The sequence below is a fragment of the Cherax quadricarinatus genome, unplaced genomic scaffold (genome assembly GCF_038502225.1).
Source record: "Cherax quadricarinatus isolate ZL_2023a unplaced genomic scaffold, ASM3850222v1 Contig325, whole genome shotgun sequence".
NCBI lineage: Eukaryota > Metazoa > Arthropoda > Malacostraca > Decapoda > Parastacidae > Cherax > Cherax quadricarinatus.
In genome coordinates, this window is record NW_027195351.1 from 143,133 (window position 1) to 212,000 (window position 68,868).

Here is a 68,868-nt window from a genome sequence, read left to right on the forward strand (position 1 = left end):
GGGGGGATGGTGCATCGTCTGCCAAGTCTTTTGCTTTCGTAGTGAGTGATTTTCGTGTGCAAGTTCGGTACTAGTCCCTCTAGGATTTTCCAGGTGTATATAATCATGTATCTCTCCCTCCTGCGTTCCAGGGAATACAGGTTTAGGAACCTCAAGCGCTCCCAATAATTGAGGTGTTTTATCTCCGTTATGCGCGCCGTGAAAGTTCTCTGTACATTTTCTAGGTCGGCAATTTCACCTGCCTTGAAAGGTGCTGTTAGTGTGCAGCAATATTCCAGCCTAGATAGAACAAGTGACCTGAAGAGTGTCATCATGGGCTTGGCCTCCCTAGTTTTGAAGGTTCTCATTATCCATCCTGTCATTTTTCTAGCAGATGCGATTGATACAATGTTATGGTCCTTGAAGGTGAGATCCTCCGACATGATCACTCCCAGGTCTTTGACGTTGGTGTTTCGCTCTATTTTGTGGCCAGAATTTGTTTTGTACTCTGATGAAGATTTAATTTCCTCATGTTTACCATATCTGAGTAATTGAAATTTCTCATCGTTGAACTTCATATTGTTTTCTGCAGCCCACTGAAAGATTTGGTTGATGTCTGCCTGGAGCTTTGCAGTGTCTGCAATGGAAGACACTGTCATGCAGATTCGGGTGTCATCTGCAAAGGAAGACACGGTGCTGTGGCTGACATCCTTGTCTATGTCGGATATAAGGATGAGGAACAAGATGGGAGCGAGTACTGTGCCTTGTGGAACAGAGCTTTTCACCGTAGCTGCCTCGGACTTTACTCTGTTGACGACTACTCTCTGTGTTCTGTTAGTGAGGAAATTATAGATCCATCGACCGACTTTTCCTGTTATTCCTTTAGCACGCATTTTGTGCGCTATTACGCCATGGTCACACTTGTCGAAGGCTTTTGCAAAGTCTGTATATATTACATCTGCATTCTTTTTGTCTTCTAGTGCATTTAGGACCTTGTCGTAGTGGTCCAATAGTTGAGACAGACAGGAGCGACCTGTTCTAAACCCATGTTGCCCTGGGTTGTGTAACTGATGGGTTTCTAGATGGGTGGTGATCTTGCTTCTTAGGACCCTTTCAAAGATTTTTATGATATGGGATGTTAGTGCTATTGGTCTGTAGTTCTTTGCTGTTGCTTTACTGCCCCCTTTGTGGAGTGGGGCTATGTCTGTTGTTTTTAGTAACTGTGGGACGACCCCCGTGTCCATGCTCCCTCTCCATAGGATGGAAAAGGCTCGTGATAGGGGCTTCTTGCAGTTCTTGATGAACACAGAGTTCCATGAGTCTGGCCCTGGGGCAGAGTGCATGGGCATGTCATTTATCGCCTGTTCGAAGTCATTTGGCGTCAGGATAACATCGGATAGGCTTGTGTTAATCAAATTTTGTGGCTCTCTCATAAAAAATTCATTTTGATCTTCGACTCTCAGTCTGGTTAGCGGCTTGCTAAAAACTGAGTCATATTGGGACTTGAGTAGCTCACTCATTTCCTTGCTGTCATCTGTGTAGGACCCATCTTGTTTAAGTAGGGGCCCAATACTGGACGTTGTTCTCGATTTTGATTTGGCATAGGAGAAGAAATACTTTGGGTTTCTTTCGATTTCATTTATGGCTTTTAGTTCTTCCCGCGATTCCTGACTCCTAAAGGATTCTTTTAGCTTAAGTTCGATGCTTGCTATTTCTCTGACCAGTGTCTCCCTACGCATTTCAGATATATTGACCTCTTTTAGCCGCTCTGTTATTCTTTTCCGTCGCCTGTAAAGGGAGCGCCTGTCTCTTTCTGTTTTACATCTACTCCTCCTTTTTCTTAGAGGAATAAGCCTTGTGCATACATCGAGTGCCACCGAGTTAATCTGTTCTAGGCATAAGTTGGGGTCTGTGTTGCTTAGTATATCTTCCCAGCTTATATCGGTTAGGACTTGGTTTACTTGGTCCCACTTTATGTTTTTGTTATTGAAGTTGAATTTGGTGAATGCTCCCTCGTGACTAATCTCATTATGTCGGTCTGGGGCTCCGCGCATACATGACTGAACCTCAATTATGTTGTGATCTGAGTATATTGTTTTTGATATGGTGATATTTCTTATCAGATCATCATTGTTAGTGAAGATGAGGTCTAGTGTATTCTCCAGTCTAGTAGGCTCTATTATTTGCTGGTTTAAATTGAATTTTGTGCAGAGATTTAAAAGCTCGCGTGAGTGTGAGTTTTCATCAGAGCTGCCTCCTGGTGTTATTACTGCAACAATATTATTTGCTATATTCCTCCATTTTAGGTGCCTTAAGTTGAAATCCCCCAGGAGCAAGATGTTGGGTGCAGGAGCTGGAAGGTTTTCCAGACAGTGGTCAATTTTTAACAGCTGTTCCTGGAATTGCTGGGATGTTGCATCCGGAGGCTTGTAGACTATCACAATGACTAGGTTTTGGTTCTCGACCTTTACTGCTAAAACTTCCACTACATCATTTGAGGCATTTAGCAGTTCTGTGCAAACAAGTGACTCTGCAATGTACAGGCCAACCCCCCCCCCCTTTTGCCTGTTCACTCTGTCACATCTGTATAGGTTGTAACCTGGGATCCATATTTCGTTGTCCAAGTGATCCTTTATGTGGGTCTCAGTGAAAGCCGCGAACATTGCCTTTGCCTCTGCAAGCAGTCCACGGATGAAAGGTATTTTGTTGTTTGTTGCTGGCTTTAGACCCTGTATATTTGCAAAGAAGAATGTTATCGGACTGGTGGTATTGTTGGTACTGGGGGGGGATTTTTTTTCCGGCATTAGTATCTGTATCTGTTGGTTTGGAGTGGAGGCCATCGACTGTGGTTCCACTCCAGGAATGACTGGATTTGGTGTACGATTTCTGCCATTTCCTGCCAGTTTTTTTTCCTTCCTGGCACTAAAAAACCTCTCCCTCTTGAGTGGCTGTGGCTACCCAGGTTTTCCCATGGCCTGGATGTTTTGTATCTTTTTGTCCCCTTTAGATGGTATGCCTGGCAATTTAAGTTATAGCACAGTCTTTCCTGTACTGAAGAGGTACACAGTTCAGGGTGAAAAAGCTTACAGGAAGGGAGTTTGCATTTTCCTGTTGTCATATGGGCATGGCATTTCCTAGGGTGGTCATAGTTGCACGTCCCATCTGTTTTTCCAGATTTCCCATGCCAGCAGATACCGAGTGCATAGTATGTGCACAGGCTTGGTTTCCGTTTGCCTTGGGTTTCTGTGACTGTATTCCCTGTTGGTGCATGTTTCCCTGTCTTACTTCTATCCTCCCTAGCACCAACAATGGAGCTCCCACCAGTTGTTTTTGGTAATATATCCTCACTATTGCTAGTGGAGTCCTCTTGTTTGCTATTTCCTGCGGTATTTCTAGTTTGCAATATTGGTTTTATCTTATCTTTGACTACACTTGTTTCCCTACTATGGCTCCTGTCCCCTATGAGGTCATTTATATGTATTCCTTCCTGCGTATAATTCCCGACTACCTGGACAAAATCTCCAGCTTCACCATTACTGTCTCCCAGGACAGCATCTCCAGCTTCCCCATTACTGTCTCCCAGGACAGCATCTCCAGCTTCACCATTACTGTCTCCCAGGACAGCACCTCCAGCTTCACCATTACTGTCTCCCAGGACAGCACCTCCAGCTTCCCCATTACTGTCTCCCAGGACAGCACTATCAGCCCCCCATTTACTGACTACCAGGACATCATCTCCAGCCTTACAGTTTCTGACTACATGGCCAGTATCAAGGGCAGTACCATTCAGCCCGGACTTTTTATGTTCCCATCTGTTGTAGAAAGCTTCCAGGTTTTCTATGAAAGCAGCTTTGATGTTGACCTCTTTTAATACCCTTGTGATTTTAGTCCACAGATTTATCTCATTTGGGCATACCCAAAAACACTTCCCTGTTTTAATACTGCTTGTAGCTAGTTCTTGGATATCTGCACAAGGGGCGTGACACCAATTTCCACAGAAATGACAATTTATGCATGTGGAAGCCCGTTTGTTTGACTGACCACAGACTACACACAGCTTCATAATGATTTGAATGGTTGATTTACTGCAATTCTACTAGCAACCTCTTGAATATTCTATTAATAACCTGCTAGGTGGTGCACAACGAAACCGTTTGAAACCAGTCCAGGGTTCGGACCAGTCAAGGGTTCGGACCAGTCAAGGGTTCGGACCAGTCAAGGGTTCGGACCAGTCAAGGGTTCGGACCAGTCAAGGGTTCGGACCAGTCTATCTGATCTGATCAGTGGGTCACTTATTTAAACCATACTGGTCGGTGATTTGAGCTAACACATGAAGGATCTACTGGAAATTATCTACCCGAGTAATATGTGATTTGATTGATACAAAAGTATAACTTGCGTGTTGAAGAGCCGGTGACTGCTGGCACTCCTACAATGACGAACGGTCGACCTCCACCCTTGTTTATCAATCGCTGTATCTAGCTTCTCTATTTTTTTTTTTCCGTCTCCACCACAATAAATGCTATATTATCACTATAGTTGACTGGTGCAAATTTTGGAGGAAGGACGCTTTTTCTGTAGTAATAATTGCTTCTCGTTGTGTATATTGCGACCGCTGGTAACTACAGGTTATATGAAATTCACAGTAACGTCTGGTATTTCAAGAAAAAGAAACTAATGAAAGTCACTCCACTCCACTAAGTACCATTATAATACTGGTTAGTTGCTACTACAACACTGTATTCTGCTATTCACTGGTATCACTAGATTATATGCGAGTACACTAGCAGGCCAGGAAGATTATTAAAAACAGCTGACCTGTGGTAAGTTTCTGGCGACTTCTGGCACCTGCCTCTATAGGCTTATCACTTCATTTACAAATTCACCTGTTTTCAAATGACACTTTAGCCTTTATCATCAATATACTAGGGAGCCACTGTAGTATACACTATACACTATGTATACTCAATGCTTTCAGGGAGACTTTCTTTCCTCTGACACAAAGTTCAATTATTATTATTTTTTTCACACGGGACACAGGCCTATGATTCCCCTCTGGCAGTAAACTCTGCTAGGTAGTGCACACTAATTCTCCTTTTTTGACTCAGTATATAATGTTTTCCGCCCAAGATTGGTTCCAGGCGCTAGAGGGATGTATCGTATAGGATTGATGACACAAATTAAAGTTCTAGCACGTAAGAGCGACCGTGAAAACACCAGAAAACCGGGAGCACAACGAGGCACGCTGACACTGACAGGATACCTGGAAAATCCTAGAGGGACTAGTACCGAACTTGCACACGAGAATCACTCACTACGAAAGCAAAAGACTTGGCAGACGATGCACCATCCCCCCAATGAAAAGCAGGGGTGTCACTAGCACGTTAAGAGACCATACAATAAGTGTCAGGGGCCCGAGACTGTTCAACTGCCTCCCAGCACACATAAGGGGGATTACCAACAGACCCCTGGCAGTCTTCAAGCTGGCACTGGACAAGCACCTAAAGTCAGTTCCGGATCAGCCGGGCTGTGGCACGTACGTTGGTTTGCGTGCAGCCAGCAGCAACAGCCTGGTTGATCAGGCTCTGATCCACCAGGAGGCCTGGTCACAGACCGGGCCGCGGGGGCGTTGACCCCCGGAACTCTCTCCAGGTAAACTCCAGGTAAACAATGGTTTAGGCTTGTACCACTTAACAAAACCGCCATGATCTACGGAAAAGACGGAGCCCTAGGTGATGTTGGCACCGGTTGTTGTGACATACTACTGAACATGGATGGTCGGGTTCATACACAGCGTGGATGGACAGGTTCATACAGATTTTGGATAGTGGGGTTCATAGAGAGCATGCATGGTTGCGTTTATGCAGAGTGGATGGTCGGAGTCGTACAGAGAGTAGATGGTCGCGTTCATACAAAGTGAACGGTCCCATTCATAGAGTGTTAATGGTCGTGTTCATACAGAGTGTGGATGGTCGGGATCATTCAGAGTGTGGATGGTCGGTTTCATTCAAAGCATGGATGGTCGGGTTCATACAGTGTGGATGGTCGGGTTCATGCAGTGTGGATGGTCGGATTCATACAGAGCGTGAATGGTCTGGAGTTTACCTGGAGAGAGTTCCGGGGGTCAACGCCCCCGCGGCCCGGTCTGTGACCAGGCCTCATGGTGGATCCGAGCCTGATCAACCAGGCTGTTACTGATGGCCGCAAGCAATCCAACGTACGAGCCACAGCCTGGCTGGTTCAGGTACCGACTTTAGGTGCTTGTCCAGTGCCTGCTTGAAGACAGCCAGAGGTCTATTGGTAATCCCCCTTATGTATGTTGGGAGGCAGTTGAACAGTCTAGGGCCCCTGACACTTATTTTGTCTCTTAACGTGCTAGTGACACCCCTGCTTTTCATTGGGGGAATGTTGCATCGTCTGCCGAGTCTTTTGTTTTCGTTGTGAGTGATTTTCGTGTGCAAGTTCGGTACTTGTCCCTCTAGGATTTTCTGGGTGTATATAATCATGTATCTCTCCCACCTGCGTTCCAGGGAGTAGAGTAATTGAGGTGTTTTATCTCTGTTATGCGCGCCGTGAAGGTTCTCTGTACATTTTCTAGGTCAGCAATCTCACCTGCCTTGAAAGGTGCTGTTAGTGTGCAGCAATATTCCAGCCTAGATAGAACAAGCGACCTGAAGAGTGTCATCATGGGCTCGGCATCCCTAGTTTTGAAGGTTCTCATTATCCATCCTGTCATATTTCTAGCAGATGAGATTGATACAATATTATGGTCCTTGAAGGTGAGATCCTCCGACATGATCACTCCCAGGTCTTTCACGATGTTTTTTTCGCTCTATTTTGTGGCCGGAATTTGTTTTTGTACTCTGATGAAGTTTTAATTTCCTCATATTTACCATATCGGAGTAATTGAATTTTCTCATCGTTGAATTTCATATTGTTTTCTGCAGAACTTTGAAAGATTTGGTTGATGTACGCCTGGAGCCTTGCAGTGTCTGCAATGGAAGACACTGTCATGCAGATTCGGGTGTCATCTGCAAAGGAAGACACAGAGCTGAGGCTGACATCCTTGTCTGTGTCAGATATGAGGATGAGACAAAAGATAGGAGCGAGACTGTGCCTTGTGAAACAGAGCTTTTCACCGTAGCTGCCTCAGACTTTACTCTGTTGACTACTACTCTTTGTGTTCTGTTTGTGAAGAAATTATAGATCCATCTACCAACTTTTCCTGTTATTCCTTTAGCACGCATTTTGTGCGCTATTACGAAATTGTCACACTCGTCGAAGGCTTTTGCAAAGTCTGTATATATTACATATGCATTCTTTTTGTCTTCCAGTGCATTTAGGACCTTGTCGTAGTGATCCAGTAGATGGGACAGACAGGAGCGACCTGCTCTAAACCCATGTTGTGGGTATCTAGATGTGTGGCGATCTTGCTTCTTAATACCCATTCAAAGACTTTTATGAAATAGGATGTTAGTGCTATCGGTCTGTATTTCTTTGCTATTGCTTTACTGCCCCTTTTTGTGGAGTGGGGCTATGTCTGTTGTTTTTAGTAACTGTGGGACGACCCCCGTGTCCATGCTCCCTCTCCATAGGATGGTAAAGGCTCGTGATAGTGGCTTCTTGCAGTTCTTGATGAACACGGAGTTCCACGAGTCTGGCCCTGTGGCAGAGTGCATGGGCATGTCATTTATCGCCTGTTCAAAGTCATTTGGCATCAGGATAACATCAGATAGGCTTGTGTTTACCAAATTCGATGGGTCTCTCATGAAAAATTCATTTTGATCTTCGACTCTCAGTCTGGTTAGTGGCGTGCTAAAAACTGAGTCATATTGGGACTTGAGTAGCTCAATCATTTCCTTGCTGTCATCTGTGTAAGACCCATCTTGTTTAAGAAGGTGCCCAATACTGGATGTTGTTCTCGACTTTGATTTGGCATAAGAAAAGAAATGCTTTGGGTTTCTTTTGATTTCATTTATGGCTTTTAGTTCTTCCCGCGATTCCTGACTCCTATAAGATTCCTTTAGCTTAAGTTCGATGCTTGCTATTTCTCTGACCAGTGACTCCCTACGCATTTCAGATATATTGGCCTCTTTTAGCTGCTCTCTTATTATTTTCCGTCGCCTGTAAAGGGAGCGCCTGTCTCTTTCTATTTTACATCTACTCCTTCTTTTTCTTAAGGGAATAAGCCTTGTGCATACATCGAGTGCCACCGAGTTATTAATCTGTTCTAGGCATAAGTTGGGGTTTGTGTTGCTTAGTCTATCTTCTCAGCTTATATCGTTTAGGACTTGGTTTACTTGGTCTCACTTTATGTTCTTGTTATTGAAGTTGAATTTGGTGAAGGCTCCCTCGTGACTAATCTCATTTTGTCGGTCTGGAGCCCCGCGAATGCATGTCTGAACCTCGATTACGTTGTGATCTGAGTATATTGTTTTTGATATGGTGACATTTCGTGTCAGATCATCATTGTTAGTGAAAATGAGGTCTAGTGTATTCTCCAGTCAAGTAGGCTCTATTATTTTCTGCTTTAAGTTGAATTTTGTGCAGAGATTTAAAAGCTCGTGTGTGTGTGAGTTCTCGTCACAGCTGCCTCCTGGTGTTATCACTGCAACAACATTATTTGCTATATTCCTCCATTTTAGGTGCCTCAAGTTGAAATCCCCCAGGAGCAAGATGTTGTGGGCAGGAGGTGGAAGATTTTCCAGACAATGGTCAAATTTTAACAGCTGTTCCTGGAATTGCTGGAACGTTGCATCCGGAGGCTTTTAGACTACCACAATGACTAGGTTTTGGTTCTCGATCTTTACTGCTTAAACTTCCACTACTTCATTTGAGGCATTAAGCAGCTCTGTGCAAATATGTGACTTTGCGATATACAGGCCAACCCCCTCCCATCGACTGTGGTTCCACTCCAGAAATGACTAGATTTGGAGTACGATTTCTGCCATTTCCTGCCATTTTTTTTTCCTTCCTGGCACTAAAAAACTTCTCCCTCTTGAGTGGCTGTGGCTATCCAGGTTTTCCCATGCCTGGATGTTTTGTATTTTTTGTCCCCTTTAGATGGTGTGCCTGGCAATTTAAGTTATAGCAGTCTCTCCTGTACTGAAGAGGAACACATTTCAGGGTGAAAAAGCTTACAGGAAGGGAGCTTGCATTTTTCTCTTGTCATATGGGCACGTCATTTTCTAGGGTGGTCAAAGTTGCACGTCCCATCTGTTTTTCCAGATTTCCCATGTCTGCAGATAACAAGTGCATAGTATGTGCACAGGCTTGGCTTCCGTTTGTCTTGGGTTTTTGTGACTGTATTCCCTGTTGATGCATGTTTACCTGTCTCATTCCTATCCTCACTATTACTAACATTGGAGCTCTCACCAGTTGGTTCTGGCAATATATCCTCACTACTGCTAGTGAGTCTCTTTGTTTGCTATCTCCTGTGGCATTACTAGTTTGTAATATTGGTTTTATCTTGTCCTTGACTACACTTGTTTCCCCACTACAGCTCCTGTCTCCCTCGAGGCCATTTATATGCATTCCCTCATGCGTACCTGGACAACACCTCCAGCCTCACCATTACTGTCTCCCAGGACAGCACCTCCAGCTTCACCATTACTGTCTACCAGGACAGAACTTCCAACCCCACATTTACTGTCTACCAGGGCAGCACCTCCAGCCTTACAGTTTCTGACTACATGGCCAGCACCAAGGGCGACACCATCCAGCCAAACTTTTCATTTTCTCATCCGTTATAGAATACTTCCAGGTTTTCTGTGAAGGCTGCTTTGATGTTATCCTCTTTTAACACCAATGTGATTTTAGTCCACAGATTGATCTCATTTGGGCATACCCAAAAACCCTTCCCTGATTTAATATTGCCAGGCACACCATCTAAAGGGGACAAAAAGATACAAAACATCCAGGCCATGAGTAAACCTGGGTAGCCACAGCCACTCAAGAGGGAGAGGTTTTTTAGTGCCAGGAAGGAAAAAAAAAACTGGCAAGAAATGGCAGAAATCGTACACCGGATGCAACATCCCAGCAATTCCAGGAACAGCTGTTAAAAATTGACCACTGTCTGGAAACCCTTCCAGCTCCTGCACCCAACATCTTGCTCCTGGGGGATTTCAACTTAAGGCACCTAAAATGGAGGAATATAGCAAATAATATTGTTGCAGTAATAACACCAGGAGGCAGCTCTGATGAAAACTCACACTCACGCGAGCTTTTAAATCTCTGCACAAAATTCAATTTAAACCAGCAAATAATAGAGCCTACTAGACTGGAGAATACACTAGACCTCATCTTCACTAACAATGATGATCTGATAAGAAATGTCACCATATCAAAAACAATATACTCAGATCACAACATAATTGAGGTTCAGTCATGTATGCGCGGAGCCCCAGACCGACATAATGAGATTAGTCACGAGGGAGCATTCACCAAATTCAACTTCAATAACAAAAACATAAAGTGGGACCAAGTAAACCAAGTCCTAACCGATATAAGCTGGGAAGATATACTAAGCAACACAGACCCCAACTTATGCCTAGAACAGATTAACTCGGTGGCACTCGATGTATGCACAAGGCTTATTCCTCTAAGAAAAAGGAGGAGTAGATGTAAAACAGAAAGAGACGGGCGCTCCCTTTACAGGCGACGGAAAAGAATAACAGAGAGGCTAAAAGAGGTCAATATATCTGAAATGCGTAGGGAGACACTGGTCAGAGAAATAGCAAGCATCGAACTTAAGCTAAAAGAATCCTTTAGGAGTCAGGAATCGCGGGAAGAACTAAAAGCCATAAATGAAATCGAAAGAAACCCAAAGTATTTCTTCTCCTATGCCAAATCAAAATCGAGAACAACGTCCAGTATTGGGCCCCTACTTAAACAAGATGGGTCCTACACAGATGACAGCAAGGAAATGAGTGAGCTACTCAAGTCCCAATATGACTCAGTTTTTAGCAAGCCGCTAACCAGACTGAGAGTCGAAGATCAAAATGATTTTTTTATGAGAGAGCCACAAAATTTGATTAACACAAGCCTATCCGATGTTATCCTGACGCCAAATGACTTCGAACAGGCGATAAATGACATGCCCATGCACTCTGCCCCAGGGCCAGACTCATGGAACTCTGTGTTCATCAAGAACTGCAAGAAGCCCCTATCACGAGCCTTTTCCATCCTATGGAGAGGGAGCATGGACACGGGGGTCGTCCCACAGTTACTAAAAACAACAGGCATAGCCCCACTCCACAAAGGGGGCAGTAAAGCAACAGCAAAGAACTACAGACCAATAGCACTAACATCCCATATCATAAAAATCTTTGAAAGGGTCCTAAGAAGCAAGATCACCACCCATCTAGAAACCCATCAGTTACACAACCCAGGGCAACATGGGTTTAGAACAGGTCGCTCCTGTCTGTCTCAACTATTGGATCACTACGACAAGGTCCTAAATGCACTAGAAGACAAAAAGAATGCAGATGTAATATATACAGACTTTGCAAAAGCCTTCGACAAGTGTGACCATGGCGTAATAGCGCACAAAATGCGTGCTAAAGGAATAACAGGAAAAGTCGGTCGATGGATCTATAATTTCCTCACTAACAGAACACAGAGAGTAGTCGTCAACAGAGTAAAGTCCGAGGCAGCTACGGTGAAAAGCTCTGTTCCACAAGGCACAGTACTCGCTCCCATCTTGTTCCTCATCCTCATATCCGACATAGACAAGGATGTCAGCCACAGCACCGTGTCTTCCTTTGCAGATGACACCCGAATCTGCATGACAGAGTCTTCCATTGCAGACACTGCAAAGCTCCAGGCGGACATCAACCAAATCTTTCAGTGGGCTGCAGAAAACAATATGAAGTTCAACGATGAGAAATTTCAATTACTCAGATATGGTAAACATGAGGAAATTAAATCTTCATCAGAGTACAAAACAAATTCTGGCCACAAAATAGAGCGAAACACCAACGTCAAAGACCTAGGAGTGATCATGTCGGAGGATCTCACCTTCAAGGACTATAACATTGTATCAATCGCAACTGCTAGAAAAATGACAGGATGGATAATGAGAACCTTCAAAACTAGGGAGGCCAAGCCCATGATGACACTCTTCAGGTCACTTGTTCTATCTAGGCTGGAATATTGCTGCACACTAACAGCACCTTTCAAGGCAGGTGAAATTGCTGACCTAGAAAATGTACAGAGAACTTTCACGGCGCGCATAACGGAGATAAAACACCTCAATTATTGGGAGCGCATGAGGTTCCTAAACCTGTATTCCCTGGAACGCAGGAGGGAGAGATACGTGATTATATACACCTGGAAAATCCTAGAGGGACTAGTACCGAACTTGCACACGAAAATCACTCACTACGAAAGCAAAAGACTTGGCAGACGATGCACCATCCCCCCAATGAAAAGCAGGGGTGTCACTAGCACGTTAAGAGACCATACAATAAGTGTCAGGGGCCCGAGACTGTTCAACTGCCTCCCAGCACACATAAGGGGGATTACCAACAGACCCCTGGCAGTCTTCAAGCTGGCACTGGACAAGCACCTAAAGTCAGTTCTGGATCAGCCGGGCTGTGGCTCGTACGTTGGTTTGCGTGTAGCCAGCAGCAACAGCCTGGTTGATCAGGCTCTGATCCACCAGGAGGCCTGGTCACAGACCGGGCCGCGGGGGCGTTGACCCCCGGAACTCTCTCCAGGTAAACTCCAGGTAAACAGTCGATGGCCTCCACTCCAAACCAACAAATACAGGTAAGATAAGATAAGATAAGATAAGATTTCGTTCGGATTTTTAACCCCGGAGGGTTAGCCACGCAGGATAACCCAAGAAAGTCAGTGCGTCATCGAGGACTGTCTAACTTATTTCCATTGGGGTCCTTAATCTTGTCCCCCAGGATGCGACCCACACCAGTCGACTAACACCCAGGTACCTATTTGCTGCTAGGTGAACAGGACAACAGGTGTAAGGAAACGTGTCGAATGTTTCCACCCGCCGGGAATCGAACCCGGGCCCTCCGTGTGTGAAGCGGGAGCTTTAGCCACCAGGCCGCCGAAAAAAAAATCCCCCCCAGTACCAACAATACCACCAGTCCGATGACATTCTTCTTTGCAAATATACAGGGTCTAAAGCCAGCAACAAACAACAAAATACCTTTCATCCGTGGACTGCTTGCAGAGGCAAAGGCAATGTTCGCGGCTTTCACTGAGACCCACATAAAGGATCACTTGGACAGCGAAATATGGATCCCAGGTTACAACCTATACAGATGTGACAGAGTGAACAGGCAAAAGGGGGGGGGGGGTTGGCCTGTACATTGCAGAGTCACTTGTTTGCACAGAACTGCTTAATGCCTCAAATGATGTAGTGGAAGTTTTAGCAGCAAAGGTCGAGAACCAAAACCTAGTCATTGTGGTAGTCTACAAGCCTCCGGATGCAACATCCCAGCAATTCCAGGGACAGCTGTTAAAAATTGACCACTGTCCGGAAAATCTTCCAGCTCCTGCACCCAACATCTTGCTCCTGGGGGATTTCAACTTAAGGCACCTAAAATGGAGGAATATAGTAAATAACATTGTTGCAGTAATAACACCAGGAGGCAGCTCTGATGAAAACTCACGCTCACACAAGCTTTTAAATCTCTGCACAAAATTCAATTTAAACCAGCAAATAATAGAGCCTACTAGACTGGAGAATACACTAGACCTCATCTTCACTAACAATGATGATCTGATAAGAAATGTCACCATATCAAAAACAATATACTCAGATCACAACATAATTGAGGTTCAGACATGTATGCGTGGAGCCCCAGACCGACATAATGAGATTAGTCACGAGGGAGCATTCACCAAATTCAACTTCAATAACAAAAACATAAAGTGGGACCAAGTAAACCAAGTCCTAACCGATATAAGCTGGGAAGATATACTAAGCAACACAAACCCCAACTTATGCCTAGAACAGATTAACTTTTTGGCACTCGATGTATGCACAAGGCTTATTCCTCTAAGAAAAAGGAGGAGTAGATGTAAAATAGAAAGAGACAGGCGCTCCCTTTACAGGCGACGGAAAAGAATAACAGAGCGGCTGAAAGAGGTCAATATATCTGAAATGCGTAGGGAGACACTGGTCAGAGAAATAGCAAGCATCGAACTTAAGCTAAAGGAATCTTATAGGAGTCAGGAATCGCGGGAAGAACTAAAAGCCATAAATGAAATCGAAAGAAACCCAAAGTATTTCTTCTCCTATGCCAAATCAAAGTCGAGAACAACGTCCAGTATTGGGCCCCTACTTAAACAAGATGGGTCCTACACAGATGACAGCAAGGAAATGAGTGAGCTACTCAAGTCCCAATATGACTCAGTTTTTAGCAAGCCGCTAACCAGACTGAGAGTCGAAGATCAAAATGAATTTTTTATGAGAGAGCCACAGAATTTGGTTAACACAAGCCTATCCGATGTTATCCTGACGCCAAATGACTTCGAACAGGTGATAAATGACATGCCCATGCACTCTGCCCCAGGGCCAGACTCATGGAACTCCGTGTTCATCAAGAACTGCAAAAAGCCCTTATCACGAGCCTTTTCCATCCTATGGAGAGGGAGCATGGACACGGGGGTCGTCCCACAGTTACTAAAAACAACAGACATAGCCCCACTCCACAAAGGGGGCAGTAAAGCAACAGCAAAGAACTACAGACCGATAGCACTAACATCCCATTTCATAAAAATCTTTGAAAGGGTCCTAAGAAGCAAGATCACCAGCTATCTAGAAATCCATCAGTTACACATCCCAGGGCAACATGGGTTTAGAACAGGTCGCTCCTGTCTGTCTCAACTATTGGATCACTACGACAAGGTCCTAGATGCACTAGAAGACAAAAAGAATGCAGATTTAATATATACAGACTTTGCAAAAGCCTTCGACAAGTGTGACCATGGCGTAAGAGCGCACAAAATGCGTGCTAAAGGAATAACAGGAAAAGTCGGTCGATGGATCTATAATTTCCTCACTAACAGAACACAGAGAGTAATCGTCAACAAAGTAAAGTCCGAGGCAGCTACGGTGAAAAGCTCTGTTTCACAAGGCACAGTACTCGCTCCCATCTTGTTCCTCATCCTCATATCCGACATAGACAAGGATGTCAGCCACAGCACCGTGTCTTCCTTTGCAGATGACACCCGAATCTGCATGACAGTGTCTTCCATTGCAGACACTGCAAGGCTCCAGGAGGACATCAACCAAATCTTTCAGTGGGCTGCAGAAAACAATATGAAGTTCAACGATGAGAAATTTCAATTACTCAGATATGGTAAACATGAGGAAATTAAATCTTCATCAGAGTACAAAACAAATTCTGGCCACAAAATAGAGCGAAACACCAACGTCAAAGACCTAGGAGTGATCATGTCGGAGGATCTCACCTTCAAGGACCATAACATTGTATCGATCGCATCTGCTAGAAAAATGACAGGATGGATAATGAGAACCTTCAAAACTAGGGATGCCAAACCCATGATGAGACTCTTCAGGTCGCTTGTTCTATCTAGGCTGGAATATTGCTGCACACTAACAGCACCTTTCAAGGCAGGTGAAATTGCTGACCTAGAAAATGTTCAGAGAACCTTCACGGCGCGCATGACGGAGATAAAACACCTCAATTACCGGGAGCGCTTGATGTTCCTGAACCTGTACTCCCTGGAATGCAGGCGGGAGAGATACATGATTATATACACATGGAAAATCCTAGAGGGACTAGTAAGGAACTTGCACACAAAAATCACTTACAACAAAGAAAAAGACTCGGCAGACGATGCAACATCCCCCCCCCAATGAGAAGCAGGGTGTCACTAGCACGTTAAGAGACAATACAATAAGTGTCAGGGGCCCGAGACTGTTCAACTGCCTCCCAGCATACATAAGGGGTATTACCAATAGACCCCTGGCTGTCTTCAAGCAGGCGCTGGACAAGCACCTAAAGTCGGTACCTGACCAGCCGGGCTGTGGCTCGTACGTTGGATTGCGTGCAGCCTGCAGTAACAGCCTGGTTGATCATGCTCTGATCCACCAGGAAGCCTGGTCATAGACGGGGCCGCGGGGGCGTTTGTCCCCGGAACTCTCTCCAGGTAAACTCCAGGCACAATGAAAGGTGTTTGAAGCCTGGCCACTGTGGGTACTACAAAATTGTGTTCTCTTCCCCTAGTACTATGATTGTTTTGGTTCCCAACCTTGACAAAATTGACAGCAAGATATTCTGGACACTGTGAGCAATTTTATGAACATGATTTAACTTCAGTTGCTTTACTCTGTCTTCAACATTCAGCATATCCAACTACTGTATTTCATTCTGGCGTACATACTCTCAATTGTACTTCATATTGTAAATTGTTTACTGTAATTCTTACCACTGAATCTATCATTGCTTAGTTAATTTTAAGTTAATTTTAAGCCTGCCCGTAATGCTCTGCATTCAAGGGCTTTTAAGGCATGTACACCCAACTACTGTAATTCATTGTACAACTATGTATCATGTCCGAATAAACTATGTGTGTATGTATGTATGTATCATGGATGGTCGGGTTCATAGTGTGGATGGTCGGGTTCATAGTGTGGATGGTCGGGTTCAAACAGTGTGTGGATGGTCGGGTTCATAGTGTGGATGGTCGGGGTCACACAGATTATAGATGGTCGGGTTCATGCAGTGTGTGGATGGTCGGGTTCATACAGAGTGTGGATGGTCGGGTTCATAGTGTGGATAGTCGGGTTCATACAGAGTGTGGATGGTTGGGTTCATACAGAGTGTGGATGGTCGGGGTCGCACAGATTATGGATGGTCGGGTTCACACAGATCATGGATGGTCGGGTTCATGCAGTGTGTGGATGGTCGGGTTCATACAGAGTGTGGATGGTCGGGTTCATACAGAGTGTGGATAGTTGGGTTCATACAGAGTGTGGATGGTCGGGTTCATACAGAGTGTGGATAGTCGGGTTCATACAGTGTGGATGGTCGGGTTCATACAGAGTGTGGATGGTCGGGTTCATACAGAGTGTGGATGGTTGGGTTCATACAGAGTGTGGATGGTCGGGGTCGCACAGATTATGGATGGTCGGGTTCATACAGAGTGTGGATGGTCGGGTTCATACAGAGTGTGGATAGTCGGGTTCATACAGAGTGTGGATGGTCGGGTTCATACAGAGTGTGGATAGTCGGGTTCATACAGAGTGTGGATGGTCGGGTTCATACAGAGTGTGGATGGTTGGGTTCATACAGAGTGTGGATGGTCGGGGTCGCACAGATTATGGACGGTCGGGTTCACACAGATCATGGATGGTCGGGTTCATGCAGTGTGTGGATGGTCGGGTTCATACAGTGTGTGGATGGTCGGGTTCATACAGAGTATGGATAGTCGGGTTCATACAGAGTGTGGATGGTCGGGTTCATACAGTGTGGATGGTCGGGTTCATACAGAGTGTGGATGGTCGGGTTCATACAGAGTGTGGATGGTCGGGTTCATACAGAGTGTGGATGGCCGGGTTCATACAGAGTGTGGATGGTCGGGTTCATACAGAGTGTGGATGGTCGGGTTCATACAGTGTGTGGATGGTCGGGTTCATGCAGTGTGTGGATGGTCGGGTTCATACAGAGTGTGGATAGTCGGGTTCATACAGAGTGTGGATGGTCGGGTTCATACAGTGTGGATGGTCGGGTTCATACAGAGTGTGGATGGTCGGGTTCATACAGAGTGTGGATGGTCGGGTTCATACAGAGTGTGGATGGTCGGGTTCATACAGAGTGTGGATGGTCGGGTTCATACAGAGTGTGGATGGTCGGTTTTATACAGAGTGTGGATGGCCGGGTTCATACAGAGTGTGGATGGTCGGGTTCATACAGAGTGTGGATGGTCGGGTTCATACACAGCGTGGATGGACAGGTTCATACAGAGTGTGGATGGTCGGGTTCATACAGAGCATGGAGGGTCAGGTTCATACAGAGTGTGGATGGTCGGGTTCATACAGAACATGGATGGTCAGGTTCATACAGATTGTGGATGGTCAGGTTCATACAGAGTGTGGATGGTCAGGTTCATACAGAGTGTGGATGGTCAGGTTCATACAGAGTGTGGATGGTCGGGTTCATACAGAACTCGGGCCGTCACAACCCATCTCTCAACAATAACATTGATGATCACCTCAGCTGCTGCGCCGTGGAGGTTGTTGACAACTGAACGTCAGAGTAACGTAAAAGTAACGTCAGGTTTACGTCAGAGTTACGTCACAGTAACACGCTCCTCTGTCTGTAAAGTAGAGAAGAAAGATAGGTAAATCATCTCTAACCTGACATAAGTTCATATAGCCTTAAGGACAAGGACTAGACTATACCAAAGTCATTACATTAGACCTTAGCGCAATTACAAGTGAGAGTCTTGTGCTATTTTTAATTTGTATTTTTATATTACTAGTTTATACCTAGTTGTACTTTAGTTCATTCCAGCACAACACACAGACAACATCAACTTCATTATGTGTAGTAGTGACTATACCCTACATGACCAAAATACTCTAGCTATATACTTGTCCAAACTTCCAACCACTACAGATATCAGTAGTAGAACTCAACACACAACTCAGGATATAAATAACCATAATTTTAAACCTAGAAGATGATTGATCACGTTGACCCTGATCTAAACCTCCATAATCTGACACCCAATCAAAACCTATTGGAAAGTAACTGCCTTTATTACACAGCATCACAAGCCAGCACTATCCTAAACAATGCTAAAAGTCTATCAGTACTTAACTACAACATAAGGTCCTTAAGCAAACACTATGATGACCTCCTGGCACTCCTTGAATCACTAAAGACACCCTTCTCCTGCATTATTCTTACTGAGACCTGGCTTAAGCAGGACACAATAGATATCTACCCTCTACCAGGATACACAGCAATTCACAACTGCAGACCAAACCAAGTTGGGGGTGGTATTGCAATCTATTACTCTAACCAATTATCTTGTCTTAGCACCACTTGCTTTAGTGATGAATATGGAGAATACATTTTTGTTAATTTTACTGTAAAAAACCTTAAGACTCCTATAACAATCGGTGCCATTTACCGGATACCTCACACAAACATCCCAAACTTCAGTGAGAAATTAAAGTCACTAATAACAAACAGACAAATGAATAAGCACCACCTTCTCTTAGCTGGAGACTTCAACATCAACCTTGGCTTACTAGATGATCAGCCTGTAACTGATTTCATCAACAATATGAACAACACACTTCTCATACCAACAATAACTAAACCAACCAGGCTCACTGAGACAAGTGCAACCATAATAGACCACATATGGACCAATATACTAGCCCCTCTTAAATCAGGGATAATCACAGATAGCACTACAGACCACTACCCTACCTTCCTCCTGACAAACATTAGTGAACCACCACTTGAATTCAACAAAGTCTCATTTAGACTCCATGACGAGGCCTCAATAAGGAAGTTCACAGCTGACCTAGAGACTGTTGACTGGCCTACAGAATTCTCCAAGGCCAATGGTATTGATGACTGGACAGACATTTTTCTTAACAAACTACTTAGACTATACAACAAACATTGTCCTATAAAAACGAAACAGATCACAAACAAACGGCTTGGTTGCCCATGGCTAACCAGCACCATTCTGAAATCCATTGATAAGAAACACCAATATGAAAAGCAATATAGACAGGGCTTAATACACAAAGATATTCTTAAACACTATTCATCAGTCCTCACCAAAGTAATAAAGAAAGCCAAACAACTATACTACTCCAGTAGATTCACTGACACAAGAGGAGATATAAAAAAGACCTGGAAAACACTCTCTCAGATTCTAGGGACCCACAAACTGAAAAAAAACAAGAATATTGTCCTAACTAAACCTAATGAAACACCACTGCAACCCACCGACACAGTTAACAAGATAAACGACTTCTTCTCAACCATAGGTTCTAATCTCGCCAATAAAATCCCACGTACCAATGTCCATGCCGGGGACTACCTAGATGGGAATTTCCCAAATTCCTTCTTTCTTGCTCCAACTGAGCCCACGGAAGTCACCGAGATTATAAAGTCACTTAAAAATAACTCAGGGAATCTGTCTCATGTCCCACCATTATTGTACAAGAGTGCGGCCCATGTCCTCTCGCATACTATCTCATTGCTTTTTAACAAGTCACTAGAAGCTAGCACCTTCCCGAAACTACTCAAGACGGCAAGGGTTACACCAATACATAAAGGTGGTGACCCTACAGATTTAAACAACTATAGGCCAATATCAAACTTACCATTGCTATCCAAAATCTTTGAGAAACTCGTGCACAGGAGACTATATTCATTTATAACGTCACAAAACATACTCAACTCCTGCCAATTTGGATTCAGGAAAAATAAAAGCACTAACGATGCAATTATAAAAATACTAGATCTGCTTTACACAGCATTGGAAAATAAGGAATATCCACTAGGAATTTTTATTGACCTAAGAAAAGCTTTTGACACAGTAGACCACGGCATCCTACTCCACAAACTTGACCATTATGGTATAAGAGGCCATGCGCTTGCATATTTCAAATCTTACCTTACTAATAGGTATCAGTATGTCACCATTAAAGACACAGCATCAACAACACAGCCACTTGATACTGGAGTTCTGCAGGGAAGTGTCCTTGGTCCCCTGCTCTTCCTCATATACATCACTGATCTTCCAAACGTATCTCGACACCTGAACCACATTCTCTTTGCTGACGACACGACTTACGTCATCTCTCACCCTAATCTTGCAACCCTCAACACCATTGTTAATGAGGAGCTGATCAAAATATCGACTTGGATGACAGCCAATAAACTTACGCTTAACGTTGACAAAACCTACTACATTATGTTTGGTAGCAGAGCAGGAGATGCGCAAATTAACATTAAGATCGACAACACTCTAATTACCAGGCATAATGAGGGCAAATTCCTAGGCCTATACCTCGACAACAACCTGAACTTAGCACCCATATCCAACACATAACCAAAAAAGTATCCAAAACGGTTGGGATCCTCTCCAAGATACGATACTACGTGCCGCAAACTGCCCTTCTCACACTGTACCATTCACTTATATATCCATACCTCACCTATGCTATCTGTGCTTGGGGTTCAACTGCAGCAACACACCTAAAGCCAATAATAACCCAACAAAAAGCCGCAGTAAGAATAATCACTAAATCCCATCCCTGGCAACACACCCCCCCACTCTTCATAGATCTAAACTTACTCCCTGTTCAGTACATCCACACTTAGTACTATGCAATCTACATCTACAGGACCTTAAATTCCAATATTAACCTTGACCTAAAATGCTTTCTTGATAGTTGTGACAGAACCCACAGGCACAACACCAGACACAAACATCTCTATGACATTCCCCGTGTCCGACTAAACCTTTACAAAAATTCAATGTATGTCAAAGGCCCTAAAATCTGGAACACCCTACCTGAAAGTTCCAAAACTGCAGACACATTCATCACCTTCAAAACTACCATCAGAAAACATCTTATCTCCCTGATACACCCTGTCAACTAATAATACGAATACCACCTGGTGGTTCACACTTACACTCACTCACCCATTTGACCATAAACAGAAATATCAATCTCAATCTCAAAATAATGAATCTTAACTAGTCATAAGTTGGCCTGTTATACTCCAATACTGAAACTATGTATAGTGCCAAAACAAAAGCATTCACATTGCTAAACTCACAACTAGTATTTAGTCACTTAGCCATAATACCAACTTATCTCATAATTTTGTAACATTTTAAACCTAAGATTTAATATAAGTCTGCCCGAAATGCCTAGCCATGCTAGGCGTTCTAGTGGTACACTCTGTAATTATTATTTTACTACATGTAAACCACACAATAACCAAATTCTGTAAACTCAGCATTGTAATACTTATAGAGAATAAAGTTTGAATTTGAATTTGAATTTGAAGGACAAGGACAAAGAACAAGGACTATGACAAAAAGCGAGGACAAAGAACAAGGACTAGGACAAAAGACAAGGACATGGAGAAAGGACAAGGACAGAACAAAAGATAATGACAAGGACAAAACAAGGAAAAATAACAATAATAAAGATGGACAAATAACAAGGGCAAGGACAAAGAACAAGGAATGTGACAAACTTCACTTCTTTACTTCTCTAAGTACAGTATACAGTTGACAGCTTTGATTGACCTGCCTGGAAAGTTTCAGGGGTCAGCGCCCCCCCCCAACCCGGTCTGTCACCAGGACTCTTATATAAACTTCAGAAATCCACCTTTATATGTACATTTTTGGCAATTTGAAAATTTGTGTATGATGAATGGTTTTGAAAACCGAGAAGTTGAGGAATTGAGACACTTATGCAACATATGGGAATCTTTATTGAAGAAACGTTTCGCCACACAGTGGCTTCATCAGTCCAGTACAAGAGTGATGGACTGAACACATCTATTCCAGGTTGAGGGACTGATTACCTCAATCTCCTCCTCTCTTTACCCGTTTCTACTTTATATTGGACTGATGAAGCCACTGTGTGGCGAAACGTTTCATCAGTAAAGATTCCCATATGTTGCATAAGTGTCTCAATTCTGAAAATTAACTGATGACTATTGAACAATTGGTCGCTGAGAGAATTTTTTTTTATACAGGCGGGCCTCTCTGTAGTGCCTCGCTCTACAACGCTTCACTTTACAGAGCTTTGCTCTACAGTGTTTCACTAATGCAGTGGTTTTTCAGTCATGCCCATTCTTCATTTTTGCAGACTTCCTACAATAAATATATTCATCACTCACTATATGCTAAGGACAAAAATATTTTATGGTATGGTGTCTAACTTTCTTTGGGTTATCCTGGGTATTCTACACATATGCTGCTATATATGATAAGTTAGGTAACTGTATTTATGTGTACTTGTACCTGAATAAACTTACTAAGTAATGTATATGGATTTTTAAAGGCTAACTCTGTTATTCAATATATGATAGTATAAATATGTTATCAGGCAGCAGACCGAGCCAACCAGTGCAAACAATAACAACCATCTTTAACTATGCCAGTTCCTTGAGCAAACATTATGATGACCTTACTGCATTACTCAGTTCCCTTCATTCCAAAATATCAATCATCACACTCACAAAAACCTGGCTTAAGCCTGATATTACAGATGTCTATGCCATTCCTGGCTACATGGCCATACACAACTGTAGAACAGACCAGCAAGGGGGAGGAACAGCTACATACTACTCAAATCAACTCGAATGTATCAATAAATCTTGCACAAGGATGAACATGGAGAATATATCATAGCCAAATTTAAATCAAAAGACCTGCAAGAACCCTTCACAGTTATATACATCTACAGAGTACCACAGTCAAACATTTACCACTTAAGTGGAAAACTAGGAAACATGATTACTGATGCACACATGAATAAAGACCACCTGCTACTAACAAGTGATTTCAACATAAACATACTACATGACCAGGACCCACAAGTAACCGAATTCACAAACACTGTAAACAACTGCCTGTTGCTACCAACAATATCTAAACCTACAAGAATCACCGAGACAAGTACCTCCTTAATAGACCACATCTGGACAGACACCATATCCCCTTTAAAATCAGGCATAATCACAGATAACACTACAGACCACTACCCAACCTTTCTCATAACTAATCTGGGCAAATTTCCACAAGACATTACTAAAGTAACCTTCAGACTACATAACAAGACAGCTGTTAACAACTTTATAGGAGCTATGAATAACATCGATTGGGAAAATGAGCTCGAAACATACAGACATGAATAAATGTATTAATAATTTTCTAAAAAAAAAGCCCAATGCCTCTGCAACAAACATTGCCCCCCCAAAAAACTAAACAGATCACAGCAAAGAGACTGAACAGTTCCTGGCGAACACCCAGCATCCTCAAATCCATTAACACAAAGCACAAATATGAAAAACAGTATAGAATGGGTCAAATAACTAGAGAACAGTCTAAATGTTAATCTTCAGCTCTAACCAGCCTGATAAGATCTAAAAAATTGTATTGTGAAAATAGATTAAATAACATCAAAGGTGATATGAAAAAACCTGGAAAACTCTATCTGAAATTCTTGGAACTAAAAAGTTATCCAAAAACAAAATCAAACTAACAAAATCAGACGAGCCCCTACTCACACCAACTGAAACAGCAGACTCACTGTTTTCTTCTCCACCATAGGAAAAAATCTAGCGAACAAAATACCGTGCTCAAACACCCGTCCATCAGACTACCTCATAGGTACCTACCCAAATATGGTATTCCTAGCTCCAACCAACCCACTAGAAGTCTCCATCATCATCAACACCCTTAAAAACAAGACAGGAGACATAAACAACTTGCCTGCTTTTATGTACAAAGAAGCTTCTCTAGTATTGTCATGGGGAATATATAATAGCTAAATTCAAATCCAAATACCTACAAAAACCTCTCACATTGATAAACATCTACAGAGTTCCACAGCCAAACATTAGCCAATTTAGTCAAAACCTAGGAAGTATGATAACTGATGCATGCATGAACAAAGATCACTTACTACTCTCAGGTGACTTCAATATAAATCTCCTGCAAGACCAGGACTCACACGTTACTGAATTCACAAACACAATGAGTAACTGCATGTTGCTACCAACAGTAACAAAACCTACAAGAGTTACAGAGACTAGTGTTTCCCTACTTGACCACATCTGGACCAACACCATATCCTCTTTAAAATCAGGCATAATTACAGATAATACCACAGATAATATTACAGATAATACCCTACTTTCCTCATAACAACTCTTAGTAAATTACCCCAAGACACTACTAAAGTCACCTTCAGACTTCAAAAATGAGGCAGCCATTAATAACTTCACAACAGCAGTAACAAACATTGACTGGCACACTGAGCTAGAAATCTTTACAGATATTGACGAATGTATTAATAATTTTCTAAAAAAGACCCAATACCTTTATAACAAACACTGCCCTAAAAAAACTAAACAGATGACAGCTAAGAGACTGAACAGTCCCTGGCTAACACCCAGCATTCTCAAATCCATAAATACAAAACACCGAAACAGTACAGAATGGGTCACATAACCAGAGACCAAACTAAACGTTACTCGTCAATCCTAACCAGCCTGATAAGAAGGGCAAAAAAATTGTATTATGAGAACAGATTATCCAACTTACGAGGTGATATAAAAAAGACCTGGAAAACCCTATCAGAAATTCTAGGAACAAAAAAGATATCACGAAATAGCGAAATAAAATTAGCAAAATCAGATGAACCCCAACTCCCACCAACAGAAACAGCAAACAGACTCAATGATTTCTTCTCCACTATACGACAAAACCTTGCCAATAAAATCCCAAGCTCAGATACCCCACCAAATGACTACCTCACTGGCAACTACTCGAACACACTGTTCCTAGCTCTGACTAACCCATACAAAGTCCCCCTTATTATCAATGCACTAAAAAACAAGGCAGGAGATTTAAATACCTTACCACCCTTTATATACAAAAAAGTGTCACAAGTGCTATCACCAATCATTGCAACACTCTTTAACAAATCCATTGAATCCTCCACCTTCCCTACAGTTCTCAAAATAGCAAGAGTCACCCCGATCCATAAAGGAGGAGACCAAACAGAGTTGAATAACTATAGGCCTATATCCAACTTACACCCTCTCTCAAAAATCTTCGAAAAATTAATTCGTAAACATATCTACTCCTACCTCATCTCCCAAAACATACTCAACCCCTGCCAGTTTGGATTCAGGCCTAATAAAAATACTAATGATGATATTATACACATGCTAGAACATATATACACTGCAATAGAGAAAAAAGAAGTCCCACTGGGGATCTTCATTGACTTACGTAAAGCTTTTGATACAGTTGACCATGACTTGCTCCACATAAAATTGTCACACTATGGTATAAGAGGGCACTCCCTCAACTACCTCAAGTCATACCTCAGCAACAGAAGCCAATGTGTACGCAAATGGGGCAAACTCTTCTGCACAACCAATTACAGTTGGTGTCCCACAGGGAAGTGTCCTTGGCCCTCTTCTCTTTCTCCTATACATAAATGACCTACCAAATGCTTCACAATTACTCAAACCCACACTATTTGCAGATGACACTACATACGTCTTCTCTCACCCGAGCCCAGTCACGCTAGCTAATACTGTAAATACCGAAATACAGAAAATATCTACCTGGATGAGGACTAACAAACTTACACTAAACATTGACAAAACCTACTTCATTCAGTTTGGTAACAGAGCTACAGATGTCCCTCTTAACATGATAAACAGATCACCTATCACAAAGCTAACAGAGGGAAAATTCTTAGGAATCCACCTTGATAATAGACTCAAATTTCATACACATATACAACAAATTTCTAAGAAAATTTCCAAGACCGTAGGCATACTATCGAAGATACGGTACTATGTTCCACAGTCAGCCCTCCTTGCCCTATATCACTCTCTTATTTACCCCTATCTCACCTATGGAATTTGTGCATGGGGCTCAACAACAATTAACCATCTCAGACCATTAATTACCCAACAAAAGGCTGCAGTCAGAATGATAACAAATTCCCACTACAGGCAGCACACTCCACCAATATTCAAAACACTAAACCTACTCACCATACAAAACATCCATACTTATTACTGCACCTGTTACATACATAGAACACTTAACTCTGATATTAACCCTTCCCTCAAACATCTCCTTGCCAACCTCAACAGAACACATGACCATAACACAAGGCACAGATCACTCTTTGATGTTCCTCGTGTCCATCTCACGCTATGCAAAAACTCAATGCACATAAAAGTCCCTAAAATCTGGAATTCATTACCTGTAAATATAAAAGAAACACTACCTGTTTATAAATTCAAGTCTCTTCTCAAAGATCACTTACTCACCTAAAACTAAATAAATACTGAATAACTGAACCTTATAAATTGTATATCTTAAATGTTTCTCACAATTATATCACATAAATGTTAAACCTAAGACCCAATCTAATTTTGTTATTTTTTAAATACACTACCTAACAGAATACTCCATTCGACTGAATGTACAGCAATGCATGCAACCATATGACTGTCTTTGTAATACTCATTTGTGCTTTATTGTTATCTGTTTACAATAATGTTTTATCACCGATTACATCATTGCTTAGTTAATCTTAAGTTAATTTTAAGCCAGCCCGTAATGCTATGCATACAAGTGGCTTTGGCATGCTGCTCTTACCTGTATTTTTTTGTACCTCTGTATGTATGCTCAAATTACTAAATAAATAAATAAATAAATAAATAAATTATTGCAACACTCATTAACAAATCCCTTGAATCATATACCTTCCCAACAATCCTCAAAATAGCGAGGGTCATTCCAATCCATAAAGGAGGTGACCAAGCTGACTTGAATAACTATAGACCAATATCTAACTTACCACTGCTTGCCAAAATCTTTGGAAAATTAATTCATAGACGGATCTATTCCTACCTCGTCTCACACAACATATTAAACCCTTGTCAGTCTGGATTCAGGAATAATAAAAGCCCAAATGATGCTATCATACACATGCTAGAACTAATATATACTGCATTTTCATTGATTTACGTAAAGCTTTTGATATAGTCGACCATGAACTGCTGTATTCCAAATTAACACACTATGGTATCAGAGGCCACTCCCTCAACTACCTAGTCATACCTTAGTAACAGAACTCAATATATGCATGCAAATGGTGCAAACTCTTCCACCCAACCAATCACAGTAGGAGTCCCACAAGGAAGTGTCCTTGGACCACTCCTCTTTCTCATCTACATCAATGATCTACCGAATGCGTCACAGCTACTCAAACCCATATTATTTGCAGATGACACACATACGTCTTCTCCCTCCCAAACACAGTCATACTAGCAAACACTGTCAATGCCGAATTGCAGAAAATATCTGCCTGGATGATGACTAATAAACTTACCCTGAATACATACTTGTAAAACATATTCCATTCAGTTTGGAAACATAGCTGCAAATGATCCTGTTAACATAATGCTAAATGGATCATCAGTCACAAGACTTACAGTGGGAAAATTCCTAGGTATCCACCTTGACAGTAGCCTTAAGTTCCGGACACACATACAACAAATCACCAAGAAAATCTCCAAGACTGGAGGCATACTATCAAAGATAAGGTACTACGTTCCACAATCAGCTCTCCTGGCACTATACCATTCACTCATATACCCTTATCTCACCTATGGAATTTGTGCATGGGGATCAACAACAATCAGTCACCTAAGACTTCAAATAACTCAGCAAAAGGCAGCAGTCAGAATGATAACAAATTCCCACTCCTGCCAGCATGCTCCACCAATTTTCAAAAGTCTGAATCTGCTCACTATTAAGAACATCCATACTTATTCATGTGCCTACTACATACACAGAACAATACATGCAAATATAAACCCTCCACTCAAACTTCTCACCAACCTAAACAGGACACATGACCACAACACAAGACACAGATCTCTTTTTGATAAACCTCGTGTCCATATCACACTGTATAAAAACTCTATGCACATAAAGGACCCCAAAATTTGGAATTCATTACCAGAAGATACTAAAGTAACCCAGTCTGAAAATCAATTTAAGACTCTTCTCAAAAGCCACTAAATCACCCTAGACTAAATGCTAAATACTCAGTACACACATACTCATCTATGTACTCCCACATCATAATTTCAACAATTACTTTGAACCTTTTATCCATTGTTGACAAGAATATAATTGAATCATTGTTTTCACAAAAAGCATTTTTTGAATATATGAATATATCTTTTGTCTTATATAAATTAGATTCACTTATAATTAATAGTCTGCTGTACAACTATGACATAATTCTTAGTGTTAAGTAGTCAGTAAGCCAATAATGTTAAGTTGACCCATAATGCCTAGTCATAATAGAGGCTCTCTTTGTATTGCAACCCACTATTGTAAATACAAAATCTCAATGTACTGTTTGCAGACATAAATAAATAAATTTGAAAGTGGAAAAAAGCAATGATTTTTGCTTTGCAGCAGTAGCCAGGAACCTATCCTGATATATAGGTGAGGCCAGCCTGTAATGAGAGGGAATGTACTGGGATAGAAGTTAAGATATGTTTGGATTTTTAAACTGGGGTAGGAAGGGTTAGCCACCCAGGGTAACTCAGGGTAGGGAGGGTTAGCCACCCAGGAAAACTCAGGGTAGGGTGGGATAACCACCCAGGGTAGGGAGGGTTAGCCACCTAGGATAACTCAGGGTAGAGGGGGTTAGCCACCCAGGATAACTCAGGGTAGGGAGGGTTAGTCACCCAGGATCAACCAGGGTATGGAAGGTTAGCCACCCATGATAACTCAGGGTAGGGAGAGTTAGCCATGCAGGATAACTCAGGGTAGGGAGGGTTAGCCACCCAGGATAACACAGGGTAGGGAGGGTTTGCCACCCAGGGTAGGGAGGGTTAGCCACCCAGGATAACCCAGGGTAGGGAGGGTTAACCACCCAGGAAAACTCAGGGTAGGGAGGGTTAACCACCCATGATAACTCAGGGTAGGGAGGGTTAGCCATGCAGGATAACCCAGGGTAGGGAAGGTTAGCCACCCAGGGTAGGGAGGGTCAGCCACCCAGAATAACCCAGGGTAGGGGAGGGTTAACCACCCAGGATAACCCAGGGTAGGGAGGGTTAGCCATTCAGGATAACTCAGGGTAGGGAGGGTTAACCACCCATGATAACTTAGGGTAGGGAGGGTTAGCTATGCAGGATAACCCAGGATAGGGAGTGTTAGCCACCCAGGATAACCCAGGGTAGGGAGGGTTAGCAACCCAGGATAACCCAGGGTAGGGAGGGTTAGCCACCCAGTATAATGTAGGGTAGGGAGGGTTAGCCACCCAGGATAACTCAGGGTAGGGAGGGTTAGCCACCCAGGATAACTCAGGGTAGGGAGGGTTAACCACCCATGATAACCCAGGGTAGGGAGGGTTAACCACCCAGGATAACTCAGGCCAGGGAAGGTTAGCCACCCAGGATAACTCAGGGTAGGGAGGGTTAGCCACCCAGGATAACTCAGGGTAGGGAGGGTTAGCCACCCAGGATAACTCAGGGTAGGGAGGGTTATCCACCCAGGATAACTCAGGGTATGGAGGGTTTGCCACCCAGGGTAGGTAGGGTTAGCTACCCAGGATAACCCAGGGTAGGGAGGGTTAGCCACCCAGGATTACCCAGGGTAGGGAGGGTTAGCCACCTAGGATAACTCATGATAGGGAGGGTTAGCCACCCAGGATAACTCAGGGTAGGGAGGGTTATCCACCCAGGATAACTCAGGGTATGGAGGGTTTGCCACCCAGGGTAGGGAGGGTTAACCACCCATGATAACTCAGGGTAGGGAGGGTTAGCCATGCAGGATAACCCAGGGTAGGGAGGGTTAGCCACCCAGGATAACTCATGATAGGGAGGGTTAGCCACCCAGGATAACCCAGGTAGGGTAGGGAGGATTAGCCACCCATGATAACCCATGGTAGGGAGGGTTAGCCATCCAGGATAACTCAGGGTAGGGAGGGTTAGCCACCCAGGATAATTCAGGGTAGGGAGGGTTTGCCACCCAGGGTAGATAGGGTTAGCCACCCAGGATAACCCAGTGTAGGGAGGGTTAGCTACTCAGGGTAGGGAGGGTTAGCCACCCAGGATAACTCAGGGTAGGGAACATTAGCCATGCAGGATAACCCAGGGTAGGGAGGATTAGCCACCCAGGATAACTCATGGTAGGGAGGGTTAGCCACCCAGGATAACCCAGGTAGGGTAGGGAGGGTTAGCCACCCATGATAACCCATGGTAGGGAGGGTTAGCCACCCAGGATAACTCAGGGTAGGGAGGGTTAGCCACCCAGGATAACTCAGGGTAGGGAGGGTTAGCCACCCAGGATAATTCAGGGTAGGGAGGGTTTGCTACTCAGGGTAGTTAGGGTTAGCCACCCAAGATAACCCAGTGTAGGGAGGGTTAGCCACCTAGGATAACTCAGGGTAGGGAGGGTTAGCCACCCAGGATAACTCAGGGTAGGGAGGGTTAACCACCCATGATAACTCAGGGTAGGGAGGGTTATCCACCCAGGATAACTGAATAAAGTCAGTGTGTCATTGAGGACTGTCTGTCTTATTTCCATTGTGGTCCTTCAATCTTGTCTCCCAGGATGCCACCCACACCAGGCCACTAACACCCAGGTACCTGCTTATAGGTGAACAGTACAGCAGGGGTAAGGTGACTGACACCCAGGTTCCTACTTACTGCTAGGTGAGCAGTGACAGGAGGTGTAAGGAAACATGCCTAACATTTCCACCCATGCTGGCGAATGAACCTGGACACTCAGTGTGTGAAGTGAGGGCACTGTCAGTCAAGCCACAGGACCCTGAGGGGGAGGATCTGGTTTGGGGGGTAGGGTGGTTAACCCTTTCAGGGTCCGTCCCGTAGATCTACGGCTTTACGTTCAGGGTCCAAACCGTAGATCTACGTCATGAGCTCAGCTCACTCTGATAAACTGTGAGTGGTAAATTTGGGCCTAGATATGAGAGAATACATCTATGTGGTATGTGTGCACCACATAAAACAAATCCTGCAGCACACTGTGTATAGTGAGAGAAAACAACTGAGACCGTGATTTTCGATTAAAACAGCGACTTTGCAGCATTTTTTCGTATGTTTTTTATAGATGTATTTGTGATTTCTTGGTCTCATTTGATAGAATGGAAGACATATTACAGAAATAGAGATAATTTTGATTGGTTTTAGCACTGGAAATGGCTTGAAACTGAGCTCAAAGTAGCGGAAATGTTAAATTTTTGCCGATGTTCAAGAGTAAACAAACGACCTCACACGTCTAATACACGCCAGCTGGTGGGTCTAATATAGATTCACAAATGTGGTGATGATATTTATACAATTATTACAATATTGCATAACAGTAAATCTTCTATTTTTTTTGTGTGAATAAAAATTCATTATGTGAATAAAGAATCAAAATGGAATTTATTTGTAAAGCCTCAAAACATAATTAATGAACAGAGGAAATGTTACTTTAGTACCAGGAATACCTACATTGTTTATTCTGGACCCCATTTTGAAATTGGAATATTTTGAACTTTGTGTTAAATTGGCCAAATTACCAATTTCCGGTCACTTTATTTTGTAGTTGAAACAGTTGACTTGGCGATTTCTTGTGCTCAATCGATAGAATAGAAGTAATGCTAGTGAAATAGCTAAGAATTTGGTCGACTGGAACAATGTAATTGGCCTAAAATGGGAGTCAAAGTCGGCAAAATCGCCGATTCGTAAATATCGCTGACACATCAAAATTCACGAGAGCATAATTTCGTCAATTTTCCATCAAATTTCATACTTTTTGTTTTATTACATTCACAAAAAGATTCTCTACCATTTCATAAGAAAAAATTATTTTTTTTTTTTGAAAATTCTTGGACACTGGGGCACCACTTCAGATTTTGGCCTTGGACCCTGAAAGGGTTAATGGGGACTCTTGTTTGCAGAGCATGTACACTGTTAACTACTAACAACACTTCTACTTGCTGGAACACAACAACAATTTACTTGTAGGAAACCTAACAATACTTTATTGGTATTTTAGTGCCAGGAATGCCTGCATTGTTTATTCTGAACCCAATTTTGAAATTGGAATATTTTGAACTTTGTGTGAAATTGGACAAATTACTAATTTCTGATCACTTTATTGGGTAGTTGAAATAATTGATTGGGCAGTTTGTTGTGCTGAATCGATGAAGTAGAAGTAATACTAGCAAAATAGCTAAGAATTTGGTTTGATTGGAATAATGTAATTGGCCTAAAATAGGAATGAAAGTGGGCAAAATTGCCAATCCGTAAATATCATTGACGCAGTAAAATTTGCGGCAGTGTAATTTTGTCACTTTTCCATCAAATTTCATACTTTTGGTTTTATTACCTTCAGGAAAAGATTCTCTACCATTTCATAAAAAAATAAAAAATTTTGTTTTTGAAAATTCTTGGACCCTGTGGACGAGGCATAGATCTATGGCTTGGACCCTCAAAGTGTTAAAATACAGTGGACCCCCGCATACCGTCGGCATCACATAACGTTTAATCCGCATACCGCTCGCTTTTATCGCAAAAATTTTGCCTCGCATACCGCTCAAAAACCCGCTCACCGCTGTTCGTCCGAGACGCGTCCAATGTGCGCCCTTAGCCAGCCTCACATGTGCCGCCGGTGGCATTGTTTACCAGCCAGCCTCCGCGGTAACATCCACGCATACAATCGGAACATTTCGTATTATTACAGTGTTTTTGGTGGTTTTATCTGCAAAATAAGTGACCATGGGCCCCAGGAAAGCTTCTAGTGCCAACCCTACAGCAATAAGGGTGAGAATTACTATAGAGATGAAGAAAAAGATCATTGATAAGTATGAAAGTGGAGTGCGTGTCTCCGAGCTGGCCAGGTTGTATAATAAACCCCAATCAACCATCGCTACTATTGGTGGTACAGCTGCTGCTGCTGCTGTACCACCGTCAGCTGCTGCTGCTGCTGTAGTACCGTCTGCTGCTGCTGTAGTACCGTCTGCTGCTGCTGTAGCATCGTCTGCTGCTGCTGTAGCACTGTCAGCTGCTGCTGCTGTTGTACCACCGTCAGCTGCTGCTGCTGCTGCTGTAGTACCGTCTGCTGCTGCTGTAGTACCGTCTGCTGCTGCTGTAGCATCATCTGCTGCTGCTGTAGCACTGTCAGCTGCTGCTGCTGTTGTACCACCGTCAGCTGCTGCTGCTGCTGCTGCTGTAGTACCGTCTGCTGCTGCTGTAGTACCGTCTGCTGCTGCTGTAGCATCGTCTGCTGCTGCTGTATCACTGTCAGCTGCTGCTGCTGTAGCACCGTTGTTGGTGTGGCTTATTGAGAATACCAAGAAACAATTAACCCCAGAGGATTTGTCACCCAGGATAACCCAAAAAAGTCAGTGTCATCGAAGACTGTCTAACTTATTTCCATTGGGGTCCTTAATCTTGTCTCCCAGGATGCAACCCACACCAGTCGACTAACACCCAGGTGAACAGGGAAAAATGCCTGGAACTAGTGCTCATATTGGTGAATTTAAAGCCAGCAAAGGTTGGTTTGAGAGATTTAAGAATCGTAGTGGCATACACAGTGTGATAAGGCCTGTTCTGGAAGAAAATGCCAAACAGGACCTACAGTACTCAGGAGGAAAAGGCACTCCCAGGACACAGTGTCTCATCAGTCATTGCTGCATCTTCAATAAAGGTAAGTGTCATTTATTCTTCATTTAGTAGAGTAGTACATGCACAATATATATTGTGCATGTACTACTCTACTATTGTGCATGTATCCTTCTCTTTGTGTGTAGGAAAATGTATATTTCATGTGGTAAAAAATTTTTTTTCATACTTTTGGGTGTCTTGCATGGATTAATTTGATTTCCATTATTTCTTATGGGGAAAATTCATTCGCATACCGATCATTTCGCATAACAATGAGCCCTCTTGCACGGATTAAAGTCGCTATGCGGGGGTCCACTGTATTTTAGCAACATAGGCTGAACAGTCTTCTCTTTCTTTAACTCTTTCAGGGTTTCGGCCGTACTAGTACGGCTTACGCACCAGGGTTTTTGACGTACTAGTACGCCTAAATTCTAGCACCCTCAAATCTAGTGAGAGAAAGCTGGTAGGCCTACATATGAAAGAATGGGTCTATGTGGTCAGTGTGCGCAGTATAAAAAAAATCTTGCAGCACACAGTGCGTAATGAGGAAAAAAAAAAATTGACCGTGTTTTTGGATTAAAACAGCGACTTTGTATTGTATTTTTGTATGGTATTTATTGTTGAATTCTAGTTTTCCTGGTCTCATTCTATAGAATGGAAGACATATTACAGAAATTGAGATGATTTTGACTGGTTTTACAAGGAAAAGTACCTTGAAATTGAGCTCAAAGTAGCAGAAATGTTCGATTTTTACCAAAGTTCAAAAGTAAACAAATCATGCTAAGCGTCCAATACACGTCAGCTGGTGAGTCTAATATTCTTTCACAAGTGCGCTGATATTATTTATACCATTTTTTACACTAATGCAGTAGTCTGCATAACAGTAAATCTTTTATTTTTTGTGAGAATAAAAATTCAAAGTGGAAAGCAAAAGATTGTAAGAGGGGCATTGGGACGTGACTAATGAACAGAGGAAATGTCATTTTAGTGCCAGGAATGTCTTTCTTGTTTATTCTGGACCCTATTTGGAAATTGGCATCTTTTGAAATTTGTGTGAAATTGGCAAAATTGCTAAATTCTGACCACTGTATTGGATAGTTGAAATCAGTAAATGGGTGGTTTCTTGTACTCATTCGATAGAAAAAATGGAGCTCTAGCGAAATATTCACGATTTTTGTTGACTAGTACAGTGGAATTGGCCACAAATAGGGCTCAAAGTGGGCAAAATCGCCGATGCATAAACATCGTCGAGACTGCTAACTTCGTGAGAGCATAATTTTGTAAGTTTTCCATCAAATTTCATACTTTTGGTGTCATTATGATCGGGAAAAGATTCTCTGTCTTTTCATAAGAAAAAATCTTTTTTTTTTTTTTTTTGAAATTTGGGCGACCCTGAGAACAAGTCTTGGAGAGGGCCTGTCGACCCTGAAAGAGTTAAATCTTCATATATACGCTGGTAGATGCAGAGAGCTTTAGCCACATCTCAGTTAATTTGCATGCTTCCATCATTGCTAGAGGTCAGCATCCATAATTTTTTGGTTCACAAATTCTACACCTCAAAAAATGTATCTAAATTCTTTGAGAGTAAATTCTTTTATTTGTACTTTATCTGCTTCTTGGGAATCATTGTTGGCTTCTTCAAACGCTCGTTGTTGATCTAAATGATCATTATCATCATTAGTCAGTTTTTCTGAGTGTGGATGAAACAATTCCTGGACATCGTTATATTCTAATTCATCCTAACTAAGCTATCTTCCACTGTTTGCCATTTCTTCAGTAACAAGCTGGTTTTGAGATAGAAAACATTTGTAATCCTTTGCACAATGTAGCCAATGCTTTCACACAGCAGACATGTTACTTGCAGTTATTTCTTGCCAAGCATGGTGAGTGTTTTTGATTGCATCTTTGATATTATAATTTTTCCCTAAGTCAGTTAAGGAAATTGCATCATTGTTACGCAGAAATGTGGGATAGCTGGGGGCTAGAGCCTTGTCTAAGGGCAAAGGTAAAAGTTACACACAACTCAGGCATGAACAGGCCACCCAGGGCTATCCCAGTCATACAATGTCATGCAGAACCCTGCATAACAATCATTTCCTGCAGTTTTAGCAACTACAGTTTCAAAAGTTTTTCTTAGGCAGTAGGCCTTAAATGTTGCAATGGTTCCTTGGCCCATGAGCTGCAATAAAGATGTATTGTCATATTTTTGCACGATTTGAAGAGTTTGAGAAAAAAATTCCATTAATTGAATTTTGGCTGGAATTAAATACTACCCAGTATCATTTAATAATTTGCACTAAATTGAATTTTGCACTGTTCAGTCTTGCACTAATTGTGATATAGCTGTACAGTGGACCCCCGGTTATTGGCCGTAATCCGTTCCTGAAGGTCGGCTGATAACCGAAATGGCCAATAACCGAATTAATATTTCCCATAAGAATTAATGGAAATAAAATTAATTCGTTCCAAACAAAAATATTCACAAAAAAATATTTTTTTTTTTACAATTATTTAAGTATTACATACCTTTATTGAAGGCTAATGCTGGCTTCTGGAAGATAGGGAGGAGAAAAGAGGGAGGAGTTAGTGTTTGGAAGGGGAATCCCCCTCCATGAAGACTTTAGGTAGTAATGCCTTCTCTGGGGTTACTTCCCTTCTCTGTCTTTTAATGCCACTAGAACAAGCTTGAGAGTCACTGGACCCCTTTCTTACAAATTAACTGCTGTACATCCTGGCAAGTTCCACCACCTTCATACCACTCATATTTTTGTATTACTTCACTCTTAAATTCCATGGTGTTCTCACTTTCTTTACCACAGGAACTTTACTAGGAACTTTCTTTGGAGCCATGGTTACTTATTTCACAGTTGCACTGCAAGAAAAACCACTAAAAACAATGGTAAATAAGTGAAATGTTTGGATGTATGAGCAGAAGCTTCCTAAGCCACCGAGAGACAAAGCCAAACTGAAGCGCAAGCTGCCCCAGCCGGTGGATGGATACGTCCAAAACGGCTGATAACTGAGCGAACGGCCGATAACCGAGCGCTGAAAACCCCGCCGATAACCGAGTTGGCCGATAACCAAACCGGCTGATAACCGGGGGTCCACTGTACTTTATTTCGTTTATGCAGTACACAGATAATGTAGTTCACATATAATAAAATATTGTTAGACACACAAGAACACTACTCTCAGTTCCAGTCACAGTTATCATTGTTTTATTCTTTGATATTTAATACTTAAAATGTTAATTATTCCATAAGTAAGTAAGTAAGTAAGTTTATTCAGGTATACACAAATACAGTTACATAGAATTATCATACATAGCAGCATATGTGTAGAGAACCTAGGATTACCCAAAAAAGTCAGACAGAGTGACTTATTTCCATTGGGGTCCTTTTACCTTATTATTATAATATAAAGGTTATAATATTTTCTTATTATTCTACAATGAAGATAACATCTTATTATCATACTAAAAAGACTATCTACTACACCAAGGTCATTAAGACTATCTACAATACGAGGGTCATTACTAGGAATATGGTAAAATTTGCACGTATGTTAGCTAAAAAATAGAAAATCATTCCCCTCCCTTTCTGTAGCTACATTCATCAGACACCTTTTGGCACTCTTCCTGAACTGGTTCATGCTATGACTGGCTTTGACATGTGCGGGCGGTCTGTTCCATTCCTTTATTGCTGTACAATAAAAGGTGTTTGAAGCCTGGCCACTGACTGTGGCTACTACAAAGTTGTGCTCTCTCCCCCTAGTACTATGATTGCTTTGGTTCCCAAACTTGACAAAATTGACAGCAAGATATTCTGGACATTGTTTGTGAGCAATTTTATAAACATGATTTAGCTTCAGTTGTTTTACTCTGTCTTCAACATTCAGCATATCCAACTGCTGTAATTCATCCTGGCCTACATGTTCTCTTGGTCCCAGCCCCAGGATGAATCTTACGATTTTGTTCTGGGTGATTTGCAGTCTATCTTTAAGTTTTTTTGTCAAGGCAGAGTACCAAGAAGAGCAAGCATAATCCATATGGCATTGTATAAGGGCTAGACATAGGGTCCTGCGAGCCTCAGTAGGTAGACACTGTGCTTGTCTATACAGGAACGTCAGTCTGGCATTCGCTTTCTTCACTACACTGTTCCCTATCAATTCTCCTGACATGCATGGGTCAAAGGGGATTCCCAAATATTTTACTGATGAAACCAAAGTGATGGGCTCCCCATTACATTGAACATTAAAATTATTTACTCTTCTCAGTTTATGTTTCGTGCCAAAGAGAATGGCTTCAGTTTTCCCTAGGTGTAATGATAGTTTGTTGTCTACTAACCATTTGCTGCAGGACTCCAGTTCCAGTGTTAAAACATTAGCAATAATATCTTGTGGGTCTTTACCTGACACTAACAGAGCACTGTCATCTGCATACAGTAGGAGTTTGCACTTGACACTGATAGGCATATCATTGACATAACATAAGAATAATAAGGGACCCAGAATACTACCTTGGGGAACTCCACATGTTATTGGCAGGGGTTCTGATTCTATTTTGTTGATTTTGACTGTTTGTCTCCTGTTGCTAAGGTAGGACTTAAACCAGTCTACAGAACCTATACCGATAGCTTGAAGTTTATTACTTAATATATTGTGGTTGACAGTATCGAAGGCCTTTTGCAGGTCTAAGGTTACCATACCTATGAGGTTCCCCTTTGACATTTCAGTTCTCAGGTAATCCATCAGATTAATAAGGGAGGTGTCGGTTGAGTAGGATCTTCTAAAGCCCGATTGATAGCTATGGAGAATGTTTTTGTCATTAAGGTACTTAACTACTTGAGAATACACCGCCCTCTCTAGAATTTTAGATATTATACTGAGTATACTAACAGGCCTATAGTTGCTTACATCAGACCTACTATTTTTCTTGAAGATAGGAGTAACTTTGGCCTCCTTGAACCCCTCCGGTACGGTATTAGTGGTGATTGATAGATTTATTATGTGAGCAATAGGGATTGACAGTTCAGAAGCACCATCTTTTAGGAACTTAGACGGGATGTTATCAGGGCCTGTGCTCTTAGTTGGGTTTAACCTGCTTAGTTCTTTTTGAATAAAGTCATGAATAAAGTCATGCCAGCTGCCATTGTATTTTTTCATAATTGTTTATTTACTAGTACTGTTCTACCTGTTTAGTGAATTAAGCTAAAATCAACCTACGTTTTTATTACCAGTGAGACTTTTTGCCAGAGTTCAGTTACTTATCATTGTTTTGGTGCTAATAACCTTGTTTAGCAATAAGTTTTATTTTGCTTTATAAATATACCTTAATTCTATTTTTTACTATATTTTCGGCTAAATTTATACCCAATTTTAGTTTTATTTATTTGTTTGCCATTTCCTCAATTGCTTTTTTAACAAATTGACTTATTCATATATTCACATGGCTTAGCGACAGTGTAACTGCGTAAAGTTCCTTGCATAATTATAAGAAGTGCAGATGTTGCTTTTATTTCTGACAGCAGTCAGTTCTATTTACAATACACAATAATACAGTGTTCATTTCTATAGCATAAAATTTTATTTTTGTTCTAAATTTCTAGGTTCTGCAGTGTTCAAGATTTTGTACAACTTTGGGTTTCTTCTTATTATTAGCTAACTATTAGTGACAGTCTACCTTATTACAACTATCAGTTTTTTTTTTTAATAATGTGCGGCTGTACCTTTGTATTAATTTGCACTTTCACAACACAGCCTCTCATTCTGTCATTTTGCTTTACTACAAATACAGTAGGGCCCCTGTATCTACAGGTTAGATATCTGCAGTTTTGGTCATCCATGGATTACTTTGACCCCAAAATATCCTTTAATTTTGCTTAATAATGGCCCCCAAAGCATTAAAATAGAGAAGCTGGCAGTTCTTCAATGCTTAAGAGAAGCGTGAAATACTTCCCATTAGTGAAAAAGTGTCAATTCTAGACTTATTTTGAATAATTTATAAATTAAAGTTCATCATAGGTATGTATGAAAAGGAAAAATGACATACAGTAGACCCCCACCTTACGATATTAATCCGTTCCTGAGAGCTCATCATAAGCCGAAATTATCGTTAGCCGAATTAATTTTCCCCATAAGAAATAATGGAAATCAAATTAATCCGTTCCTGAAACCCCAAAGTATGAAAAAAAATTAATTTTTACCACATGAAATATTAATTTTAATACACACAAACTGAAGAAGACATGCACAATTACTACTATACTAAGAATAGAATACATGACACTTACCTTTATTGAAGATCTGGTGATGATTGATGTGATGGGAGGAGGGGAGAGTGTGGAAGTTATTGTTTAGAAGGGGAATCCCCTTCCATTAGGACTTGAGGTAGCAAGTCCTTTTCTGGGGTTACTTCCCTTCTTCTTTTAATGCCACTAGAACCAGCTTGAGAGTCACTGGACCTCTGTTGCACAACAAATCTGTCCATCGAGCTCTGTACCTCCTGTTCCTTTAAGACTTTCCTAAAATGGGCCATAACATTGTCATTGTACAGGTTGCCAACACGGCCTGCAGTAGCTGTGAAAGGGTGATTTTCATCCATAAAGGTTTGCAGTTCAACCCACTTTGCACACATTTCCTTAATCTTTGAAGTAGGCAACTTCCTCAATTTCTCTCTCCCCTCCTCTGAAGCAGTTTCCTCAGGTCTGGCCTCTTGCTGTTGAAGATGATCTTGCAGCTCATCAGTGGTTAGTTCTTCATTGTCCTCCTCCACCAACTCATCCACATCCTCCCCACTAACCTCCAACCCCTGGGACTTCCCCAATGCCACAATGGATTCCACAACTGGCATATGCTTCTCAGGGTTAGCCCCAAACCTTTCAAAATCCCTTTCTTCTACACATTGTGGCCACAGTTTCTTCCAAGCAGAGTTTACACAACTGAGGATACTAAAGTGATCTTTCCAAAACTCTCTTAGAGTCAATCGAGTGTCTGAGGTCATTTCAAACCACTTATGAAACATAGCTTTTGTGTAGAGTTTTTTGAAGTTTGAAATGACCTGCTGGTCCATGGGCTGCAGGAGAGGAATGATATTAGGAGGCAAAAACTTAACCTTAATGAAGCTCATGTCTCCAGAAAGTCACTCTGCTAAGTCTGAAGGATGGCGAGGAGCATTGTCTAATACCAGGAGGCACTTAAGGTCTAATTTCTTTTCAATTAGGTAACTTTTCACAGTGGGGGCAAATGCATGGTATAACCAGTCATAGAAAAAGTCCCTAGTGACCCATGCCTTACTGTTTGCCCTCCACAACACACACATATTAGCCTTGAGGACATTGTTTTGCCAGAACGCTCTGGGAGTTTCAGAGTGATACACCATTAAAGGCTTCACTTTGCAATCACCACTAGCATTAGCACACATCAAAAGAGTAAGCCTGTCTTTCATAGGCTTATGTCCTGGGAGTGCCTTTTCCTCCTGAGTAATGTAGGTGCTGCTTGGCATTTTCTTCCAAAACAGGCCTGTTTCGTCGCAATTAAACACTTGTTCAGGTTTCAATTCTTCACTATGTACTCCTTGAATTCCTTCACATATTTTTCAGCCGCTTTTTGGTCCGAACTTGCAGCCTCACTATGCCTTATCACTCTATGTATGCTACTACGATTCTTAAATCTTTCAAACCAACCTTTGCTGGCCTTAAATTCACTCACATCACCACTAGTTGCAGGCATTTTTCTTATTAAATCGTCATGCAACTTCCTAGCCTTTTCACATACGATCACTTGAGAGATGCTATCTCCTGCTATCTGTTTTTCATTTATCCACACGAATAACAGTTTCTCAACATCTTCTATCACTTGCAATCTCTGTTTCGAAAACAAACTTGCACCATTTGCAAGAACAGCTTCCTTGATTGCCATTTTGTTGGCCAAGATAGTAGTGATGGTTGATTGGGGTTTGGTATACAACTTGGCCAGCTCCGAGACACGCACTCCATTTTCGTACTTAGCAATTATCTCTTTCTTCATTTTCATAGTAATTTTCAGCCTTTTTACCACAGGGTTGGTACTAGAAGCTTTCTTGGCACCCATGGTGACTTACTTTGTAGTTATTTTGTACCAACAATACCACCAGTCCGATGACATTCTTCTTTGCAAATATACAGGGTCTAAAGCCAGCAACAAACAACAAAATACCTACCATCCGTGGACTGCTTGCAGAGGCAAAGGCAATGTTCGCGGCTTTCACTGAGACCCACATAAAGGATCACTTGGACAACGAAATATGGATCCCAGGTTACAACCTATACAGATGTGACAGAGTGAACAGGCAAAAGGGGGGGAGGGGGGTTGGCCTGTACATTGCAGAGTCACTTGTTTGCACAGAACTGCTTAATGCCTCAAATGATGTAGTGGAAGTTTTAGCAGTAAAGGTCGAGAACCAAAACCTAGTCATTGTGGTAGTCTACAAGCCTCCGGACGCAACATCCCAGCAATTCCAGGAACAGCTGTTAAAAATTGACCACTGTCTGGAAAATCTTCCAGCTCCTGCACCCAACATCTTGCTCCTGGGGGATTTCAACTTAAGGCACCTAAAATGGAGGAATATAGCAAATAATATTGTTGCAGTAATAACACCAGGAGGCAGCTCTGACGAAAACTCACACTCACACGAGCTTTTAAATCTCTGCACAAAATTCAATTTAAACCAGCAAATAATAGAGCCTACTAGACTGGCGAATACACTAGACCTCATCTTCACTAACAATGATGTTCTGATAAGAAATGCCACCATATCAAAAACATACTCAGATCACAACATAATTGAGGTTCAGACATGTATGCGCGGAGCCCCAGACCGACATAATGAGATTAGTCACAAGGGAGCATTCACCAAATTCAACTTCATTAACAAAAACATAAAGTGGGACCAAGTAAACCAAGTCCTAACCGATATAAGCTGGGAAGATATACTAAGCAACACAGACCCCAACTTATTCCTAGAACAGATTAACTTGGTGGCACTCGATGTATGCACAAGGCTTATTCCTCTAAGAAAAAGGAGGAGTAGATGTAAAATAGAAAGAGACAGGCGCTCCCTTTACAGGCGACAGAAAAGAATAACAGAGCGGCTAAAAGAGGTCAATATATCTGAAATGCGTAGGGAGACACTGGTAGGAGAAATAGCAAGCATCGAACTTAAGCTAAAGGAATCTTATAGGAGTCAGGAATCACGGGAAGAACTAAAAGCCATAAATGAAATTGAAAGAAACCCAAAGTATTTCTTCTCCTATGCCAAATCAAAGTCGAGAACAACGTCCAGTATTGGGCCCCTACTTAAACAAGATGGGTCCTACACAGATGACAGCAAGGAAATGAGTGAACTACTCAAGTCCCAATATGACTCAGTTTTTAGCAAGCCGCTAACCAGACTGAGAGTCGAAGATCAAAATGAATTTTTTATGTGAGAGCCACAGAATTTGGTTAAGACAAGCCTATCCGATGTTATCCTGACGCCAAATGACTCTGAACAGGCGATAAATGACATGCCCATGCACTCTGCCCCAGGGCCAGACTCATGGAACTCCGTGTTCATCAAGAACTGCAAGAAGCCCCTATCACGAGCCTTTACCATCCTATGGAGAGGGAGCATGGACACGGGGGTCATCCCACAGTTACTAACAACAACAGACATAGCCCCACTCCACAAAGGGGGCAGTAAAGCAACAGCAAAGAACTACAGACTGATAGCACTAACATCCCATATCATAAAAATCTTTGAAAGGGTCCTAACAAGCAAGATCACCACCCATCTAGAAACCCATCAGTTACACAACCCAGGGCAACATGGGTTTAGAACAGGTCGCTCCTGTTTGTCTCAACTATTGGATCACTACGACAAGGTTCTAGATGCACTAGAAGACAAAAAGAATGCAGATGTAATATGTACAGACTTTGGAAAAGCCTTCGACAAGTGTGACCATGGCGTAATAGTGCACAAAATGCATGCTAAAGGAATAACAGGAAAAGTCGGTCGATGGATCTATAATTTCCTCACTAACAGAACACAGAGAGTAGTAGTCAACAGAGTAAAGTCCGAGGCAGCTACGGTGAAAAGCTCTGTTCCACAAGGCACAGTACTCACTCCCATCTTGTTCCTCATCCTCATATCTGACATAGACAAGGATATCAGCCACAGCACCGTGTCTTCCTTTGCAGATGACACCCGAATCTGCATGACAGTGTCTTCCATTGCAGACACTGCAAGGCTCCAGGCAGACATCAACCAAATCTTTCAGTGGGCTGAAGAAAACAATATGAAGTTCAACGATGAGAAATTTCAATTACTCAGATATGGTAAACACTAGGAAATTAAATCTTCATCAGAGTACAAAACAAATTCTGGCCACAAAATAGAGCGAAACACCAACGTCAAAGACCTGGGAGTGATCATGTCGGAGGATCTCACCTTCAAGGACCATAACATTGTATCAATCGCATCTGCTAGAAAAATGACAGGATGGATAATGAGAACCTTCAAAAATAGGGAGGCCAAGCCCATGATGATACTCTTCAGGTCACTTGTTCTATCTAGGCTGGAATATTGCTGCACACTAACAGCACCTTTCAAGGCAGGTGAAATTGCTGACCTAGAAAATGTACAGAGAACCTTTACGGCGTGCTTGACGGAGATAAAACACCTCAATTACTGGGAGCGCTTGAGGTTCCTAAACCTGTATTCCCTGGAACGCAGGCGGGAGAGATACATGATTATATACACCTGGAAAATCCTAGAGGGACTAGTACCGAACTTGCACACGAAAATCACTCACTACGAAAGCAAAAGACTTGGCAGACGATGCAACATCCCCCCAATGAAAAGCAGGGGTGTCACTAGCACGTTAAGAGACCATACAATAAGTGTCAGGGGCCCGAGACTGTTCAACTGCCTTCCAGCATACATAAGGGGGATTACCAACAGACCCCTGGCAGTCTTCAAGCTGGCACTGGAAAAGCACCTCATGTCGGTTCCTGACCAGCTGGGCTGTGGCTCACACGTTGGTTTGCGTGCAGCCAGCAGTAACAGCCTGGTTGATCAGGCTCTGATCCACCAGGAGGCCTGGTCACAGACCGGGCCACGGGGGCGTTGACTCCTGGAACTCTTTCCAGGTACTCCAGGTAAACTAAAAACACTGTGATAATATGAAATGCACAGAATGTATGCTTAGATGCGACCGCACTGGCGGACTTATAAACACTGGCACCCATGGGGCAGCTGAGGTCACACGTGGGGACGCGTCCCGTACGAATCACATAATGCGAGTTTTTTATCGTGAGGCGAGGCAAAATTTTTGCGTTCAAATGCTTCATATGGCGGATTTAATGTAACGCGATGCGTTCATAAGGCAGCGGTCCACTGTATATATAGTTTGCTACTATCCAATGTTTCAGGTATCCACAGTCGGCTAGGGAATGTATCTCCTGTGTATTATTTTTTTTTTTTATAACACATTGGTTATTTCCCACCAAGGCAGGGTGGCCCAAAAAAGAAAAACTTTCATCATCATTCACTCCACCACTGTCTTGCCAGAGGCAATAATCATAGAGCTTCAGTTCCCTAAATTAATAATAATAATAACAAATTTTGTTGAAAATAAGAAAAAGTTTTGGAGTGAGATTAACAAGTTAAGGAAGCCTAGAGAACAAATGGATTTGTCAGTTAAAAATAGGAGAGGAGAGTTATTAAATGGGGAGTTATAGGTATTGGGAAGATGGACGGAATATTTTGAAGAATTGTTAAATGTTGATGAAGATAGGGAAGCTGTGATTTCGTGTATAGGGCAAGGAGGAATAACATCTTGTAGGAGTGAGGAAGTGCCAATTGTGAGTGTGGGGGAAGTTCCTGAGGTAGAATGAAAAGGGGTAAGGCAGCTGGGATTGATAGGATAAAGATTGAAATGTTAAAGGCAGGTGAGGATAAAGTTTTGGAGTGGTTGGTGCTATTATTTAACCCTTTCAGGGTCCGTGCCGTAGATCTACAGCTTTACGTTCAGGGTCTAAACCGTAGATCTGCGCCATGAGCTGAGCTCACTCTGATAAGCTGTGAGTGGTAAATTTGGGCCTAGATATGAGAGAATACATCTGTGGTATGTGCGCACCACATAAAACAAATCCTGCAGCACACAGTGTATAATGAGTGAAAAAAAACTGAGACCGTGTTTTTCGATTAAAACAGTGAATTTGCATTGTTTTTTCTTATGTTTTTTGTAGTTGTATTTGCGATTTCTTGGTCTCATTCGATAGAGTGGAAGACATATTACAGAAATAGAGATGATTTTGATTGGTTTTAGCACTGGAAATGGTTTAAAACTGAGCTGAAAGTAGCAGAAATGTTAATTTTTTGCCGATATTCAAGAGTAAACAAACGACCTCACACATCTAATACACGCCAGCTGGTGGGTCGAAAATACATTCACAAGTGTGGTGATGATATTTATACAATTATTACAATATTGCATAACAGTAAATCTTCTATTTTTTGGTTTGAATAAAAATTCATTTTGTGAATAAAAAATCAAAATGGAATTCATTTGTAAAGGCACAAAACGTAACTAATGAACAGAGGAAATGTTAGTTTAGTGCCAGGAATACCTACATTGTTTATTCTGGACCCTATTTTGAAATTGGAATACTGTTTTGAACTTTGTGTTAAATTGGCCAAATTACCAATTTCCGATCACTTTATTGTGTAGTTGAAACAGTTGACTTGGTGAATTCTTGTGCTCAGTCGATAGAATGCAAGTAATACTAGTGAAATAGCTAAGAATTTGGTCGACTGGAATAATGTAATTGGCCTAAAATGGGAGCCAAAGTCGGCAAAATCGCCGATTCGTAAATATCGCTGACACATCAAAATTCGCGAGAGCATAATTTCGTCAATTTTCCATCAAATTTCGTACTTTTTGTTTTATTACCTTCAGAAAAAGATTCTCTACCATTTCATAAGAAAAAATAAAAAAAAACTTTTTTAAAAATTCTTGGACCCTGGTGTGCACTTTGAAGTTTGGCCTCTGGACCCTGAAAGGGTTAATAAATGTATGGAAGAGGGTAAGGTGCCTAGGGATTGGCAGAGAACATGCATAGTTCCTTTGTATAAAGGCAAAGGGGATAAAAGAGAGTGCAAAAATTATAGGGGTGTTAATGTTGCAGTTTAAAAACTGTAGTGTAAAGCACCCTTCTGGCAAGACAGTGATGGAGTGAATGATGGTGAAAGTTTTTCTTTTTCGGGCCACCCTGCCTTGGTGGGAATCGGCCAGTGTGATAATAAAAAAAAAAAAAATAAAGTTTGTTGAGTATACCTGGTAAAGTGTATAGTAGATTTATTATTGAAAGAATTAAGAGTAAGATGGAGAGTAGGATAGCAGGTAAACAAGGAGACTTTAGGAAAGGTAGGGGGTGTTTACAGTGTTTACAGTGAAACATATAGGTGAATAGTATTTGGATAAGGGTAAAGAGGTTTATGTGGAATTTATGGATTTGGAAAAGGCATATGACAGGGTGGATAGGGAGCAATGTGGCAGATGTTGCAGGTGTATGGTATAGGAGGTAGGTTACTGATAGCAGTGAAGTTTTTATTTGGATAGTGAGGCTCAGGTTAGAGTATGTAGGAGAGAGGGAGATTATTTCCCAGTAAAAGTAGGCCTTAGACAAGGACGTGTTATGTCACCGTGGTTGTTCAATATATTTATAGATGGGGTTGTAAGAGAAGTGAATGCGAGGGTCTTGGCAATAGGTGTGGAGTTAAAAGGTAAACACAAAGTGGGAGTTGTCACAGTTGCTCTTTGCTGATGATACTGTACTTTTGGGAGATTCTGACGAGAAGTTGCAGAGGTTGGTGGATAAATTGAATTGAGCAGTATTTAGATAAGGCTAAAGAGGTTTTTGTGGTATTTATGGATTTGGAAAAGGCGTATGACAGGGTGGATAGGGGGGCAATGTGGCAGATGTTGCAGGTGTATGGTGTAGGAGGTAGGTTACTGAAAGCAGTGAAGAGTTTTTCGAGAATAGTGAGGCTCAAGTTAGAGTATGTAGGACAGAGGGAGATTATTTCCCAGTAAAAGTAGGCCTTAGACAAGGATGTGTGATGTCACCGTGGTTGTTTAATATATTTTTAGATGGGGTTGTAAGAGAAGTAAATGCGAGGGTCTTGGCAAGAGGCGTGGAGTTAAAAGATAAAGAATCGCACATAAAGTGGGAGTTGTCACAGTTGCTCTTTGCTGATGACACTGTGCTCTTGGGAGATTCTGAAGAGAAGTTGCAGATGTTGGTGGATGAATTTGGTAGGGTATGCAAAAGAAGAAAATTAAAAGTAAATACAGGAAAGAGTAAGGTTATGAGGATAACAAAAACATTAGGTGATGAAAGATTGGATATCAGATTGGAGGGAGAGAGTATGGAGGAGGTGAATGTATTCAGATATTTGGAAGTGGATGTGTCAGCGGATGGGTCTATGAAAGATAGGTGAATCGTAGAATTGATGAGGGGAAAATGGTGAGCAGTGCACTTAGGAGTCTGTGGAGACAAAGAACTTTGTCCTTGGAGGCAAAGAGGGGAATGTATGAGAGTATAGTTTTACCAACGCTCTTATATGGGTGTGAAGCATGGGTGATGAATGTTGCAGCGAGAAGGCTAGAGGCAGTGGAGATGTCATGTCTGAGGGCAATGTGTGGTGTGAATATAATGCAGCGAATTCGTAGTTTGGAAGTTAGGAGGAGGTGCGGGATTACCAAAACTGTTGTCCAGAGGGCAGAGGACTGAGGAAGGGTTGTTGAGGTGGTTCAGACATGTAGAGAGAATGGAGCGAAACAGAATGACTTCAAGAGTGTATCAGTCTGTAGTGGAAGGAAGGCGGGGTATGGGTCGGCCTAAGAAAGGTTGGAGGGAGGGGGAAAAGGAGGTTTTGTGTGCGAGGGGCTTGGACTTCCAGCAGGCATGCGTGAGCGTGTTTGATAGGAGTGAATTGAGACAAATGGTTTTTAATACTTGACGTGCTGTTGGAGTGTGAGCAAAGTAACATTTATGAAGGGATTCAGGGAAACCGGCAGGCCGGACTTGAGTCCTGGAGATGGGAAGTACAGTGCCTGCACTCTGAAGGAGGGGTGTTAATGTTGCAGTTTAAAAACTGTAGTGTAAAGCACCCTTATGGCAAGACAGTGATGGAGTGAATGATGGTGCAAGTTTTTCTTTTTCCGGCCACCCTGCCTTGGTGGGAATCGGCCAGTGTGTTAATAAAAAAAAAATATGAAAGAAGAAAATTAAAAGTGAATATAGGAAAGAGAAGGTGATGAAGATAAAAAGATTAGGTGACAAAAGACTGGATATCAGATTGGAGGGAGAGAGTACGGAGGAGGTGAATGTATTCAGATATTTAGGAGTGGATGTGTCAGTAGATGGGTCTACGAAGGATGAGGTGAATCATAGAATTGATGTGGGGAAAAGGGTGAGTGGTGCACTGCGGAGTGTGTGAAGGCAAAGAACTTTGTCCGTGAAAGCAAAGAGGGGAATATATGAGAGTGTAGTTGTATCAACACTTGTATGGGTGTGAAGCATGGGTGATGAATGTTGCAGCGAGGAGAAGGCTGAAGGCAGTGGAGATGTCATATCTGAGAGCAATGTGTAGTGTGAATATTATGCAGAGAGCTCATAGTTTGGAAATTAGGAGAAGGTGTGGGATTACCAAAACTATTATCCAGAGGGCTGAGGAGGGTTTGTTGAGGTGGTTTGGGCATGTAGAGAGAATGGAGCAAAACAGAATGACCTTGAGAGTGTATAAATCTATAGTGGAGGGAAGGTGGGGTAGGGGTTGGCCTAGAATGGGTTGGAGGGAGGGGGTAAAGGAGGTTTTGTGTGTGAGGGGTGTGGACTTCCAGCAAGCATGCGTGAGTGTATGTGATAGGAGTGAATGGAGACAAATGGTTTTTAATACTTGGCGTTCTGTTGGAGTGTGAGCAAAGTAACAATTATGAAAGGATTCAGGGAAATCAGCAAGCCAGATTTGAGTTCTGGGGATGGGAAGTACAGTGTCTGCACTCTGAAGGAGCGGGTGTTAATGTTGCAGTTTTATAACTGTAGTGTAAAGCACCCCTCTTTCAAGATAGTGATGGAGTGAATGATGATGAAAGTTTTTCTTTTTCGGGCCACCCTGCCTTGGTGGGAATCGGCTGATGCGTTAATAAAAAGAATAATAATAATCATTTAATTTTTATTATAATAATAACGATAGAGCTTCAGTTCCCTAAATTAATAATAATAATAATAATAATAATAATAATAATACGTATGTAATAATTCAGAATGTTGCTGCTAGTTGGCGCAGCTGATGCCAAAACATCCAGTAAGCAGTACACATGTTTACATCTCTGTGGAAGCAGTTTTCTCATGCTTGCTTGCATTTTTTTGCAGTCATTTGGCTAAATTTGCTTTTTCTAACCATGGGTCCTAAGAAAATAAGTGCAACGGACAGGGCTGAGAAGAAAAAGAGGATAATTTCCATGTACTTAGCCAGGCAATACCAGCTTAGTACATTTACAATATGTAGATACTAAAGCTGTATCAGTTATGTTCAGTGATTAAACAAAATAAATTGTATCAGTTAAATTCAGTGTTTAAAAAAAACAATGTTGTTATTAGAGGTTTACAGGGCCACTGACATCATACGCTGCACCCTCAACCTCCCCACCCTCAACACCCCTCATCCTCACCCTCCCCCACCCTCAACACCCCCCCTAAACCTCCCCCACCCATAACACCCACCACCCTCAACCTCTCCCACCCTCTCTGCTCCAAGTGTGTAGGTACATATACACTTTATATAAACAGTTTAATATTTCTTTGCATTCTGTAGTGTATTATGATTTTTTTATGTTTTTATATATGGCATTTCTGCAGTTACCCTCACAAATGCTGTTTTCTCTTACAATAAGAGCATGGGAAGATACTATAGTCAAAGTTGGACAGGAAATGATGGATGCTTCCACTGCTGTCTCAGCCACCATATTGTAGCCTATTTTATTCATTCTAGAGTATATATTATGTTTCTGTGTTAATTACAGTGGACCCTCGCCTAACGAACACATTGCATAACGTTAAGTCTGCCTAGGGATACATTTTAACGCAAAAATTTTGCCTCGGCTAGCGCTAAAAAACTCGCTCAACACGATTCGTTCGAGACGCGTCCATGTGCGGCCTGAGCCCGCCTCACTTGTTCCGTGGGTACCAGTGTTTACAAGCCAGCCACCGCGGTCGCTTCCAAGCATAAATCGGAACATTCCATATTATCACAGCCTTTCTAGTGATTGCACCTGCAAAATAAGTCACCATGGGCCCCAAGAAAGCTTCTAGTGCCAACCCTACAGCAAAAAGGGTGAGATTTACTATGGATATGAAGAAAGAGATCATTGCTAAGTATGAAAGTGGAGCGCGTGTCTCCGAGCTGGCCAAGTTGTACACAAAACCCCAATCAACCATCGCTACTATTGTGGCCAAGAAAACGGCAATCAAGGAAGCTGTTCTTGCCAAAGGTGCAACTATGTTTTCGAAACTGAGATCTCAAGTGATAGAAGATGTTGAGAAACTGTTATTTGTGTGAATAAACGAAAAACAGATAGCTGGAGATAGCATCTCTCAAGTGATCATATGTGAAAAGGCTAGGAAGTTGCATGACGATTTAATTAGAAAAATGCCTGCAACTAGTGGTGATGTGAGTGAATTTAAGGCCAGCAAAGGTTGGTTTGAGAGATTTAAGAATCGTAGTGGCATATATAGTGTGATAAGGCATGGTGAGGCTGCCAGTTCAGACAAAAAGCAGCTGAAAAATATGTGAAGGAATTCAAGGAGTACGTAGACAGTGAAGAATTGAAACCTGAACAAGTGTTTAATTGTGACAAAACAGGCCTGTTTTGGAAGAAAATTCCAAGCAGGACCTACATTACTCAGGAGGAAAAGGCGCTCCCAGGAAAGTGAAGCATTTATTGGTGTATCACTCTGAAACTCCCAGAGTGTTCAGGGAAACAATGTCCTCAAGGACTTGACACCTCAAATTCTAATGAAAGGGGATTCCCCTTCTAAACACTAACACCATCCACACTCTCCCCTCCCATCCCATCAATCATCACCAGATCTTCAATAAAGATAAGTGTCATGTAATTGTACATGTCTTCTTCAGTTCGTGTGTATTAAAATTAATATTTCATGTGGTAAAATTTTTTTTTTTCAATACTTTGGGGTGTCAGGAACGGATTAATTTGATTTCCATTATTTCTTATTGGGAAAATTAACTCGACTAACGATAATTTCGACTCACAATGAGCTCTCAGGAACGGATTAATATCGTTGATCGAGGGTCCACTGTACTACTAATATTATTATTATTATTATTATTATTATTATTATTATTACATATTATTATTATTATTATAACGATAGAGCTTCAGTTCCCTAAATTAATAATAATAATTATTATAATAATGATAGAGCTTCAGTTCCCTAAATTAATAATAATAATAATAATAATGCATAATACGTATGTAATAATTCAGATTGCTTCTTCTAGTTGGCACAGCTGATCAGCAGTAAACATGTTTACATCCCTGTGGTGGCAGTTCTCTCGTGCTTGTTTGCATTTTTTTACAGACATTTGGCCAAATTTCTTTTGTCTAACCATGGGTCCTAGTGATCTACTGCAGTTAGCCTCAAAAGTACTCTGTTTTCTCTTACAGTAAGAGCATGGGAAGATACTATGGTCAAATTGTGACATAAATGGCTGTCGCTGCTGCCGCTGCCACTTCCTCTGCCACCATATTATGGCCAATTTTATTCATTCTAGAGTAGATATCATGTTTCTGTGCTAATTATATTGTTTGTTATGTCATATTAGATGAATTGTGATAGATAAATAAGCTGTACAGTTGATAATAGCATCATATTCAAGTATTTTTTCTCGAATTCCAGAGTGCAGAAATGAATTAATGGCTTTTCAATTAATTTAAATGAGGAAAATTAATTTGATATACGAGTAAATTGAGTTACGAGCTAGCTCCTGGAACGGATTAAACTCGTAAGTCAAGGTTCCACTGTATATGAATTCACTATTCACAGTGTTGAAATGCAATAACAATTAGTATTAGAAATAACGCAACACAGTTATATAAAAAAATTATTGTTTAATATTGAAATTATGGAAATACAGTGGACCCCCGGTTTGCGTTATTAATCTGTTCCTGAGAGCTCATCGTAAACCAAAATTATCGAAAAGCGAATCAATTTTCCCCATAAGAAATAATGGAACTCAAATTAATCCGTGCAAGACACCCAAAAGTATGAAAAAAAAAGTTTTACCACATGAAATATTAAGTTTAATGCACACAAACTGAAGAAGACATGCACAGTTTGTAGTACTCTAATAACAATAAAATACATGACACTTACCTTTAATGAAGATCTGGTGATGATTGATGGGATGGGAGGAGTGGAGAGTGTCGAAGTTGTTAATGTTTAGAAGGGGAATCCCCTTCTATTAGGACTTGAGGTAGTAAGTTCTTTTCCGGGGTTACTTCCCTTCTTCTTTTAATGCCACTAGGACCAGCTTGAGAGTCACTGGACTTCTGTCGCACAACATATCTGTCCATAGAGGCCTGTACCTCTCGTTCCTTTATGGCTTTCCTAAAGTGGTTCACAACATTGTCATTGTACAGGTTGCCAACACGGCTTGCAGTAGCTGTGTCAGGGTGATTTTCATCAAAAAAGGTTTGCACTTCAAGCCACTTTGCACACATTTCCTTAATCTTTGAAGTAGGCAACTTCTTCAATTTCTCTATCCCCTTCTCCGAAGCAGTTTCCTCAGGTCTGGCCTCTTGCTGATGAAGATGATCTAGCAGCTCATCAGTAGTTAGTTCGTCATTGTCCTCCTGTACCAACTCTTCCACATCCTCCCCACTAACCTCCAACCCCAAGGACTTCCCCAATGCCACAATGGATTCCTCAACTGGCATAGGATTCCCAGGGTTAGCCTCAAAGCCTTCAAAATCCCTTTTGTCTAGACATTCTGGCCACAGTTTTTTCCAAGCAGAGTTCAAGGTCCTCTTAGTCACTCCCTCCCAAGCCTTACCTATAAGATTTACACAATTGAGGATATTAAAGTGATCCTTCCAAAACTCTTCTAGAGCCAATAGAGTTTCTGTGGTCACTACAAAGCACCTTTCAAACAGAGCTTTTGTGTACAGTTTCTTGAAGTTTGCAATAACCTGCTGGTCCATGGGCTGCAGGAGAGGAGTGGTATTAGGAGGCAAAAACTTGACCTTAATGAAGCTCATGTCCCCTGAAAGTCGCTCTGCCAAGTCTGTAGGATGACCATGGGCATTGTCTAATACCAGGAGGCACTTAAGGTCTAATTTCTTTTCAATTAGGGAATTTTTCACATTGGGGGCAAATGCATGGTGTAACCAGTCATAGAAAAAGTCCCTAGTGGCCCATGCTTTACTGTTTGCCCTCCACAGCACACACAAATTAGCCTTGAGGATATTCTTTTGCGTGAAAGCTCTGGGAGTTTCTGCGTGATGCACCAATAAAGGCTTCACTTTGCAGTCGCCACTAGCATTGTCACACATAAGAAGAGTAAGCCTGTCTTTCATAGGCTTATGTCCTGGGAGTGCCTTTTCCTCCTGAGTAATGTAGGTCCTGCTTGGCAATTTCTTCCAAAACAGGCCTGTTTCGTCGCAATTAAACACTTGTTCAGGTTTCAAGTCTTCACTGTCTATATAATCCTTGAATTCCTTCACATTTTTCAGCTGCTTTTTGGTCCGAACTGGCAGCCTCACCATGCCTAATCACGCTATGTATGCCACTACATTTCTTAAATCTTTCAAACCAACCTTTGCTGGCCTTAAATTCACTCACATCACCACTAGTTGCAGGCAATTTCTTTACCAAATCGTCATGCAACTGCCTAGCCTTTTCACAAATGATCGCTCGAGAGATGCTATCTCCTGCTATATGTTTTTCATTTATCCACACCAATAACAGTCTCTCAACATTTTCTAACTAACACTTCCGGTCGCTGTTTCGTAATCACAGTTGCACCTTTTGCAACAACTGCTTCCTTGATTGTCGTTTTCCTGGTCACTATAGTAGAGATGGTTGATTGGGGGTTTGGTATACAACCTGGCCAGCTCCGACACACGCACTCCACTTTTTTACTTTGCAATTATCTCTTTCTTCATTTCAATAGTCATTAGCACCCTTTTTCTCGAAAGGTTGGCACTAGAAGCTTTCTTGGGGCCCATGATGACTTATTTTGCAGAAACAAGCACCAAAAACACTGTTATGATATGGAATGTACCGAATGTATCCTTAGATGCGAGCACACTGGCTGGCTTGTAAACACTGGCACACACGGGACAGTTCAGGCCACATGTGGACACGTCTCGGACGAATCGCGTATACCAGGTTTTTTAATGGGAACCGAGGCAAAATTTTTGAGTTAGAATGTATCGCATACCGGATTTATCGGATACCGATGGCATCGCGAACCGGGGGTCCACTGTAATGTGATGCACTTCAAGCACTAAAACAACTTGAAAAACATCTCTTGCCATTTTAAAATATTGTGTATAATCTTATAAAATGAAAAGAACAAAATAAAAAAATATTTGTAATTAGCTAAAAAAAATTAAGAAAATATTTTTTGCTGGAATCATGATGATGTTGCCATCATGGGGTCTTTTTCTGCCAATTTCAACACTTCATAAATTGGCACATTTTGATCCAAATTTTGTTTTGATCTTATGGTAATAATTTTATTTTTATTTTCTTGAAAATTCTGCCATGCCACCAGCACTTTTTTGTTCGGGTCTGCCATAGTATAAGGGTTAAGCAGTTGAAAACAATGAAATAAATGATATGGTATATGTGGTCTTGACGTATTAACTTGTCATTTTTCCATTCCACAGGTGTTTTAAGGCACAAACTACATCCCTCTGGATTCTGACACCTCTGATCTGAAGTCCTTCTTAAAGCATTTGTAGTGAAATGCTTTGCGCATTTTTGACAAGCCTTTTACAATCCAAGCAGTACTAAGTGGAGAACTTTGCACTTACTGCCACTCTTGTACAGAAGTTCCTTATCAGCTCAACTGAAAAATGATCACTGATACAGACACTGAAGGAAAGTCTACTCTAGAAATACATAAGGTAACTCATGGTAGAAGTAAACCTTATCAGTGCTTAGACTGTCTGAAATATTTTTCATATAAATCTGTTCTAGCAATACACATGAGAACTCACACAGGAGATAAGCCGTACCAGTGTTCAGATTGTCTGAAGCAGTTTTCACAGAAAAGTAGTCTTGCAGCACACAAGAGAGTTCATACAGGTGATAAGCCATATCAGTGTAAAGAATGTCTGAAATACTTTACAGCGAAGGGTAGTCTTGTAATACACATGAGAATTCATACAGGAGATAAACGGTATAAGTGTTCAGTGTGTAGGAAGTATTTTATGAGAAATGATCATCTTACAAAACATATGAGAATTCATGCAGGAGAAAAACCACATAAGTGTTCACTGTGTCTGAAAATGTTTACAGATAAATGTGCTCTGTTGGCTCACATGAAAATCCATTCAGGCATTAAACCGTATCAGTGTTCAGTGTGTGGGAAAAAATTCAGCAGAAAGGATTTTCTTATAAACCATGTGAAACTTCATTCAGGTGAAAAACCTTTTCAGTGTTCAGTTTGTGAGAAATATTTTCAGAACAAAAGCTATCTTGCAACACACATGAGAGTCCATACTGGAGATAAACCATACCAATGTTTAGAGTGTCTGAAATATTTTACACAAAAAGGTCATCTGGCAATTCATATGAGGATTCATACTGGTGAGAAACGATATCAGTGCTCAGAGTGTGAAAATTGTTTTAAACGAAAAAGTGATCTTGTGATACATACAAGAGTACATACAGGTGATAAACCATACCAATGTTCTGAGTGCCTAAAATATTTTTCTCAGAGACATCATCTTGTAACTCACATGAGAATTCATTCTAAGATTAAACCATATCAGTGTTTGGTGTGCTTAAAAGATTTTACTCAAAAATGTGAGCTTATAATACATACAAGAGTTCACACAGGAGATAAACCATATCAATGTGTCCAGTGTCAAAAATATTTTAAGCAAAAAGGCCATCTTACAGCACATCAGAGAATTCATACAAGATAAGTCATGGTTTATGCCAAAACACTTATGTGTAGTACAAGAGTATATACGAGATATACATTAGGGTCCTGACTTGTGAGGTTTTGCACTTATGGCATTGGCACTCTGGCCCCAGTTATCTATGAACAATTTACTTAGGATGTATTATAAAATAATATGTGTATAGAGTACTCATATTTATTGGGTTAATATGTCACTGGATGATGTGGGGAAGACTGGTGGAGGTGGGTGATGCAAAGAAGTGGATGAGGTAAAGAGGTGGGTTAGGTAAAGAGGTAGGTGAGGTAAAGAGGTGGGTGAGGTAAAGAGGTGAGTGAGGCAGAGAGGTGAAAATAAATGGTATAAAATACCGACTCACTGGAAACATAAACACATATGCAGTTTAATGTGATCCTTTATTGACAATGTTTTGCCCACACAGTGAGCTTTTTCAAGTCACACACAGATCTACCTGGGGTGGAAGGTACGGGAGTATTTATAGTCAGGTTCAGAATGTTGAGGTCAGGTGAAGAGTGCTGCATCTGATGATCTACCGGGTGGGGTTATAGAGTCTTGGGTAGCTTGGCAGGGGTATTGGACAAGTTGTGAGTAGACCTTCTGCAGTGTTCTATGTTCTTATATGGGATGGCGATGAAGAAGTTTCTTGGCAAGTGGTTCAGCTATGTTATAGAAGCCATTGTTCTGGTTGAAATTGTTGGTTATAGAGATAAGCGATGATTCCAGGATTCTTCGGTATTGAGTGTTGTCTTCTGTGGCGATAAGTCTTGAGTTTCTGTAGTTAATTAAATGGTTGTGTGAATTGCGATGTTGTACACAGGCATTCCTTGTATCATCAGTCCTGCTTGCATATTGGTGTTCTGAAATACGTGTTTGGAGATCTCTTGATGTTTCGCCCACGTATAATTTGTTGCAGTCATTACAAGGGATTATGTATACCTCTGCAGAGGATGGAAGCTTGTCCTGTCTACTGTTGGTGATGTCCTTGATGGTCGTGGTTGTGGAGGTAGATACTTGGAATGATGTATTGGAAAAGATGTTGGAAATATGTTTGGCAATGGAGTTGGTGGGGAGGACTATGTATCTCTTCTCGGCAGTGTCTTCTCTGGGTGTGTTGAAGATGTTTAATGCCCGCCGTCTGCAGTCTCTGATGAAGTCACGAGGATAGTGGAGTTTAGAAAATACTTGTTCAATTATAATGCTTTCTTCCTCAAGGAACTCATTGCTGCACATTCTGAGTGCGCGCAAGAAGAAGCCTATAATTACAGCACGTTTAGTTTTGGTGTCGTGGTGAGAGTAGAAGTGGAGAAGATCGTTTTGGTTGGTTGGTTTTCGATAGACTTTAAAATGAAGTTCATGGTCAGTTTTGCAGAGAAGAACATCAAGGAAAGGAGATTGAGAAGAACACTCGGGTGATCTTCTCAATCGCATTCGCAACATCAACATCATGAACAAGAAACTTTCCAGCCTTGACGTAACTTCCCTATTCACCAAAGTACCTACTACACAAGCCATCGATCTCCTGCGCAGAAAAATTGACGATTCACTTGATCTTCCTATTCCAGCCAGCAATTTCATCGACCTCGTTGAACTATGTGTCGGCTTTACGTGTTTCTCTTTCGAAAATCACCTCTTTCAACAGACTTTTGGTCTACCCATGGGCTCGCCACTCAGTGCCGTCCTGGCGAACTTATACATGGAACATCTGGAAGCCGAGCGTTTCTACACCAATATTCCTTCGACTGTCACCTGGCTCTGTTATGTTGGCGACATTCTCCTCATAACTCCCAGGCGCTTCAACGTTCAAGCTCTCCAAGACAAGCTCAACCAGGTCGAGCCCTCAATCCAGTTCACACTTGAAGAAGAAGTCGACAACACTCTTCCTTTCCTTGATGTTCTTCTCTGCAAAACTGACCATGAACTTCGTTTTAAAGTCTATCGAAAACCAACCAACCAAAACGATCTTCTCCACTTCTACTCTCACCACGACACCAAAACTAAACGTGCTGTAACTATAGGCTTCTTCTTGCGCGCACTCAGAATCTGCAGCAATTCTGTAAATTCAACATTGTAATCTTTATAGAGAATAAACTTTGAATTTGAATTTGAATTTGAATTTGAATTTGAGGAAGAATGCACTATAATTGAACAAGTATTTTCTAAACTCCACTATCCTCGTCACTTCATCAGAGACTGCAGACGGCGGGCATTAAACATCTTCAACACATCCAGAGAAGACACTGCCGAGAAGAGATACATAGTCCTCCCCACCAACTCCATTGCCAAACATATTTCCAACATCTATTCCAATACATCATTCCAAGTATCTACCTCCACAACCATGACCATCAAGGACATCACCAGTAGTAGACAGGACAAGCTTCCATCCTCTGCAGGGGTATACATAATCCCTTGTAATGACTGCAACAAATTATACGTGGGCAAAACATCAAGAGACCTCCAAACACGTATTTCAGAACACCAATACGCAAGCAGGACTGATGATACAAGGAATGCCTGTGTACAACATCGCAATTCACACAACCATTTAATTAACTACAGAAACTCACGACTTATCACCACAGAAGACAACACTCAATACTGAAGAATCCTGGAATCATTGCTTATCTCTATAGCCAACAATTTCAACCAGAACAATGGCTTCTATAACATAGCTGAACCACATGCCAAGAAATTTCTTCATTGCCATCCCACATAAGAACATAGAACACTGCAGAAGGTCTACTCACAGCTTGTCTACCCAAGACTCTATAACCCCACCCGGTAGATCATCAGATGCAGCTCTCTTCACCTGACCTCAACATTCTGAACCTGACTATAAATACTCCCATACCTTCCACCCCAGGTAGATCTGTGTGTGACTTGAAAAAGCTCACTGTGTGGGCGAAACGTTGTCAATAAAGGATCACATTAAACTGCATATGTGTGTATATTTCCGAGGCAGAGAGGTGGGTGAGGTAAAGACGTGGGCGAGGCAGCTCTCGCTCTGCACTGCTAGTTGTGTTGTGGCGGTGTTTAGTAAACAGTTGTGTTGTAGAGGTGTTTAGTAAATAGTTGTGTTGTAGAGGTGTTTAGTAAACAGTTGTGTTGTAGAGGTGTTTAGTAAGCAGTTACGTTGTAGAGGTGTTTAGTAAACAGTTGTGATTGGGAGGTGTTTAGTAAGCAGTTATGGAGGTGTTTAGTAAACAGGTATGGAGGTGTTTAGTAAACAGTTGTGGAGGTGTTTAGTAAACAGATTTAGAGGTGTTTAGAAAACAGTTGTGGAGGTGTTTAGTAAACAGTTTTGGAAGTGTTAAGAAAGCATTTGAGGAGGTGTTTAGTAAACAGTTGTGGAGGTGTTTAGTAAACAGTTTTGGAAGTGTTAAGAAAGCAATTGTGGAGGTGTTTAGTAAACAGTTGTGGAGGTGTTCAGTAAACAGTTGTGGAGATGTTTAGAAAACAGTCGTGGAGGTGTTAAGTAAACAGTTGCGGAGGTGTTCAGTAAACAGTTTTGGAGGTGTTTAGTAAACAAATGGTCTAAGGTGCAACTCCACACATAAACATTCTTCCTTATGCAAGACACTCACCCTCATTTCCACACACCTACACCACCCCCGCACCTACACCACACCCACACCTACACCACCTCCACACCTACACCACACCCTCACCTACACCACCCCCACACCTACACCACCCCCACACCTACACCACCCTCACACCTACACCACCCCCACACCTACACCACCCTCACACCTACACCACCCTCACACCTACACCACCCTCACACCTACACCACCCTCACACCTACACCACCCTCACACCTACACCACCCTCACACCTACACCACCCCCACACCTACACCACCTCCACACCTACACCACCCTCACACCTACACCACCCTCACACCTACACCACCCTCACACCTACACCACCCCCACACTTACACCACTCTCACACCTACACTACCCTCACACCTACACCACCCTCACACCTACACCACCCTCACACCTACACCACCCCCACACCTACACCACCCTCACACCTACACCACCCCCACACCTACACCACCCTCACACCTACACCACCCCCACACCTACACCACCCCCACACCTACACCACCTCCACACCTACACCACCCCCACACCTACACCACCTCCACACCTACACCACCCTCACACCTACACCACCCCCACACCTACACCACCCTCACACCTACACCACACCCACACCTACACCACCCTCACACCTACACCACCCCCACACCTACACCACCCCCACACCTACACCACCCTCACACCTACACCACACCTACACCACCCTCACACCTACACCACCCACACACCAACACCACCCCCACACCAACACCACCCTCACACCTACACCACACCCACACCACCCCCACACCAACACCACCCTCACACCTACACCACACCCACACCTACACCACCCCCACACCTACACCACCCTCACACCTACACCACCCCTACACCTACACCAACCTCTCACCTACACCACCCTCACACCTGCACCACCCCCACACCTACACCACCTCCACACCTACACCACCCTCTCACCTACACCACCTCCACACCTACACCACCCCCACACCTACACCACACCCACACCTACACCACCTCCACACCTACACCACACCCACACCTACACCAACCCCACACCAACACTACCCTCACACCTACACCACACCCACACCTACACCACCCTCACACCTACACCACCCTCACACCTGCACCACCCTCACACCTGCACAACCCTCCACACCTACACCACTTTCACACCTGCACCACCCTCACACCTACACCACCCCCACATCTACACCACCCCCACACCAACACCACCCTCACACCTACACCACACCCACACCTACACCACACCCACACCTACACCACCCTCACACCTACACCACCCTCACACCTGCACCACCCTCACACCTGCACAACCCCCCACACCTACACCACCCCAACACCTACGCCAACCCCACACCAACACCACCCTCACACCTACACCACACCCACACCTACACCACCCTCACACCTACACCACCCTCACACCTACACCACCCTCACACCTGCACAACCCCCCACACCTACACCGCCCTCACACATGCACAACCCCCCACACCTACACCACCCTCACACCTACATCACCCCTACACCTACACCAACCTAACACCTACACCACCCTCACACCTACACCACCCCCACACCTACACCACCCTCACACCTGCACCACCCCCACACCTACACCACCACCACACCTACACCACCCACACATATACACCCCCACACCTACACCACCCTCACACCTACACCACCCCCACACCAACCCCACCCCCACACACAACTCTCACACCTACACTACCCCCACACCAACACCACCCCCACACCAGCCTAACACTTACACCACTCTCACATGTACACCACCCCCACACCTCCACCACCCCCACACCTACACCACCCCACCACCTACACCACCCCCACACCTACACCACCCCCCCACACCACCCCCTACACCAACCCCACACCACCCCCACACTACCCCCACACACCACTCACCACCCTCACACCTACACCACCCCCACACCAACACCACCCCACACTTACACCACTCTCACACCTACATCACCCCCAAACCTACACCACCCCGACACCTACACAATGCCCACACTTACACCACTCTCACACCTACACCACCCCCACACTTACACCACTCTCACACCTATACCACTCTCAAACCTACACCACCCCCTCACTTACACCACTCTCACACCTACACCACCCCCACACTTACACCACTCTCACACCTACACCACCCCTTCACCACCCTCACATCTTACACCATGCCTGCACTTATACCACTCTCACACCTACACCACCCCCACACTTACACCATGCCTGCACCTACACCACACTCACACCTACACCACCCCCACACTTACACCACCCCCACACCACCCCCTCACTTACACCACACTCACACCTGTACCCCCACACCTACACGACCCCCACACCTACACCACCCCACACTTACACCACCCTCACACCTACACCAACCCCACACCAACACCACCCCCACATCAAGACCACCCCCACACCTACACCACCCTCACACGAACACCACCCCCACACTTATACCACTCTCACACCTACACCACCCCCACACCTATACCACCCCCACACCAACCCTACACTTAAACCACTCTCACACCTACACCACCCCCGCACCAACACCACCCCCACACCTACACTGCCCCACACCTACACCACCCTAACACCTGCACCACACTCACACCTACACCACCCTCACACCTACACCACCCCCACACCTACACCACCCTCACACCTGCACCACCCCCACACCTACACCACCTCCACACCTACACCACCCTCTCACCTACACCACCTCCACACCTACACCACACCCACACTACTTTACACCACACCTACATCACCCCCACTCTACACACACTACACCACCCCCACACCTCACCACCCCAACACCACACCACCCCCACACCTACACCACCCCAACACCTACACACCACACCCACCACCCCCACACCACCCCATACCTACACCACTCTCACATCACACCTACACCACCCCCACCACCTCCACACCTACACCACCCTCCCCTACACACCACCCTCACACTTACACCACTCTCACACCTACACCACCCCCACACCAACACAACCCCACACTTACACCACTCTCACACCTACATCACCCCCACATCTACACCACCCCTACACCACCCCCACACCTACACCATGCCCACACTTACACCACTCTCACACCTACACCACCCCCACACTTACACCACTCTCACACCTACACCACCCCCACACCTACACCACTCACACCTACACCACTCTCACACCTGCACCACCCCCACAATTACACCACTCTCACACCTACACCACTCTCACACCTACACCACCCCCTCACTTACACCACTCTCACACCTACACCACCTCCACACTTACAGCACTCTCACACCTACTCCACTCTCACACCTACAACACCCTCACACCTACACCACCCTCACACTTACACCACCTTCACACCTACAACACCTTTACACCTACACCACCCCCAAACCTACACCACCCCCACACCTACACCACTCCACACCTACACCACCCCCACACTTACAACACCCTCACACCTACACCACCCATACTCTCACACCTACACCACCCCCAAACCTACACCACCCTCACAGCTACACCACCCTCACACCTACACCCCACCACACCTACAACCACCACCACCACCACCACCCCCACACACACCACCACCCCCACACCTACACCACCCTCACACCTACACCACCCTCACACCTACACCACCCTCACACCTACACCACCCCCACACCTACACCACCCCCACACCTACACCACCCCTGTCGTGGGGGTTCGAAAGGAGATGTGATGGTTGAAGATATACACACTTGTTGAATGGTAACACTGTATATTGTCAGACTGTGGTAAGGGAGCCCAACCTGCCTGTACCTGCCTGGTAGGTCTAAGCGTGGACTGAGGAAGTTACAGAGGTACTCACGTACACATGCGCATCACGTGACATCACACAAACAGTCACTAGGCCTAGTAGGGATTGTCTATATAAAACACATGCATGGTACTATGATACTCAGCTAAGCTAGGAGGCCTGGTCACAGACCGTGCCGTGGGGGCTGTTACGTATGTCGTCTCAAAATACACTACTATGCTATAGGCTGAACAGGCAGGTGGTTCTGGGCTGATTCTATACAATAACAAAGACATATGTAACTTAGAACTAATGGATGGTATCATAATGGATGTTAACATGATGAGTTTTAACGTAATGGGTGTTAACGTAATGAGTTTTAACGTAATGCATTACAAATTGTAAGTACAAGTCATATTATAATAAAGGATGGAATTGATCGATCGATCTGTATTGATGCACTCTACGGATTCTGAAGAAGAATAAATATATATACAAGGTGAAATTAAAAACAAAGGCAAGTCTGGTGCACACAGATCAGTGTTGCTAACTTTTCAGAATTCGGAGGGAATGTGAACACAAAAAATTTCCAAAAAACTGATCAGCTAATAACAAGACACCCTGTTGACAATTTCTTTCATCTCGGGCTTCTAATTATACAGGCTGTTTGCATTTAAACCCAACTCTGCGAGGGTAAGATTTACATATGCAGAATGGTTATCATCTTTGGGTGGATCGAACTCTTCTGCGATGGCTAACACATGCCTTGACTTAGGGCGATCTGAACGAGTATCTACAGAAGATACAGCTACATTCACTAGTGACTGTGGAATTACTAACTCTTCTGCTAGGAGTACTCAACTCGGCTGTTCGATACAGTAATTCTTGGCTCATTACAAAGTCACTAATAGGTGCTGGTGGCTTCACAGTCAGAATAAGATCTTCCTGGAGCAGGAATCGAATCACACCAGACCACATGGGATCTGTTCTTTCCTACTGGAGGAATGGACAAACTCGGTGGAGTGGATGACTCTCCCTGGTTGAAAAAAATGATGCTATAACACGCAATATGAGAAAGGGAGAACAAATCTACTATCTCTCACTGCAAGCACAGGGAAAAATAAATGGACATGGTCAACAATACAGATATTCAGTCTGAGCTGCACACAGTGTCACGAGGTGTCAACTATAAAGAAACTTCACTTACAAATGTTAACAACATGTGAAAGTTACTCGAGAAATAACTTCTTACATTGCATGAATTACTGTGAACTAGGATGGGATCACCATCTGGAACACAAGGGACAACAACAACACTCAAGTGAGTACACTAGCCACAGAAACGTCTTTCTGCAATGGCTTGTGGCATCAGCAAGAGTTGGCATAACTCGTTGCAAGTAAAGTTCTGAGGTTCCTCTGAAACCCAAGGTAACTGTACACTATCCTGCATGCACGATATTGTAGCTGGAGTCCAGACAGGAGTGATAGTATTACTAGTACCTGGCTGCTCGGCTACGTTAATAAGTAATTCACGGATCTATAGGAACTTAATCTGAACTTCACATTTCGCAGCACTTTAACAAATCTCAGATACAAGCTGTGAGAACAAACACATTGCTCAGGGGCTAGGTGTTGTCTTCCAGTCAGTAAGGGAATATTGGTACTGTGGACTGATTCATATTGACTTTGACTGGCATGATACACTAAGTGAACATTCAAAAGTGACTGGGACATTTTCTCAGGGAACTTACTCAAGGACATAAAGGCAAGAAAATAAAGAGAATACCTGGAGTTTACCTGGAGAGAGTTCCGGGGGTCAACGCCCCTGCAGCCCGGTCTGTGACCAGGCCTCCTGGTGGATCAGAGCCTGATCAACCAGGCTGTTGCTGCTGGCTGCATGCAAACTAACATACGAGCCACAGCCCGGCTGATCAGGAACTGACTTTAGGTGCTTGTCCAGTGCCAGCTTGAAGACTGCCAGGGGTCTGTTGGTAATCCCCCTTATGTGTGCTGGGAGGCAGTTGAACAGTCTCGGGCCCCTGACACTTATTGTATGGTCTCTTAATGTGCTAGTGACATCCCTGCTTTTCATTGGGGGGATGGTGCATCGTCTGCCAAGTCTTTTGCTTTCGTAGTGAGTGATTTTCGTGTGCAAGTTCGGTACTAGTCCCTCTAGGATTTTCCATGTGTATATAATCATGTATCTCTCCCTCCTGCGTTCCAGGGAATACAGGTTTAGGAACCTCAAGCGCTCCCAGTAATTGAGGTGTTTTATCTCCGTTATGTGCGCCGTGAAAGTTCTCTGTACATTTTCTAGGTCGGCAATTTCACCTGCCTTGAAAGGTGCTGTTAGAGTGCAGCAATATTCCAGCCTAGATAGAACAAGTGACCTGAAGAGTGTCATCATGGGCTTGGCCTCCCTAGTTTTGAAGGTTCTCATTATCCATCCTGTCATTTTTCTAGCAGATGCGATTGATACAATGTTATGGTCCTTGAAGGTGAGATCCTCCGACATAATCACTCCCAGGTCTTTGACGTTGGTGTTTCGCTCTATTTTGTGGCCACAATTTGTTTTGTACTCTGATGAAGATTTAATTTCCTCATGTTTACCATATCTGAGTAATTGAAATTTCTCATCGTTGAACTTCATATTGTTTTCTGCAGCCCACTGAAAGATTTGGTTGATGTCCACTTGGAGCCTTGCAGTGTCTGCAATGGAAGACACTGTCATGCAGATTCGGGTGTCATCTGCAAAGGAAGACACGGTGCTGTGGCTGACATCCTTGTCTATGTCAGATATGAGAATGAGGAACAAGATGGGAGCGAGTACTGTGCCTTGTGGAACATAGCTTTTCACCGTAGCTGCCTCGGACTTTACTCTGTTGACGACTACCCTCTGTGTTCTGTTAGTGAGGAAATTATAGATCCATCGACCGACTTTTCCTGTTATTCCTTTAGCACGCATTTTGTGCGCTATTACGCCATGGTCACACTTGTCGAAGGCTTTTGCAAAGTCTGTATATATTACATCTGCATTCTTTTTGTCTTCTAGTGCATTTAGGACCTTGTCGTAGTGATCCAATAGTTGAGACAGACAGGAGCGACCTGTTCTAAACCCATGTTGCCCTGGGATGTGTAACTGATGGGTTTCTAGATGGGTGGTGATCTTGCTTCTTAGGACCCTTTCAAAGATTTTTATGATATGGGATGACACAGTAAGCTTAAATGGGAAGAAATTACTTATTTAAAAAAAAAGTCACACACTAAGCAAGGAAAACTCACACTCACAAAAGAAAATGCTCAACTGAATAAGCAACACTTTGAAAATCAAGAGAAATTGTACTTTACTCAAATAATAGATGCAAAAAACACAGAACAAAAAGATTTGAACACTTACAGTGATGCAGAACACAACATATCAACATAAACAAAATACTAGAATTTTCTTGCAAAGAAACTTGGTGTGAAAATTTTGGAAAATAATTGTTTTGCTTCAACAAAATAATGGCACTATTGTCTGTGGAGATAAGACAAATTAGACACTGACTAAATGAAAAGAATTGACACAAGAATGTTCAACACACAGACAAAAATAAAATAAAAAATGGCAAATGAATGAAAACAAAAACAGCAAGAATACACAAATGCTGGGAGAAAAAATAT

The 68,868-nt window shown here is 42.6% G+C and overlaps 1 protein-coding gene across 2 annotated transcripts; it reads left to right on the forward strand.

The window, feature by feature from the left end:
• Nucleotides 1-18,185: 18,185 nt before the first annotated feature.
• Nucleotides 18,186-59,174, forward strand: LOC128693192 (zinc finger protein 182-like). 2 transcript variants are annotated; one of them, XR_011391143.1, is made up of 3 exons: nt 18,186-18,318; nt 56,432-57,961; nt 57,996-59,174. XR_011391143.1 is itself a non-coding variant. In XM_053782670.2 (2 exons), the coding sequence occupies exon 2, from the start codon at nt 56,621-56,623 to the stop codon at nt 57,695-57,697; it is 1,077 nt and encodes a 358-aa protein (XP_053638645.1). In that variant the 5' UTR covers nt 18,186-18,318; nt 56,432-56,620; the 3' UTR covers nt 57,698-59,174. The 2 variants fall into 2 exon arrangements, 1 of the variants encoding a protein (XP_053638645.1); XM_053782670.2 differs by having other exon boundaries at nt 56,432-59,174.
• The last annotated feature ends 9,694 nt before the right edge of the window (nt 59,175-68,868 follow it).

Bases quoted from the DNA above. Each gene is read 5' to 3' on its own strand.
- LOC128693192 (XM_053782670.2), top strand. From the start codon at position 56,621: ATGATCACTGATACAGACACTGAAGGAAAGTCTACTCTAGAAATACAT.